Raw genomic sequence first — 72,089 nt, forward strand, 5'->3', positions numbered from 1 at the left:
GGAACTTATCTAGATGTGTGGTGAGAACTTTGAATGCCCAAGTGCTTCACAGAAGTTTAGAATGCAGAGTCGTGAAAATAAAAAATATTTTTTTTTCCACAAAAAAGATATTGTAGCCCCCAAGTTTTTATTTTCACAAGGGAAACAGGAGAAATTGGACTGCAATAGTTGTTGTCCAATTTATCCCGAGTACGCTGATGTGCCACATGTGGGGGTAACCCACTGTTTGGGCGCACGGCAGAGCTCAGAAAGGAGGGAGCACCATTTGACTTTTTGAGCGCAAAATTGGCTGTCGTGTTTGGAGACCCCCTGATGTACCTAAACAGTGGAAACCCCCCAATTCTAGCTCCAACCCTAACCCCAACACACCCCTAACCCTAATCCCAACCTGATCCATAATCCTAATCACTAACCCTAACGATAATCACAACCCTTACCCCAAAACAACCCTAATGTCAACCCTAACCATAACCCTAATCAAAACCCTAAATCCAACACACCCCTAATCCTAATCTCAACCCTAACCTCAAACCTAACCCTAATCCCAATACACCCCTAATCACAACCCTAACCTTAACCCTAATCCCAAACCTAACCCTAATCCCAAGCGTAACCCTAATGCCAACCCTAACCCTAATACCAACCCTAATCCAAACCCTAACCCTAATCCCAACTCTAACCCTAACCTTAGCCCCAACCCTAGCCCTAACTTTAGCCCCAACCCTAACCCTAGCCCTAAGGCTACTTTCACACTTGCGTCGTTTGGCATCCGTCGCAATCCGTTGTTTTGGACAAGAAACGGATCCTGCAAATGTGCCCGCAGGATGCGTTTTTTGCCCATTGACTTGTATTGCTGACGGATCGTGACGTATGGCCACACGTCGCGTCCGTCGTGCACTGGATCAGTGTTTTGGCAGACCGTCAGCACAAAAAAACGTTCAATGTAATGTTTTTTTGTACATCGCATCCGCCATTTCTGACCGCGCATGCGTGGCCGTAACTCCGCCCTCTCCTCCCCAGGAGATAGATTGGGCAGCGGATGCGTTGAAAAACTACATCCGCTGCCCACGTTGTGCACAATTTTCACAACGTGCGTCGGTATGTCGGGCCGATGCATTGCGACGGCCCCGTACCGACGTAAGTGTGAAAGAAGCCTAACCCTAAATTTAGCCCTAACCCTAAATTAAGCCCCAACCCTAACCCTAAATTTAGCCCTAACCCTAGCCCTAACCCTAACCCTAATTTTAGCCCCAACTGCTCTTCTCCTGCCGGCCGGCAGATGGAGACAGATGGCGGGCGCACTGCGCATGCGCCCGCCATTTTCTTTTCCCCAGAAGACGCCGGCGGCCAGGAGGAGCAGCAGGAGGACCCAGGGACACCGGTAAGTATAATAGGGTCCCCGAATCCCCCTATTTCTCTGTCCTCTGATGTGCGATCACATCAGAGGACAGAGAATTACACTTTGCTTTTTTTTTTTTTTTTGCGGTCGCCGGTAAACAGTTAATTACCGGCGATCGCAAAACAGGGGTCGGTAAAACCGACCCCGATCATGCTCTTTGGGGTCTCGGCTACCCCCGGTAGCCGAGACCCCAAAGATTCTCCCGGGGGCCGGCGGGCGCACTGCACATGCGCCCGCCATTTTGAAGATGGTGGCGCCCATCGGGAGACAGGTGAGTATCGGGGGGCGATCGGGGACCCCTTTTCTCTGTCCTCTGATGTGCGATCACATCGGAGGACAGAGAAATTAAAAAGAAATCGCGTTTTGTTTTTTTTTGCGATCGCCGGTAAACGGTTAATTACCGGCGATCGCAAAAGCGGGGTCGGTAAAAAAAACCTCGAATCATGTTCTCTGGGGTCTCGGCTACCCCCGGCAGCCGAGACCCCGGAGAAAATCCGACTCTGGGGGCCGCTATTTACTTTTTCCACAGCGCCGTTAATTAACGGCGCTGTGGTTTAAGTACCCTTAGCGGCCGCCGTTAAAAGGCGTATCGGCGGTCGCTAAGGGGTTAAGAAAACCCAGCATGGGCTTTTATTTTTGGAGCGAACTACAGGATGATAATGGGGCATTTCGCTCTCTCCAGGTAGGGTCTTACAAGTGGCCCATGGCCACATTCCATTTAAAAACCCTGCAGCAAAGTGTTGGGTGCGTTAGTCTTGTTTTGCAAATTTGCAGAGCGGTCGCTCTGCAAAGCTCAGCCGCTGTGAATTAACACGGAGCCAAAAGGCCTGGCACTCCTCAGCGTAGCACGATGGTGCAGTCACCCACAGCAAAAGGGCTGTCTTGATTCCCGGCTGTGATTAGGAGGATACCGTGTGCTGTTCACTGTTACGCCGTTCAGTCTGTATCTGGTTTTCGGCATGACAATGCATGTCTTTGCTTTAACCCTTTGCTCCTTTCCCCCTAATTGAGCTGGGATACTGTTGCTGTTACCTGTGTGGAGCCTGTTTAGTTCCCTGCTCTGCTGTGTAGCCGTACATGGGAGGTTAGGCCTTTGCTCTGCTGCATGAGTATCCGCATGTTCGGTCCCTGGTTGCCGCGGTGGAAGCGGTCCATGGGTTGTGAGGTCATTTGCAGCTGGTGCATGACTTTCCACATGTCTGGCTTTGCAGCCGCTGCCAGGTGCCCTGAGCCTCAGTTCCTGCACTGGTTGTGCTGTAATGGTTTCTGTTTGTGCTAAGGGCGTGTGCGGCCACACCTACCCTGCTTTTATCAGGGTTAGTGTGTGTACTTGAAATGCTGTCCCCAGCCAACTGCTAAGGGGCAGCTCCTATATATATAGTTCTCCTGCCCTATGGGCAGGGCCTGAGCTACTCACAAAGCTCCTGAGTTTTGCTATGTGTGGTTTGTGTTCCTGCACCTCTCCTGTCTATGTTTTGGTACCAAAGTCCTTGCCTTGATTCCTGTTATGTCCTGTTCTGGCGCCTGTCCTGGAGGTGGTATATCCAGGCCTGAATCCTTGGTTCTGTACCTGACCCTGTCTGAACTGTGTCTTCTGTGTTATGTTCCTGGAATCCCTCTGTCTGGAGCCTTGCACGCAGTAACTTTGAGTCTCTTGTAACCAGTGTTTCAGCTGAGCATCTACTACTCTGTGCTCTGACAACCATGAGGTGCTAACCCCGTCCAGCCCAGATCCAGTCGGCGGTGCTTGCACCATCACACTTGAGTTCCTTTCTAGGTCCGATGCCCGGAGCCTGACGGCCATAGCTTTGGGACCTGATGTCCGCCTCTGCCTGGTCCTGAGCCATCCGTGTTCTAGCCTGTGACCCGATGTTCCACCAGTTCCCCGGAGCCCACCCTGTGATGACGTCCTTCTGGGATCGGTGTCTGATGTTCTCCTGCTGAGCTTGTGCTACGCCTGAGGCCTGAGAGAGGCCGTCCTAGTATGCCTGTGCCAGATGCCACTGGACTGCATCAACCCATGATGACTCCTGCCATCATCTGAAGTCTGTCCAAGGTGTCCAGCCTGTGTCCTGATGACCTGATGTCCAGCCTGTGTCCTGATGACCCTGATGTCCTGCTGTCCTGCCGGTGTCCTGATGTCTTGCCTGCGTCCTGATGTCCCGCATATGTGTGCCCCGGTGATCCGTTGGTGCCTTGGGGCCCACTGGGTGGTACCCTTCTGGGAGGTGTGGAATCGGCAGCCTGGCATAGTCATGTTTGGTTTATGTACTGTGTGACTTTACTTTAGTAAACTTTACTTTCTCTATACCTGAAGTTGTGCAGTGTAATCAAGTCCTACGTGTCAACCAGCATGTGTAGCATGTAGCCGTTGAAGCGCTCACACAAGCCATTGGCCTGTGGGTGATACGCACTCGATACCAGACGCTTCACCTGCATTCTCTTACAGAGAGCCTCCATTAGGCGAGATATGAATTGGGTCCCTTGATCAGTAAGCATCTCCCTGGGAAATCCTACCCATGAAAAGATGGCCAACAGTACATCCGCCACCTATCTGCCCTAGTTGAGAACAGAGCCACTGCCTCTGAGTATCGGGTAGCGTAGTCTACCACAGTGAGGACATATTGCTTTCCAGAGCTGATGGGGATGGCCAGCAGGCCCACAATGTCCACCACGATCCTCTGGAAAGGCTTCTCTATCACTTACAAAGGGATCAGGGGAGCCTTAAGAGCAGGCCCCGCCTTCCCCACTCTTTGACAGGTGATACAGGTGCGGCAATAGTTTGTCACATCTGTCCCCATCCTGGGCCAATAGAAGTGTTGAAACAGCCGGGCCTTAGTTTTGCTGATGCCCAAGTGTCCAGCGAGCGGGATCTCATGGGCAATCTGTAACAAGTCACCACTGAATTGGTGCAGAACAACTAGCTTTCTTTCCCTCAATTACTCCTGTTGGGATTGACCAGGTACTGTCTCGCAGTACAACCTCCCTCACTCCCAGAATACCGTCTCCTTATACATCACAGAGGTGGGCGTCTCGGCGAGGTGTCTCAAATTGTCCAGGCTCGCATTTGAGTGCAGAACAACCTGGAACTTCTAGCTAGGGGCAGCCAGAAGCGACGTCAGGGTCCCTTCCCCATGTTAACCCTCTGGGACCTGCTCCGGGTCCATCTCTGGTTCAGTTACCACTGTGCCTGAAGAGGGTCCAGAGGGAAGAACATTTTCTGCATTCCGGGCACTCTGACAGCGGGTGACAGCAGGCACGTAGGCTGTCTCCCCATGGACTTCCACAGACCCATCAGACAGAGCTGCTATAGGTACTATCTCCCCACCCACCCCCAACATTTCAGGAGCAGTGCTACTTAGTTAGTGGCACTGGTCAGTTGCATGGCATCACCATCCTCACAGTTCCCATGCATCTCCCCATGTCCCTTAGAACCATCTCTTGCTCCTGTTAGGGGCTCCTCAGCCATCCCATCCTGCAGAGTGACACGGCTGAGCACTCCTGCACCTGTGAACACATCATTCTCAGGACATAAATGGTTAGCGGTGTAAAACATGCATATTTTCATCATCAGCATTATCAGTATTACCCTCGGCATTTTCAGAAAAATGATTATCCGGTGCATCATTAACACCCCTTAGTGACCGCCAATACGCCTTTTAACTGACCTGAGATATAAGAGACTTATATCCCCATACAGGTGACAATCCAGTAGCTGTCGGCTGTACACTATAGCTGACAACTTGCTGCATCAGCCATGATCAGTGTTTGCACCGTCCATATCTGTTTAACCCCTTAGATGCTGCGGTCAGTAGTGACCACATCATTATAAATGGTTAACAGAGTGTGGGGGCTTCCTTTTTATCCCAATTGGTGGTCTCAGATCATGATTGTGTGGTCCTGGTGTTTGCCATGGCAATTCACAGCCAAATAGTGGCCTTAGAGTCTGACAGCTGTAGTAATCTGTTCAGAAGTTAGTGAAATTTAGGTGGTAAAAATACACATTTTCATTTTTCTCATGCCACCTTGCATTAATTCCTGAAAATCACCCAAAGGGTTAACAAACTACCTGACTGCAGTCTTAAATATGTCAGGGGGTGCTGTTTTTAAAATGGTATCACTTGTGGGGGTTTCCCTATATATGAGACCCCTAAAGTCACTTCAAACATGGATAGGTCCCTACAAAAAATACATTTTGTAAATTTCCTTGAAAAAAAATTAAATTGTTGCTACATTTTTAAACCTCCTAAAATGCTAACAAAATAAAATAACATTTTGCAAATGGTGCTGATGTAAAGCAGACATGTGGGAAATGTTATTTATTAATGTTTTGCTGTGGCATGACTATCGGGATTAAAGGGATAATTATTCAAAGTTTGAAAATTGCAAATTTTTTAACTTTTTTTTCAAATTTCTGATATTTTTTATAAATAAACACAAAACATATCGACCGAAATTTACCATCATCATAAAGTATAATGTGTCACAAAAAAACAATCTCAAAATCACTGGGCTTTGTTGAAGTGTTCCAGGGTTATTACCACATAAAGTGACACTGGTCAGATTTCAAAAATTTGGCTCCGTCACTAAGGGGTTAAGCGGTAAAGCATTGTCAGGTAACACATGCAATTTCCCATCGCTATCATCAGCATTCGATCGGGAAGGGGAGTCAGGGACATAGTATGCAACCATCCTCCCCAAATCAGTCCCCAATATAACATAAGTAGGCAAGTTATCCGACAGCCCAACTTCCTTCACCCCAATCTATATACACCCGGGCCATTGGTCAGGGGACAGCTGATGCCCCCAAATCCTGGTGACAGTCAGGGTTTTCCCCGGAATAATCTCTTCAGGTACCAATTTGGGTGGGATGAGGGTTTATTCAGCCCTGGTGTCTTTGAGGCCTTTAGCGACATGGCCCCCCACGGTGATGTGCTGCACATTGGCACAGACGCTCCCAACCGCCCCTCCCACCAAAATAACTGCTGCATTAGACACTGGGGCCTTGGCTGGGGGGTTCTTCTGCTTCTCTGGACAGTGGGCGCTGATATGACCAGTCCATTTGCATAAAAAACACTGGCAACAGTCGGTGGTAGGTCTGGTGCTGTTGGCAACGGGGACAGGGCCTGTGGTGAGTTGGCTGGCAGGAGTACTGGCATTAGTTGCAAGCTTACCCCCTCTCCAGCCGGCGGTGACTGGCTTCCGCTCTTCCGGTTTACAGTTGGCCTCATAGGCATCGGCAATCTGCGCTGCCTTAGTCACATCTTTGGGCTCTCTGTCCACCACGAACTGTCGCTCCTCAGCTGGACAAACATGTAAGAACTGGTCTTTGATCATCAGGTCCCGCAGCTGTGCAAATGTGGTCACTGACAGTCCTTAGGTCCACTGGTCAAAGTGGGTCCCGAGTCCATGCACCACATCGCTATAACTGTCGTGTGGACCACGTTGGAGGTTCTGGAATGTTCTACGGTAAACCTCAGGTGTAAGCTGGTACTTTGTTATCAGGGCCTGGTTGATGGCCTCATAGTTGTCATCTTGGTCTGGCGGGAGAGAAGAAAACACCTCCAGAGCTTTGCCTTTTAGCCCTGGGGTCAGGTATCGGGCCCATTCATCATTGGGTAGCCTATACTGTCTGCACACTTTCTCAAATGCCCACAGAAAAGTGTCCAAGTCCCCATCCTTTTCCATCACAGGAAAGTGTTCTGGCTGGGGTTTTGGGGTCTGAGTGCTGTTGGACTCACCGCTGGACTGGGATGACCTCGGCACCTGGATTCGGGCTAACTCCAGCTGGTACTCCCGCTCCGCTTGCCGCTCGGCTCTCTCCTGGTATTGCTGGATCAGCTGTAGATGATTGCAAGTAGGGCCAGCATTCAGTGGTTGGACCTCTGTTGCAGCACCATTTTCGCTTGTGCTGTCTTCTGCGGCCACTGGACTCTGAGACCGGGCTTGGTCTGCTTCAAATTGCACCAGTTCCGTGACCAATTGAGCCTTGGTTTTTTCATGGAGGTCCAGGCCGTGTTACGTGCATACTCCAACAAGAGTGTCCCTCTTCTGCTGGGTGTACCAGGCTTCTCCTTTTGCGGCCATCATTGCCAAATAAAAGATAGGATAGAAAAACAAAGAGAAGGGAGGGGGTAATCTCAAGTACACACGATACGTCTCAGGACTAGTAAGCATTGAGTTTGTTCTCCATAACTTATTTAAGCTAAGACCTCACAAGAACTGTTTAAGTTTTTAGTGAGAGGAATGATTGCTCAAACCTGATCACTAATGCTCTATTATCCCACTGCTCTGCCACCAATATGTCACGGTTCACGGGGAGGATACCTTTATCATCCCCACCACTCACACCAATTTGTCATGAATCCGGGTTGTTTGGTTGCCCCTGGTTCTTTTTGAAAGCGATTTATCTATATCCCACTTCCCAGTTCCGGTTTGGAACCTGCACCTCTCTGGTGCCCCCCTTACCCTCAGGTCAGTCAGGGTACTGCACCTAGGATAATTAGTTGCCAGAAAGGCTGCCTTACTTTGTGGCTTTACTGGCTAATGGGCATGCTGCAGCAAGGGCGATGTAACTACTCCCACTCAGGCAGGAACAATAATTATCAACACCACGAAAGACTCCCAAATGCACAGGACAAATCCGTTGCCACTAGCTCCGATTTCTTAACAACGGGTCCGGAGCCCACCCAGATTAGTAGCGTATTTCACCTCAGAGGACGTGACAGTTCATTATAGAGCAAGGAGAGACAAAACTAGCATTTTTATATTTTACTCCAAAAAAGGTAGGCAGTATTTACAGAAGGGTAAAGAGATATCATACATGAGAAGATTAGGTATATACAGATAACAAATAAAAAGGGATTAACAGAAGAAAAAAAAACACTTACAGCTTCTTATATCATTTCAGATCATGGCAGACCATGTGGCTCGGGGGAGGGGCGATACATCAAGATGCATTACAGAGCGTCTATCAGCTAGCTTCCTGGTCAAATGCTAGTGAAAACTGAGCTCTCGGGGTCGTATACCCCTTGGTCGTAACATCACTGAGTGGGCAGAGCTATGAAATGTCCTACTTTCTCCAAGGGACTCAGAGTTATAGAATACTCTTATCCCCCGTAGATACAGGATGCAACCTCGTACAGTGATCACAAAACTACTATTCTTCCGGGCATAAGCTGGGCGTTAATTTCAGCCCAAACACGACGTGGTCATGAGCCTCTGTTAAGCAGCAATCCGTTTTTCCATATCTGCTAGGCGCTGCACCTAGAAAACGCACTGTGTGATGGCCCAGCCGATGCGCATACCAAATACATAACTTCCATATCTCTGTCACTAATTGGGGTCAAGTGATGCCCAACTATTAAGGTGACACATGAGCATGAGAGCACATGGTTTTAAGACAAAGGATTTCTACACACTCCTGCATTCGAGAAGAAGGGGGGGACAGAGTCCCAAACTGGAGTTGTTACAGCTGTATTCAGTGGGGATGGAGTTGCCTGCAGGCCAAGACAGAAGGGGGCTTTCTAGGCAGAGTGTCTGGAACCATGGCACCTTCTGAAAAAATCCCTCAGACCATGGTATTTTTACATTATCGTGACAGATGAGATGAAGGGTTCCATGGCCTTTATTGCATTACTGACAGTGAATAGCTTAGCAAGGGTGGCATACCGGGGTAAATGGACCTCTTTCTCCCCACAATTCAGGATGAGTATCGGTGTCCTCCCCTTGTGGACATCGACCACACCTCTGGCTGTCAGGATGGTGGGTCTACTATCAGAGTACACCGGTTCTACCAGGGCCTGGTAATCTTGACCCCTGAGGCCTATTACTGCCTGACACCAAATCAACTTTTCACTCCTAGGGAGTATTGCAATGGGGAATGGATCACTCACTCTGACACTGCCACCTTCTCCACCAGACAGCTCTACCTGCTGTCTCTGCATATTGGGCTCTGATTTGCTTTTGCAGGACACGCTGCTAACTGGAACTGGCGGTCTCGGCTACCTGTTGCAACAAAACAATTTCTCCAAGACAATTTTCTATTACATTGGTGCCTAAAGTAATCATCCGATGGCATTATTGTATGTCAATATCAACTATAATCAAACATTGCGACTGCAATTCTACTCGGCCAACCTTGATGGTCACCTCCTTATACCCCACCTGAGGCAAGGGCTGATCATTGCTGGCAAAGATGTTAAAGTGTTCATCTGAACAGCCCAATCCGTCTGAATCAGCCCAATACCATTTAAAAAGAATATATGGCATGGTTGTCATCTGGGAGCTGGTGTCCAATAAAGCGTTCATCAGGATGTCATCAAGCAAGATGGGCAGGACTCCCACGTACTTGTCTCGCCAGCTCTGTTGGCCCAGTCGTCTTACTCCTGGGGGTTGGCCCTCTGCCCCAGGGATTCCTTGTTTAAATTACAGAATCTTGCGATGTGCCCCGCCTTGTTGCAGCAGCAGCAGATGGGTCATCAGTCCTGGTTATAGCGATCGTTGTCTCTCCCTCTGTTCGGTGGGATTCTCCTCCGCCATGGGACGTCATCTGGACTGGAGGCCAGCTGGATCTTCTCCTTTGGGGACACTTGCATGGACTGCACAGTTTTGGTTAGTGCAGCCACACTTTTGGTCAGCTCCTGGACCTAGAGACGTAGGCCTGCAGAGGAGTCATTATCTAGGGTCTGCGCATCGGCCTTCACAGGTGCCGGGAAAAAGGTTGCCTCCTCCAGGTGGTATGTGATGGCTGGGCACTGGAGGGGTGCAGTGCTACTTGGGGTTGATTCTCGCAGCATACGGATGGCCCAGTCTTGAAATCGTGTGAAGTCCAGGTAAGAGTTTTGCAGGGCCATAATGTGCAGCTGTGTCCGGTGAGAGGTAGACAGGAGTTCCTCAGTAAACTGCTCGGTTAGCAATCTGTCGTCTCGCACTCTGTTGGGTTCTATGTTTAATGGCCTGCAGCGCCTCTTGCAGGTTTAGAGCATAGTCCCGTACACTGTCCTGTGCTTTTTGCGCTAGTAGAATTTCATTTTAATCTCCGCTGCTGTGCGGGTGTCAAAAGTATCCTTCAGCTGGGCCAGGATTTGCCTAACATTTCTTTTGTCTATGAAGTCCAGGACTTTACCTCCCTCTGGGCCACAGCGGTTAGCTGGCCAATAAGGATGCTGACTTTTTGGCCCTCTGACAGGGGGTACACGTCAAATAAACTATGCAGTCTCTCCATAAAGTCGCTCATGGTGGGAGACTACCCTAATTATTGAGGTAGCCAGGCCGCCTCTGAGATATATGGCATGGACAAAGGCATTTCGGTGGCTGCGCCCGCCGCTGGATCCTCTCCTAGACTGGGCATCTCCTTCCCTCCTAGTGAACCTCAGCCAGGCTCTGGGTATAGTTACCGTAGTAAGCGGCTGTTCCGCAGGCGGGATGGATTGATCTCCCAGGGGTTTCTAATTCGGGGCCTCCTGCTTTCTGCACAGTGTGGCACAGTAATCGCGGCTATTATACAGTTCAATAAAGTCTATGGCACACAGTACCCAGTGATACCGGGCTACGAAATCCTGTTCATGACGCCAAGATGATGCACCCACCAGGGCCGTGGGGTACTCGGAACCGGGTCGAACAGTTCTTTGGGGAAGTCACGGGGCCGTGACCCGGCTCCGTAGCCCTGGCTGGGCCATAAAATAGGGAATATGTCTGTGGGATTTAACATGACGCCATCTGTGGTGTTCGGCTACAGATGGCCGACCCTGCTAAAGGAGACCGCTGGGGCTGATGTTGACACAGATGGGATGGTTCTGCTCCCCACAGGTGGAGCGGGGCCCCAGGGATACCGGTTCTGTTTATGTCAGGCTTCGTGTACCTTGTAGTGCAGGACTCAGGACGCAAGAGATCACTGGAGGATACAAGGACGGTAGTTTTCTTTTCCTTTACTTGATGGTTGATAGTACAGACCGGGGCACTGGTAACAGATCGAGATGGAGAGCCAGGCAGCCTGGAAGCAATTTTGGATACACCTGGCCAGGTAGGTACGGAGCCCTGCCTTCTGCGCTGTCCTCCCTTTTTCCTTGCTGCCTCACCGCTCGTCCTCCGTCCTCCCTTTTTCCTTGCTGCCTCACCGCTCGTCCTCCTGCAGCTGTCACTCTCTGTTTTTAAAATCTGTTACCCACATGGCAGGCAGCTCGAGCACATCACAGGTGCCGCTCCTTTGTGTCTGCTCCAGGCTCTGGAGTGCTGCTGTGCCACTGGGTATTAGATCGGGCCAGTAGACCTGAAGTCCCCTGCCCTCCGGACTTAGCTGCCGTTAATTCAATAGTCACGCAACCATGGACTCAGGTTCCCAGCGCTCAGCTCTAAGGCGAGTTTAATCACAGCTTCACTCCCCAGGTTCTGCTCGACTTCTCTTCGACGGACACCTGGTAAGGGGACCCCTCCTTGCTTCCAGGCATGACATTACTCCCTGTGAGGGAGGCAAAGCCACTGTGGCAACCGGACTCCTGGGGTGCCACACTATTGTCTTCACAATAAGGGAATCCCACTAGAGCTCAATATAGCAGGTGGATACTCTCTCTCTCTCTATATATATATATATTTTCCCAACCTCAGCACAGGCACTTTAATGGTTTTCTAATCCTTTTTCAGGCAGATTATTTATAGGCATTTGTACCCCTTTTCTTTTACATTTGTGATTTTTTTTTTGTATTTTTCTATAACTATAGATTCATGCTTGCAAAGTGTGTTTAAAGATGGCTCTAGCCATCAGCATCCCTCACATCTGAGGCATTGACATTTATCCTTTCATCATTATTTGTTTGATTAATCATGTTGTAAATTTATTAAACATTGCAATTTATTTATTTTGTAAATATTTCTATTGTGTGCTCTCTGTTCACCTTTCTCTTGTAGCTGAGAAACTGGTGACACATTTATGATTTAGATTAGTGCTGAGCACGTGACACTTTGTGGATCATAATTTTGATATAATTTTGCTCCATCTTTTGCCCTCACTGCACCCAATTTTCCCTTGCGCCTTCTTTTGCCCTCTTTCCACCCAACTTTCCTGTGCTCCTTTTGTCCTCTCTCCACCCAACTTTTCCATGCTCCTTCTTTCGCTCACTCTCCACCCAACTTTCCTGTGTTCCTTCTTCTGCCCTCTCCACCCATCTTTACTGTGTTTATTTCATCCTCTCTTCACCCAACTTTCCTGCTCTCCATCTTTTGCCCACTCTCCACCCAACTTTCCCTTGTGCCTTCTTTTCTTTTGTCCTCTTTCCACCCAACTTTCCTGCTTGCTCCTGTGCAATATCCTGTATGTTGGGTGATTTCTCGTTTTTTTTCTGATTTGTGTTATTTGTAAATAAAGTGCTTATATTTCTTTTTTCCCGTTCGGTGTTTTGATTTCTGGATTTTTCATGATTTTTTTTTTTCTTTCATTTGATTTCTCAGATCTCCTGACCGACCTTCTGCTTTCCAGTCCACTCTTTTCAGCTCCATTATTTTTACATGCGCCATTGTTTGCTAATTTTAATTGCATGTCTCTTTTGTGCTTTTTTTTAACGATGCAAAATGTATGTACTAATACATGTAAGTGTTCTAAAATCATTCTGCCGCTAATCATGACACAGGTTAAATGATACATCTTGTAGATTGTGAGCCCTCGCGGGCAGGGTCCTCACTCCTCCTGTACCAGTTGTGACTTGTATTGTTTAAGATTATTGTACTTGTTTTTATATATTACACCCCTCCTCACATGTAAAGCGCCATGGAATAAATGGCGCTATAACAATTAATAATAATAATACATGGCAATTATCACATCATATTTCGTGGTAAACTTCTCCACCATAGAAATCAGATGCCTACTCTAAGGCTATGTGCACACGTATTCTTGGCTACTGTGGATTTTTCCGCAGCAGATTTGATAAATCTGCAGGGCAAAAACTCTGCGTTTTTGCTGCAGATTTATCGTGGATTTTACCGCAGTTTTTCAACTGCTGTTTTCCATAGGGGCAGTTGTAAAACCGCTGAATTTCCGCGCGTTTTTTTCCCGCAGCATGTGCACAGCGTTTTTGGTTTCCCATAGGTTTACATTGAACTGTAAATGCATGGGAAACTGCTGCGGATCCGCAGCAAAATCCACATCGTGTGCACATACCCTAAAGCCAAACATCCCATCTTCTATCCAACCGTTGTCAAGAAGGGCTACATTCCTATACAAACATTCCTATGAACCTTACAATAGTAGAGTAAGGGTATGTGCACACGTTGCATTTTTTGAGGTGCAGAAAAGCTGCAGATCTGCAATTGATTTACAGTACAATGTAAATAAATGAGAAAAAAAAAATGCTGTGCACACTTTGCGGAAAATCTGCTGCAGAAACGTTGCGGTTTAAAAGAAGTAGCATGTCACTTCTTTTTTGTGAATCTGCAGCGATTTTGTACCCATTCCATTATAGAAAACCGCAGGGGTAAAAACCGCAGCAAGTCCGCAAGAAAACCGCAGCAAAAAACGCTGCGGAACCGCAGGTGCGTTTTCTGCCAGGAGAGGCAGAATCCGCACCAGAAATTCCTAAGCCTAATCCGCCACGTGTGCACATAGCCTTAGGCAGAAAACGCACCTGCGGATTTGTCGCGTTTTGTGCGTTTTTGCTGCGGATTTTCCGCAAAGTGTGCACAGCTTTTTTTTTCTCATTGATTTACATTGTACTGTAAATCATTTGCGGATCTGCGTTTCTGCACAGCAAAAAACGCTGCGGATCCGCACAGAATCCGCAACGTGTGCACGTAGCCTTAAAGTAGATGGAAAAAAATCCTCTAACTAGAGGTGGGGTAATAGTGTTGGAGGCTAAAAAAATTTTAACGCCCTTAAAAGACCATCAGGAAAAGTGTTATGTATAGATTGTAGCATACTAAAATCCTTAAGCAAAATCATGACCATCTTCTAGATTGTTTCAACAGCCTATATATGAGGGCTGTTGACCTTTTAACCACAGTACATTCTACCTGTGCCCACACACAGTAGGATGTCCCCCCAGTACATTCTGTGTGCCACCCACACAGTAGGAAACCTCTATAGTACATTCCCATGTGCCTACACACAGCAGGATGTCCCAATAGTACATTTCCCCTCTGCAACACCGTAGGATGTCCCCACAGTACATTCCCCAGTGCCCACAGTAGGATGTCCCCACAGTACATTCCCCGGTGCTCACACACAGTAGGATGTCCCCACAGTACATTCCCCCGTGCTCACACACAGTAGGATGTCCCCACAGTACATTCCGCCGTGCCCATACACACTATGTCCCCACAGTACATTCCCGCCTACACACAGAAGGATGCCCCCACAGTACATTACCCCTCCACACACAGTAGGATGTCCCCACAGGTACATTACCCCCCCCCCCCCCCCCCACACACACACACACAGTAGGAGGTCACCAGAGTACATTCCCCCCCCACACACACTAGGAGGTCACCAGAGTACATTCTGTGTGCCACCCACACAGTAGGAAGCCTCTATAGTACATTCCCATGTGCCTACACACAGAAGGATGTCCCAATAGTACATTTCCCCTCTGCAACACAGTAGGATGTCCCCACAGTACATTCCCCAGTGCCCACACAGTAGGATGTCCCCACAGTACATTCCCCGGTGCTCACACACAGTAGGATGTCCCCACAGTACATTCCCCGGTGCTCACACACAGTAGGATGTCCCCACAGTACATTCCCCCGTGCTCACACACAGTAGGATGTCCCCACAGTACATTCCGCCGTGCCCATACACACTATGTCCCCACAGTACATTCCCGCCTACACACAGAAGGATGTCCCCACAGTAAATTACCCCTCCACACACAGTAGGATGTCCCCACAGGTACATTACTACCCCCCCCCCCCCCCCCACACACACACACACACAGTAGGAGGTCACCAGAGTACATTCCCACACACACACACTAGGAGGTCACCAGAGTACATTCTGTGTGCCACCCACACAGTAGGAAGCCTCTATAGTACATTCCCATGTGCCTACACACAGCAGGATGTCCCAATAGTACATTTCCCCTCTGCAACACAGTAGGATGTCCCCACAGTACATTCCCCAGTGCCCACACAGTAGGATGTACCCACAGTACATTCCCCGGTGCTCACACACAGTAGGATGTCCCCACAGTACATTCCCCCGTGCCCACACACAGTAGGATGTCCCAACAGTACATTCCCCAGTGCCCACACAGTAGGATGTCCCCACAGTACATTACCCCTCCACACACAGTAGGATGTCCCCACAGAACATTACCCCTCCACACACAGTAGGATGTCCCCACAGTACATTACCCCTCCACACACAGTAGGATGTCCCCACAGTACATTACCCCTCCACACACAGTAGGATGTCCCCACAGTACATTACCCCTCCACACACATGATGTCCCCACAGTACATTACTCCTCCACACACAGTAGGATGCCGGCACAGTATTCTCTCTGTGCTCTCACACAGTAGGATGTCCCCACAGTACACTCTCTCTGTGCCCCCACACAGTACATTCTTTCTGTGCCCCCACACAGTAGGATGCCCCCACAGTACATTCTGTGTCCCCACACAGTAGGATGTCCCAACAGTACATTTCCCATGTGCCAACACAGTTGGATACCCCCACACAGTAGGATGCCTCCACAGTACATTCTCTCTGTGCCCCACACAGGGTGCCCCCACACAGTACATTCTCTGTTCCCCTACACAGTAGGATGCCCCCACAGTACATTCTCTCTGTGCCCCCACAGTAGTATGCCCTCACAGTACATGCTCTCTGTGCCCCCACAGTAGGATGCCCCCACAGTACATTCTGTGTCCCCACCCCACACAGGATGCCCCCATAGTACATTTTCTCTGTGCCCCCTACACAGTAGGATGGCCCGACAGTACATTCCCCATGCGCCAACACAGTTGGATCACCCCACACAGTAGGATGCCCCCACATTACATTCTCCCGTGCCCTCACAAAGGAGCATGTCCCCACAGTATATTCCCCATGCGCCAACACAGTTGGATACCCCACATTACATTCCCCCGTGCCCACACACAATAGGATGTCCCAACCGTACATTCACCATGTTCCCACACACAGTAAGATGTGCCCACAGTACATTCTGCCTGTGCCTATACACAGTAGGATGTCCCCCCAGTACATTTCCTCATGCCCACACACAGTAGGATGCCCCCTTTTAGGACTGCTGACTAACCCCTAATTATGGTTACATGACAGATGATATCTATAGGCAGGCCCCCCTATGTCGTGTGATCCGGTCTGGAATTTAAGCTCTCAGCATCAGACAATTTTGCCTTTTGATAAATAATTTTTGCTGTCAGGTTTCAGGAAGCAGAGCTTCGAACGGGGCTCGTGTTTTGGGGATGAGCTGCGTCTGTGCCATCATTGTGGGCCATATAAAACTTATTACTCCTCTGTGTGAAGGACTTTAAGGGTAAGTTCACACAGGGCGTTTTTGCTGCTTATTTTTCTGCAGCAAAACCTGATCTTTTTGACATGAAAGAAGCTGCGTCAAAAACGCAAGTTTAGGTGCGTTTTTGTCGTTTTGGGTGTTTTTTTTTCATGTTTTTTTTTGTCTCTTTGTGCATGCCAATAAAGTTGAGTGCCCTAAGAGAAAAAAAACCCTTCCTGTAGATAGATAGGATAGAATGAATATATAAAATGGATAGATTACCTGCAGTATCCTCTTCACTGTAATTTTCCCACGGTCCAGAGGTTACCTCAGGTCAGGCTGTGAGGGAGCGCAGGCTCAGTGACGTCACCCCCGGTCACTGAAGCAAGCACCGGCAGCATCTCCTCATTCCCCAGTAGCTTACAGTTGGGACGGTTGTATTAGCACCACTCCCGGTTGTAAACTTTATCTCCCCCAGATATGGATTACTGCGTGGGACACTCGTTATATTGGACTTCAAAACAGGGAGTATTTGTGTTGGTTTATTATTTTTATTGCAGGAGATCGAGGGCGTCACATGGATTAACTGAATAATAAAATGGTAAAACTGTGTAGTGTTTTATTTCATTAAAGGACTTTATTCTGGCTGTGTCTTTACTTACATGTAACAACTATAGGATTAGTAATGGATAGGTGTCTTATTGATGCCTCTCCATTACTAAGCCATGGGCTTAAAGTCACTGGTGACATTAAACATATATTACCCCGGTTGCCACCGCTACAGGGCAAGTGGGAAGAGCCAGGCAAAGCGCCAGAATAGGAGAATCTAATAGATGCGCCTTTTCTGGGCAGCTGTGGGCTGCAATCTTTAGGCTGGGGGGGGCCCATATCAATTGCCCCTTACGAGCCTGAGAATACCAGCCCCCAGCTGTGAGCTTTAGCAAGGCTGGTTGTCAAAAATGGCAGGGGGGGTGGGGGGACTTCAAGACGTTTTGTTAAATTATTTATTTAAATAATTTAAAAAATAAGCGTGAGGACCCCTCTATTCTTGATAACTAGCCTTGCTGAAGCTGACAGCTGGGGGTTGCAGCCCCCAGCTGTGAGTTTTGTCTCGCTGGTTATCAAAAATAAGGGGGGAACCCACACCATTTTTATTATTTATTTATAGGGCAGGAGCGGCAGATGAAAACTCCCATCCGCCTAATGTCACTGTAATTGGCATTAGCAGGCGTCAGATGATGGGATCAGTAGTCCCATCAGCTGACACCAGTAACCGGAGGTAAACTTTATACCTCCGATCACAGCTGAGCGCTCCCCGTGTCTTCTGACAGCGTGGGAAGGACGGCTCTCTGACTGGCGGGGATATTTTCCCAGCCGATCACAAGCGGTGTTTGCCACGCTGTCATGCATATGACAGTGTGTCAAACACTGTAATGTCGGACCCCCATTCAAGTGAATGGGGTTCGGGTCCGCTCTGCTGGATAACAGGCTGCATGGACGCATCATGCAGCCTGCCATCTAGAGGTAGCCGAACCGAGTGTGAAGTCACATCTGGCTATCCTTGACTTTTCTGCAGCAAATACGCTGCAAGAAAAGTCAACCTTGCGTATTTGCAGCGTTTTTTCACCATCCATTCAAGTCAATGGGTGAAAAACGCTGAAAAAACGATGAAAGAAGTGACATGCTATATGTCCAAAAAACGCAGCAAAGCACAAAATCCTGATGACACAAAAAACCAATGTGTGCATGAGATTTCTGAAGTCTCATAGGCTTTGCTGGTACTGTAAAAAGCAGCTGAAAATAAGCACAAAAAAAATGCAGCAAAAACACCCTGTGTGAGCTTACCCTAAGGCTGCCGTCACACTAGCAGTATTTGGTCAGTATTTTACATCAGTATTTGTAAGCCAAAACCAGTAGCAGGTGATAAATACAGAAGTGGTGCATATGTTTCTATTATACTTTTCCTCTATTTGTTCCACTTCTGGTTTTGGCTACAAATACTGATGTAAAATACTGACCAAATACTGCTAGTGTGACGGCAGCCTAAGTGTTATAATATTATAATAATTAAAATGCAAGAAAACTAAGGAAGAATTGCTGTTACTTAAAATTCAAAAAGATATAAAAATTTGGTTGTTTTTTTTACGACTTTTGCACAAAAACTCTGAAAAAAAAACACATTTTTTTGGGGGGTGGGGGGGTTTATCGTGCAGTTTTCACAGGAATCACCTTGGGATAAGTACAACTTTATTACCACAATTCTGACACTTTCCTGAATTTTGGTTTTCTAATGTTCACTGGAGAAATAATATGTCCAGGAAGAAGAGTGGTGACTGCAAGTCTGTTGTCTGGGTTTTCCCAACCATTTTTTATCTGTTACACTTGAGGTATATGGCAGAAACAGAGGCCCCACGGTTGTGCTGCAGGGGTCCTGAGGTAATGACAAAGTGAGAGATCTCACAGTAATTGTCCTCAGTGACCTCCGCCATACTCGCGTTACTGTAACCGTCATCACATCAGTGTAACCATCCTCACGGACCTCCAACGTTCTCCTGTGTCAGTGACCATCCTCCATGACCTCTTACGTATTCCCGTGTCAGTGACAGTCCTCACTGACTTCTGACGTTCTCCCGTGTCAGTGACCATCCTCACTGACCTCCAACGTCCTCCCGTGTCAGTGACCGTCCTCGCTGACCCTCAACGTCCTCCCTAATTATCCTGCTGCACATGATGAGCGGGGGAGAAATTATCCTGCTGCACTTGCCGAGCTGGGGAAAAAATTATCCTGCTGCACATGATGTGTGGGGTTAGAAATTATCCTGCTGCACATGACGCGTGGGGGAAGAAATTATCCTGCTGCACATGACACGTGGGGGTAGATATTATCCTGCTGCACATCACAATTTCACTTTTGGCTCAGTTTATAAAAAATATATATACATTTTTATAAAAATCATGAAATGTAAATAGAAAAAACTGCACATGACGCACGGGGGGGTGGGGGGGTGGATGAGGGAGAAATTATCCTGCTGCGCATGATGCGCTGGGGGAGAAATTATCCTGCTGCACATGATGCACAGGGGATAAATTTTCCTGCTGCACATCACAATTTTATTTTTGGCTCAGTTTATAAAAAATATATACATTTTTATAAAAATCATGAAATGTAAACGGAAAAAACTGGAAACGATCTTCACAGAAGACAGGAGCCCCCCAGTGTGGGGGAGTGGTGTAGCCCAGGGCGGGTCCTCCTGTGAGGGCGGGCACTATCGGCTCAGTCCATTTCATGATGGGGGGCCCTCCTCTCGTCTGACGACCCCCATTGAGTTTAGCCGTGTCTTTGGTCCAGAAAGGACAATTCTGCAGAGCTGCAATGAGAAAAGTCACCAGAGCAGTCACACACTAATACTCCCTGTTATCAGCCAGTTCAGCCTTGTGTCCTCATTCAATAGGACAAAGCAGAGGAAATAAAGCCACCATCGCTCCTGGGCTCCAAGTTGCTGGGTTGGACCTGCACTTGTGCTGTGTGCACTGGAGCCTCTAGAGTGTAAGCTCTTCGGGTCAGCGAGGCACATACCTGCCGGGAGCTTAGAGCAACGAGGTCCGGGGTCGGGCACCACCGATGTCAGTCCAGAAATCCTCCTACAGGAAGAATGTGTGCTACAGGCAGAGGGTCCCAGGATATGCTGTCCAGGAGGAAGCGACGAAGGGCCCGGCCCTGAGACCCCAGCATTAAAACAAGAGGAGGAGGAGGAGGAACAGAGCGAGCAGCAGAACAGAAGGCGCAGGGGGACAGAAAGAGGAGTTTCCACTCTGCCTCCAGGGATCTGGAAATATATAAAAAAAAAATATATAGGAACCAGAAATTACAGTAACGAGGATGAGAAGGGGGCGACAAGAGCAAATGGAAATGAGAGAAGGGGGCGACGGGCGCCCACGGGGGAGAGAAGGGGCAAATGGAAATGAGGAGAGAAGGAGCAAATGGAAAGCAGGAGAGCAATGGGAGCCCACAGGAGACTGAATGGTCACGACGGGAGCCCACGGGGGAGAGAAGGAGCAAATGGAAAGCAAGAGAGAAGGAGCGCGACGGGAGCCGACGGGCGACTGAAGGGGCGCGACGGGAGCCCACAGAAGGGGATGGAATATTAAAAACAGAGTAAATGATAAGGGAGATATGTGATGCTCAAGAGGCCAGAAAAAGGCACTCACCATCCTTAGAGGGTGAACTACCTCCTCCCCCATGCTCTCTGCCCCGGGGTTGTGATTTTGGGACTTCTGTTATTGCTCGTGCTGTGGGAGAAATAAAAGAGATTAGAGATTACTGCCAAAATAAGTTAAGACTTCTGCAAAGATGGCACATGCTCCCCAGGGAGTGGGAGGATGGGAGCACTTACTTGTTGATTGGCAGCAAACAGACAATTTGATCTTGAGACATTCACCAACACTGCCCACATCTGGGATAGCTGTAAGAGAGAAAGCACAGCTGAATACATTGAAGTGTCCTGAAATATTGAGGTCTTGCTGACTGGTACTGTGACCAGACAGATGACAGGAACCGAAACCAGTCTGATGGTAGCAGACAAGAGTGAGGTGTGCGGAGGGAGGGCTCCACCATCCGAATTGATGATGAGTGATGGGGCGTCAGTAGGAAAAGGGGTGTTGAGGGAATGTTGATGGGTGAACGGTGAATGTGGTGGACTTCGGGCACTTACAAATGTAGTAATAGTCCTGCCCCTCGTGGAATTCCACCCCCAGAGAAATCGGGGTGAAGCGCTGGATCTTCTCCGAGAACTTTATGGGTCCAGCTGGGGCATGCGGCTGGTTACACTTCCAACGTTTGTAGGCTTCAGCGGTCACATAACAGCCATCGTACCCCTCGTGGTCCACTATATAAAGCACAAAGTTCTCGGTTTGCTCCGTGGGAACTCGGGGGTCGTAGTGAGGACAGTAGATATCCAGGTAATCCTTGATGGCCACATGCACAGTGTAATCCTCCTTCGCGAACCTACAGGGAACAAAACAGATGTCAATGAGGGGAAAAAAGTCAATTGAAGGGAGAGAATGGGAATGAAAAAAGGGGGCGAATAAGGGGCAAGCAGAGGGGAGGGAGGTGTAGCACCTGTGGTGTTCAGCTTTGGTGATGCTTCCGCATAACCGCTACATGTCAGCACTCTAGGGTGCACATTTGCATGGGAATTTGTAAATACTCTCCCTGGTTCCTGCTTAATAGTAGTCAATGATGTCAGTAAGGTTGGAGCTCACATGGCTCTTTAGGACAGCTTACATAAGAGTAGATCAGTCATGATTACTCCGATGAGCCTTACGCCATGGGACCGAGACATGTCCGTATGATTCCTCAATGTTCACTTCTGATGTAGTCTCCTGGATAGGAAACTATAGGGATTACTCTGTCTTTCTGGCCGATAAGGTAAGCTATAGGCTGGACCACGGTGAGTCATTGGACGTGGTATATCTCGATTTTTCCAAAGCGTTTGATACCGTGCCGCACAAGAGGTTGGTACACAAAATGAGAATGCTTGGTCTGGGGGAAATTGTGTGTAAATGGGTTAGTAACTGGCTTAGTGATAGAAAGCAGAGGGTGGTTATAAATGGTATAGTCTCTAACTGGGTCGCTGTGACCAGTGGGGTACCGCAGGGGTCAGTATTGGGACCTGTTCTCTTCAACATATTCATTAATGATCTGGTAGAAGGTTTACACAGTAAAATATCGATATTTGCAGATGATACAAAACTATGTAAAGCAGTTAATACAAGAGAAGATAGTATTCTGCTACAGATGGATCTGGATAAGTTGGAAACTTGGGCTGAAAGGTGGCAGATGAGGTTTAACAATGATAAATGTAAGGTTATACACATGGGAAGAAGGAATCAATGTCACCATTACACACTGAATGGGAAACCACTGGGTAAATCTGACAGGGAGAAGGACTTGGGGATCCTAGTTAACGATAAACTTACCTGGAGCAGCCAGTGCCAGGCAGCAGCTGCCAAGGCAAACAGGATCATGGGGTGCATTAAGAGAGGTCTGGATACACATGATGAGAGCATTATACTGCCTCTGTACAAATCCCTAGTTAGACCGCACATGGAGTACTGTGTCCAGTTTTGGGCACCGGTGCTCAGGAAGGATATAATGGAACTAGAGAGAGTACAAAGGAGGGCAACAAAATTAATAAAGGGGATGGGAGAACTACAATACCCAGATAGATTAGCGAAATTAGGATTATTTAGTCTAGAAAAAAGACGACTGAGGGGCGATCTAATAACCATGTATAAGTATATAAGGGGACAATACAAATATCTCGCTGAGGATCTGTTTATACCAAGGAAGGTGACGGGCACAAGGGGGCATTCTTTGCGTCTGGAGGAGAGAAGGTTTTTCCACCAACATAGAAGAGGATTCTTTACTGTTAGGGCAGTGAGAATCTGGAATTGCTTGACTGAGGAGGTGGTGATGGCGAACTCAGTCGAGGGGTTCAAGAGAGGCCTGGATGTCTTCATGGAGCAGAACAATATTATATCATACAATTATTAGGTTCTGTAGAAGGACGTAGGACTGGGGATTTATTATGATGGAATATAGGCTGAACTGGATGGACAAATGTCTTTTTTCGGCCTTACTAACTATGTTACTATGTTACTATGTTACTATGTTACTATGTTACTATGTTACTATGTTACTATGATAGACTCTGCCTTTCCACACATTCCTGCCAGATTTAAGGTGATTTGAGCCAAAACCATGTAGTGTGATTTATCATGGCCACCAAAATGATGCAAAGAGACTCACCTACTACAGGGAAGAAGTAGGTCACCAGCGTCTGAAATTGGTCAGACTGCTGATAAATCCCAACCAGTCTCCTCCGAGATGAGGGAGACCTGAAGAAAGAGCCTGGTATGGGACAAGACCCACCTGAGATTCCTGCAGTATGTCTAACTGTTGACACTTGCCATGAGTCCCCTACACCATAGGGAAAAAGACAATATTCCTCCCAATCTCCCATGCAAGCCGAACTTGTTTTCAATAGGGAGAAATCCGCATCCGTCAGAACCCACTGTCTTTCTTGGCCCCCTTCCCTCGAGGTCCCTGTTCTCCTCCAGGCACCTCTCTGTCCAGTCTCCCCTCCTCCTCCAGGCACCTCTCTATTCCATATTCTCCTCCTTCTCCAGGCACCTCGCTGTCCCATCTCCTTCCTCCTCCAGGTGCCTCTGTTCCATCTAGTCCCATCTCCTCCAGGCATCTCTCTGTCTAGTCTCTCTCCTCTTCCAGGAACCTCTCTATTCCATCTTCTCCTCCTTCTCCAGACACATCTCTGTCCAGTCCCTCTCCTTCTCCAGGAACCTCTCTATTCCATCTTCTCCAGGCACCTCGCTGTCCCATCTCCTTGCTCCTCTAGGTACCTCTGTTCCATCTAGTCCCATCTGCTCCAGGCACCTCGCTGTCCCATCTTATTCCTCCCAGGTATCTCTGTTCTATCTAGTCCCTCCTCCAGACACCTCTGTCCCATCTCCTCCAGACACCTCTCTGTTCCATCTCCTCCCTCCTATTCCAGGCACCTCTGTGTCCAGTCTCTCTTCTCCTACAGGCAACCTTCAGTCCCATCCTCCTTCATTCCTCAGTCTAGCATCATCTGTTGGATGGCCTCAGCGCCCACAGATGATTGGTGACCAGGTCTGTATATTAACTGATCAGATTAAATCGGCAGCCACACATCATTCCAACTGGACTGCATTTAATTGAGCCAGTGAAGAATATGGGAGATATAGTTTATGTAAATCATTTGCATCCTATCTGGCATGGAATTATAAAACCCCTTTCAACGTACAGATATATAAGAACACCTAGCTCAGTGGGAGGTTTGGGGGGGGGGGGGTGTAGCCTCAAAAGGCTGTGGAGGGACAGCTCTCACACCTTGATGCTGGCAGCTCAGAAGGATTGCTTGCAATAGAGAGCCATGCTGAAGTTGCCAAAGAAAATTCTAGAAACCTAATTCCGTTAGGAGTTGTGGAGATACTATACGTCCTAGCCGTACATGGTGTACATTTACTATTTACTACAAGGGTAGTAATAATGCAATGAAAACACATGCACACTGTCCTGGTATCACACCTGGAGCCGGTGAGCGTAGCGTGCACACACCCTCGCACGCTATCGTAATACGGCATATAGCCAGAGAGCAAATATTTGTACAAGGAACTTGTGTGTAAAAGAGGAATGTGTAAGAGTTCATCAGAAACAGGACAAGACGTGCGACACCCCCTGACTACAAATCCCAGCATGTCCTGTTGGCGACTGATGGATCATACACTTGCTTACTACCAGAAGATGTCCAGATCTGAGAGTGGTAGTAAGGCGTACTGTATATAGGATGTGTCTGTACATGGACAACCACTCCCAGAATCCGCCCGCACACCTCTCCTAGAAAAGAGCAGCAGAGACCGAACTGTCAGAGATGTAAACAGATGAAGGTGATCTGCTACAGCATTAAGGCAGGTAGACTTCTACCAGTTGGTGGTCACATAATCCCGGCCAAGAAAGGAGCGGACGCACCGACATATGCCAGATTACAAATTTTGATAATGGGTTGGGGATCCTTTAATTAAATCTGAGGGCGAATCCAGCAACAGCCTGCATTCAATGCAATACTTGCCAAAAGTTCTAGATTTTTGCTATGACTCTGCAGAGAAAAAAAGCAAAGTATTTCAGGAGGATGGAAAAGCCAAGGATAGGGCCGGCTGATAAGGTGCAACAGCAGAGATCCCAAAGTCAGTCCGAGATTGGTGCTATGGAAATACAATCAGGAGGCTCAATCCAACACATTTACAGATCTGTCTATCATTTTAGGCCAGTGAAAAGGTCTTTCATTCCTGAATGACAATTCTGGCCTCCATAAGGTTCTGGGAACTCTGCCTACAAGAGCCACAATGTATCGGCTCCCCTACAAGACCCCCTAACAATTAGTGCACACAAGGTCAGTCAGACATGATGAGGCCCTAAGTCTAAAGATAGTTACCGCTGGTCACACTACAGAACGTCAAACCTGCCCAGATGCAAAGTCCAGACACCTCCACCTGTGAGAATCTGGAAAGAGCTTCCTTCAGGTCTGGCCAGGGCTTATCAGTGCCAATTTCTGCTCCAGCTATGGCACAACACCATGCCAATCTGCACGCACCACAGGTGAAGACTGATGTGCAAATCACATGATCGGGCAGGGAGTGAGGAGACAATGCCTCTGTTGTCCCCACTGTCATCACCAGCAGGGGTAAAGCTGAGGTGAGGCAGTGGACCAGAGTCTGTAGTAACCAGGAGCTGCCTCATAAAACATAACAAAAGGGAGGGGACAAGGACGGGCGTTGCAGGTGTGGATCCTGCACATCCATTCACAAGCTTATGGACTTGTTTCTTTGAAGTCTCAAAAACAAGACATAAAAAGATAAGGGCGGGGAGCAATCAAGACTCGAGATGAGGAACGTCAGCGCCAGGAATCACAATACCCCAATGTAAATACACAACCATAAACACGTCCCCAAACACCCTGACGCCCCCCTAAACAAACACCTGATCTATGTCAATGATCAACCATCTGGACACTTGCACAACAAACCAATTTCCCACCCGGACAAGTGCACCCTGGACTGACCTCCTACCCAGACATACACCCCAGTGAAGCTCCCACCCAGATACGTGTACCCTGACACACGGACAAGCACACCCTGACACACCCCCAACCCAGATACCTGATCTCCCCACCCGAGAACCACCAGGATACTTGCACAACAGACCAACCTCCTCCTCACAGGTGCCCCAGGCCAAGCTCCTCGCAGAGATTTGCAACCAAGACTAATCTCCCACCAAGACACGCGTGCCCCAGACTAACCACCTCCATATGCACACCCGAGACTGACCTTCAGTCACACACAGGTGCCCCAGCCCAACCTCCCACCCGGACAAGCTCACCCCATCTCCCTCACCCTCATTTACACAAGAGTACCCCTGGAACGACTTCCTTTCCAGCTACCCAGAAACGTACACCACAGACCGGACCAACCTCACTCCCCACACACGCAACCCAGACTGACATTCACACACACAGATACCCCAGACCAACCTTCCAGCTATTCCCCGAAACACACATCTGCCACAGCAACCTTCTCCCAGACAGTCACAGAAACTAAAAGACACTACTTCTTTGATGTTACCTTCACAGAGAAAGGGAAACTGCAAATTTACAAGACAATGAAAAGATAAATGTCCCCTTCCAAGCAGGAGAGTCTCCAGCCATTATGACCAGATCTGGCTAAACCAGGAACGGGGGAGGGGAGCAGAAAACAACAAGGGGAATAGCAAGGAGGACGACATTCTTATAAAACACAAGGGAAGGTTCAGCCTGAGACATGGCACAAAAATGCAAAATATGTTAGAAAAAGGTCAGCGCTTTATATCCACAACTACACGGCTCTGTATAATCCTCACTCGTCTCCGTCACGCGATTGCGGCTCTATATAATCCTCACACATCTTCATGTGATCGCGGCTCTATATAATCCTCACGTCTATTCTTCATGTGATCATGGCTCTTTATAATCCTCACACGTCTCTTCTTCATGTGATCGTGGCTCTATATAATCCTCACACATCTCTTCTTCATGTGATCGTGGCTCTATATAATCCTCACACGTCTCTTCATGTGATAGTGGCTCTATATAATCCTCACACATCTCTTCATGTGATCTCAGCTCTATATAATCCTCACACGTCTCTTCTTCATGTGATCCCGGCTCTATATAATCCTCACTCGTCTCTTCTTCATGTGATCACGGCTCTATATAATCCTCACACATCTCTTCATGTGATCTCAGCTCTACATAATCCTCACACGTCTCTTCTTCATGTGATCTCGGCTCTATATAATCCTCACACGTCTCTTCTTCATATGATCCCGGCTCTATATAATCCTCACACGTCTCTTCTTCATGTGATCTCGGCTCTTTATAATCCTCACACGTCTCTTCTTCATGTGATCCCAGCTCTATATAATCCTCACATGTCTCTTCTTCATGTGATCTCAGCTCTATATAATCCTCACACGTCTCTTCTTCATGTGATCCCGGCTCTATATAATCCTCACACGTCTCTTCTTCATGTGATCTCGGCTCTATATAATCCTCACACGTCTCTTCTTCATGTGATCGTGGCTCTATATAATCCTCACACGTCTCTTCTTCATGTGATCTCAGCTCTATATAATCCTCACACGTCTCTTCTTCATGTGATCTCAGCTCTATATAATCCTCACACATCTCTTCTTCATGTGATCGCGGCCCTATATAATCCTCACACGTCTCTTCGTCATGTGATCTCAGCTCTATATAATCCTCAAACGTCTCTTCTTCATGTGATCTCAGCTCTATATAATCCTCACACATCTCTTCTTCATGTGATCATGGCTCTATATAATCCTCACACGTCTCTTCTTCATGTGATCATGGCTCTATATAATCCTCACACGTCTCTTCTTCATGTGATCTCAGCTCTATATAATCCTCACACATCTCTTCTTCATGTGATCTCAGCTCTATATAATCCTCAAACGTCTCTTCTTCATGTGATCTCAGCTCTATATAATCCTCACACATCTCTTCTTCATGTGATCATGGCTCTATATAATCCTCACACATCTCTTCTTCATGTGATCATGGCTCTATATAATCCTCACACGTCTCTTCTTCATGTGATCATGGCTCTATATAATCCTCACATGTCTCGTCTTCATGTGATCACGGCTCTATGAAATCCTCACACGTCTCTTCTTCATGTGATCGCGGCCCTATATAATCCTCACACGTCTCTTCTTCATGTGATCGCGGCCCTATACAGGTCCTTCTCAAAAAATTAGCATATAGTGTTAAATTTCATTATTTACCATAATGTACTGATTACAATTAAACTTTCATATATTATAGATTCATTATCCACCAACTGAAATTTGTCAGGTCTTTTATTGTTTTAATACTGATGATTTTGGCATACAACTCCTGATAACCCAAAAAACCTGTCTCAATAAATTAGCATATCAAGAAAAGGTTCTCTAAACGACCTATTACCCTAATCTTCTGAATCAACTAATTAACTCTAAACACATGCAAAAGATACCTGAGGCTTTTATAAACTCCCTGCCTGGTTCATTACTCAAAACCCCCATCATGGGTAAGACTAGCGACCTGACAGATGTCAAGAAGGCCATCATTGACACCCTCAAGCAAGAGGGTAAGACCCAGAAAGAAATTTCTCAACAAATAGGCTGTTCCCAGAGTGCTGTATCAAGGCACCTCAATGGTAAGTCTGTTGGAAGGAAACAATGTGGCAGAAAACGCTGTACAACGAGAAGAGGAGACCGGACCCTGAGGAAGATTGTGGAGAAGGACCGATTCCAGACCTTGGGGAACCTGAGGAAGCAGTGGACTGAGTCTGGTGTGGAAACATCCAGAGCCACCGTGCACAGGCGTGTGCAGGAAATGGGCTACAGGTGCCGCATTCCCCAGGTAAAGCCACTTTTGAACCATAAACAGCGGCAGAGGCGCCTGACCTGGGCTACAGAGAAGCAGCACTGGACTGTTGCTAAGTGGTCCCAAGTACTTTTTTCTGATGAAAGCAAATTTTGCATGTCATTCGGAAATCAAGGTGCCAGAGTCTGGAGGAAGACTGGGGAGAAGGAAATGCCAAAATGCCTGAGGTCCAGTGTCAAGTACCCACAGTCAGTGATGGTGTGGGGTGCCATGTCAGCTGCTGGTGTTGGTCCACTGTGTTTCATCAAGGGCAGGGTCAATGCAGCTAGCTATCAGGAGATTTTGGAGCACTTCATGCTTCCATTGGCTGAAATGCTTTATGGAGATGAAGATTTCATTTTTCAGCACGACCTGGCACCTGCTCACAGTGCCAAAACCACTGGTAAATGGTTTACTGACCATGGTATTACTGTGCTCAATTGGCCTGCCAACTCTCCTGACCTGAACCCCATAGAGAATCTGTGGGATATTGTGAAGAGAAAGTTGAGAGACGCAAGACCCAACACTCTGGATGAGCTTAAGGCCGCTATGGAAGCATCCTGGGCCTCCATAACATCTCAGCAGTGTCACAGGCTGATTGCCTCCATGCCACGCCGCATTGAAGCAGTCATTTCTGCCAAAGGATTCCCGACCAAGTATTGAGTGCATAACTGAACATTATTATTTGTTGGTTTTTTTTGTTTGTTATTAAAAAACACTTTTATTTGATTGGATGGGTGAAATATGCTAATTTATTGAGACAGGTTTTTTGGGTTATCAGGAGTTGTATGCCAAAATCATCAGTATTAAAACAATAAAAGACCTGACAAATTTCAGTTGGTGGATAATGAATCTATAATATATGAAAGTTTAATTGTAATCATTACATTATGGTAAATAATGAAATTTAACACTATATGCTAATTTTTTGAGAAGGACCTGTATAACCAGGTATCCTTGATTACAACTTGCGTCACACTAGACGTATGAAAAAAAAAAAAAAAATATCGGTCCGAGTCTCCCTGCCAAGAGTCGCAGGAATGTAAATGTGAGTGTCATGCGAGTACAATGCTCACAACTAGCGTCCGATTTATATCCGAATGCAATGCGATTTACATCCGAATGAACGCAGTACCCGGGTCATTGCAGCAGATATCAATGCAAAACCCCCTACCCTAGAAAACAGTCACCATTCCCATGTTATTTAGGTGTATCCATATAAATGGCCCACCCAAAAAAAGTTTGCCTCTTCACTAAACATAATGTTCTGTGTAAACTGAGGGTCCTGTTACAATTTTTGTTTTGCCCATTCTGCAAATTCAGCGCGCTGATCTGGGTCATCCTTGTTGAGATGCTGCAGCAGCTGGATTTTGTAAGGGTGCCATTTGTGAGTAGCTAAGATCCGCCCAATGGATGTTCGACTGATGCCAGATCAGCGCGCTGAATTTGCAGAATGGGCAAAACAAAAATTGTAACAGGACCCTCAGTTGACACAGAACATTATGTTCAGTGATGAGGCAAACTTTTTTGGGTGGGCCATTTATATGGATACACCTAAATAACATGGGAATGGTGACAGTTTTCTTGTGTAGGGTGCTTGCACTGAAATATGCTGCAATGACCCAGGTACTGCGTTCACCAGACATCAACACAATTTCTATCCGCTCCTCACGTATTAACCTCTGCGATATGTCAATGGCTGTAAACAAATAGAAACTTGTAAATAACTCATGAAAGAATAAAGTTACGTTACAACCAAGCACACCATTGTTTTTCTTGTGAAATTCTCAGTTTGATGTGTCACATGACCCTCTTCCCCTTGGAAAAAATAAAGTTGGATCCAAAATGGCCGACTTCAAAATGGCCGCCATGGTCACCACCCATTTTGAAAAGATTCCCCCTCCTATATACTAATGTGCCACAAACAGGAAGGTGCTACCACCAACCATACCCATTTTATTTAGGTGTAGTGATATAGATGGCCCACCTAGTACTTTGAACGTGATGTTATGATATTATTTAACAAAATATTTTTGTGATTTTTAAAAAACGGGTTCCATTGTACTCCCTATCCTCTCTCTATATTGTATAATGCACCCCCCCATAGGCAGATTTTATACAGTATAATGCACCCCCCATAGGCAGACTTTATATAGTATAAAGCACCCCCCATAGGCAGACTTTATATAGTATAAAGCACCCCCCATAGGCAGACTTTATATAGTATAAAGCACCCCCCATAGGCAGACTTTATATGGTATAATGCACCCCAGTGTGTGTGCCAGTGATGTGAGACGCTGAGCGGGGGCTGATGGGAGAGGGAGCATCCCACTCTCATCAATGTGGTCAACTGTATCGGCATCTAGCCAGTACAATTGAACTTGCAATGATGGGCAGAGGGGGCAATGCTAGCACCAGGCCCCTCTCCTGCTCAAGGGCCCCATAGCAGCTGGGTGGCAGTGCAGAGAGATCGATTCTACCTACTCTGCCGCAGAGTGTAACTGTATGGGCGCGCTGTGCACATCCGATACAGTTACAGTAGCGTAGCTCCAGGTGGTCTCCCTCAGAGCACGGGGCCAAGGGCGACCCGCCACCTCTGTCCCCCCCGATAGCTACGCTACTGACAAGAGCGTGGTGTCCCCGGAGCACAGAGCCATAGTCACACAGAACAGGGGGCCCCGGGGCACAGGGCCATATTGAAACAGAGCAGGGGGCCCTGAAGCACAGAGCCGTAGTCACACAGAGTGTGGGATCACAGAGCATAGGGCTATAGTCACACAGAGCAGGGGGCCCGGGGCACAGAGCCGTAGTCACACAGAGTGTGGGATCACAGAGCATAGGGCCATAGTCACACAGAGCAGGGGGCCCTGAAGCACAGAGCCGTAGTCACACAGAGTGTGGGATCACAGAGCATAGGGCCATAGTCACACAGAGCAGGGGGCCCGGGGCACAGGGCCGTAGTCACACAGAGTGTGGGATCACAGAGCATAGGGCTATAGTCACACAGAGCAGGGGGCCCGGGGCACAGGGCCGTAGTCACACAGAGTGTGGGATCACAGAGCATAGGGCTATAGTCACACAGAGAAGGGGGCCCTGAAGCACAGAGCCGTAGTCACACAGAGTGTGGGATCACAGAGCATAGGGCTATAGTCACACAGAGCAGGGGGCCCGGGGCACAGGGCCGTAGTCACACAGAGTGTGGGATCACAGAGCATAGGGCCATAGTCACACAGATCAGGGGGCCCGGGGCACAGGGCCGTAGTCACACAGAGTGTGGGATCACAGAGCATAGGGCTATAGTCACACAGAGCAGGGGGCCCTGAAGCACAGAGCCGTAGTCACACAGAGTATGGGATCACAGAGCATAGGGCTATAGTCACACAGAGCAGGGGGCCCTGAAGCACAGAGCCGTAGTCACACAGAGTATGGGATCACAGAGCATAGGGCTATAGTCACACAGAGCAGGGGGCCCGGGGCACAGAGCCGTAGTCACACAGAGTGTGGGATCACAGAGCATAGGGCCATAGTCACACAGATCAGGGGGCCCTGAAGCACAGAGCCGTAGTCACACAGAGTGTGGGATCACAGAGCATAGGGCCATAGTCACACAGAGAAGGGGGCCCGGGGCACAGGGCCGTAGTCACACAGAGTGTGGGATCACAGAGCATAGGGCCATAGTCACACAGAGCAGGGGGCCCGGGGCACAGAGCCGTAGTCACACAGAGTGTGGGATCACAGAGCATAGGGCTATAGTCACACAGAGCAGGGGGCCCGGGGCACAGAGCCGTAGTCACACAGAGTATGGGATCACAGAGCATAGGGCTATAGTCACACAGAGCAGGGGGCCCTGAAGCACAGAGCCGTAGTCACACAGAGTATGGGATCACAGAGCATAGGGCTATAGTCACACAGAGCAGGGGGCCCGGGGCACAGAGCCGTAGTCACACAGAGTGTGGGATCACAGAGCATAGGGCCATAGTCACACAGAGCAGGGGGCCCGGGGCACAGGGCCGTAGTCACACAGAGTGTGGGATCACAGAGCATAGGGCCATAGTCACACAGATCAGGGGGCCCTGAAGCACAGAGCCGTAGTCACACAGAGTGTGGGATCACAGAGCATAGGGCTATAGTCACACAGAGCAGGGGGCCCGGGGCACAGAGCCGTAGTCACACAGAGTGTGGGATCACAGAGCATAGGGCCATAGTCACACAGAGCAGGGGGCCCGGGGCACAGGGCCGTAGTCACACAGAGTATGGGATCACAGAGCATAGGGCTATAGTCACACAGAGCAGGGGGCCCGGGGCACAGAGCCGTAGTCACACAGAGTGTGGGATCACAGAGCATAGGGCTATAGTCACACAGAGCAGGGGGCCCTGAAGCACAGAGCCGTAGTCACACAGAGTATGGGATCACAGAGCATAGGGCTATAGTCACACAGAGCAGGGGGCCCTGAAGCACAGAGCCGTAGTCACACAGAGTATGGGATCACAGAGCATAGGGCTATAGTCACACAGAGCAGGGGGCCCTGAAGCACAGAGCCGTAGTCACACAGAGTGTGGGATCACAGAGCATAGGGCCATAGTCACACAGAGCAGGGGGCCCGGGGCACAGAGCCGTAGTCACACAGAGTGTGGGATCACAGAGCATAGGGCCATAGTCACACAGAGCAGGGGGCCCTGAAGCACAGAGCCGTAGTCACACAGAGTGTGGGATCACAGAGCATAGGGCCATAGTCACACAGATCAGGGGGCCCTGAAGCACAGAGCCGTAGTCACACAGAGTGTGGGATCACAGAGCATAGGGCCATAGTCACACAGAGAAGGGGGCCCGGGGCACAGGGCCGTAGTCACACAGAGTGTGGGATCACAGAGCATAGGGCCATAGTCACACAGAGCAGGGGGCCCGGGGCACAGAGCCGTAGTCACACAGAGTGTGGGATCACAGAGCATAGGGCTATAGTCACACAGAGCAGGGGGCCCGGGGCACAGAGCCGTAGTCACACAGAGTATGGGATCACAGAGCATAGGGCTATAGTCACACAGAGCAGGGGGCCCTGAAGCACAGAGCCGTAGTCACACAGAGTATGGGATCACAGAGCATAGGGCTATAGTCACACAGAGCAGGGGGCCCGGGGCACAGAGCCGTAGTCACACAGAGTATGGGATCACAGAGCATAGGGCTATAGTCACACAGAGCAGGGGGCCCGGGGCACAGAGCCGTAGTCACACAGAGTGTGGGATCACAGAGCATAGGGCCATAGTCACACAGAGCAGGGGGCCCGGGGCACAGGGCCGTAGTCACACAGAGTATGGGATCACAGAGCATAGGGCCATAGTCACACAGAGCAGGGGGCCCGGGGCACAGAGCCGTAGTCACACAGAGTGTGGGATCACAGAGCATAGGGCTATAGTCACACAGAGCAGGGGGCCCGGGGCACAGGGCCGTAGTCACACAGAGTATGGGATCACAGAGCATAGGGCCATAGTCACACAGATCAGGGGGCCCGGGGCACAGGGCCGTAGTCACACAGAGTGTGGGATCACAGAGCATAGGGCTATAGTCACACAGAGCAGGGGGCCCTGAAGCACAGAGCCGTAGTCACACAGAGTGTGGGATCACAGAGCATAGGGCCATAGTCACACAGATCAGGGGGCCCTGAAGCACAGAGCCGTAGTCACACAGAGTGTGGGATCACAGAGCATAGGGCTATAGTCACACAGAGCAGGGGGCCCGGGGCACAGAGCCGTAGTCACACAGAGTGTGGGATCACAGAGCATAGGGCCATAGTCACACAGAGCAGGGGGCCCGGGGCACAGGGCCGTAGTCACACAGAGTATGGGATCACAGAGCATAGGGCCATAGTCACACAGAGCAGGGGGCCCGGGGCACAGAGCCGTAGTCACACAGAGTGTGGGATCACAGAGCATAGGGCTATAGTCACACAGAGCAGGGGGCCCGGGGCACAGGGCCGTAGTCACACAGAGTATGGGATCACAGAGCATAGGGCCATAGTCACACAGATCAGGGGGCCCGGGGCACAGGGCCGTAGTCACACAGAGTGTGGGATCACAGAGCATAGGGCTATAGTCACACAGAGCAGGGGGCCCTGAAGCACAGAGCCGTAGTCACACAGAGTATGGGATCACAGAGCATAGGGCTATAGTCACACAGAGCAGGGGGCCCTGAAGCACAGAGCCGTAGTCACACAGAGTATGGGATCACAGAGCATAGGGCTATAGTCACACAGAGCAGGGGGCCCTGAAGCACAGAGCCGTAGTCACACAGAGTGTGGGATCACAGAGCATAGGGCCATAGTCACACAGAGCAGGGGGCCCGGGGCACAGAGCCGTAGTCACACAGAGTGTGGGATCACAGAGCATAGGGCCATAGTCACACAGAGCAGGGGGCCCTGAAGCACAGAGCCGTAGTCACACAGAGTGTGGGATCACAGAGCATAGGGCCATAGTCACACAGAGAAGGGGGCCCGGGGCACAGGGCCGTAGTCACACAGAGTGTGGGATCACAGAGCATAGGGCTATAGTCACACAGAGAAGGGGGCCCGGGGCACAGAGCCGTAGTCACACAGAGTATGGGATCACAGAGCATAGGGCCATAGTCACACAGATCAGGGGGCCCGGGGCACAGAGCCGTAGTCACACAGAGTGTGGGATCACAGAGCATAGGGCCATAGTCACACAGAGCAGGGGGCCCTGAAGCACAGAGCCGTAGTCACACAGAGTGTGGGATCACAGAGCATAGGGCCATAGTCACACAGAGAAGGGGGCCCGGGGCACAGGGCCGTAGTCACACAGAGTGTGGGATCACAGAGCATAGGGCTATAGTCACACAGAGAAGGGGGCCCGGGGCACAGGGCCGTAGTCACACAGAGTATGGGATCACAGAGCATAGGGCTATAGTCACACAGAGAAGGGGGCCCGGGGCACAGGGCCGTAGTCACACAGAGTATGGGATCACAGAGCATAGGGCTATAGTCACACAGAGAAGGGGGCCCGGGGCACAGAGCCGTAGTCACACAGAGTGTGGGATCACAGAGCATAGGGCCATAGTCACTACATGAGGGCACTGCTGGAATAGTAAACTGCGGGCACTGCTAGGGCTTGTAGAGACCTGTGGACTACGTGTGGCACATACTGTAGCCCATAGGTCACTACAAGTCCCAGCAGTGACCACATGTCGTGCACAAGTCACAATTGGTAGCAGACATCACTACAAGTCCTTGCGGTACTACCCACATGTAGCCCACAGGTCACTACAAGTCCCCGCAGGTCACAACAAGTCCCAGCAGTGCCCACAAGACACTACAAGTCCCAGCAGTGCTCACACGACACACAGAGCTGGTGAACAAGGGATGAAGCAGTGAGACGCGGTGAGCTGGCGCCGAGGTGCAGGGTGCGGAGCGCTGCCAAGATAAACAGCACCATCCATCCACACTGCAGCCAGCAATATGGGAAAACACAGCCGGGTCCAACAAAAGCAGAGGGGCCGCTGCCCGAAATAACAAGCCCTTCCTGCAGCCGAGGGGGCGCGGGCTCAGCACTACACACAATGGGGGCAGGGGGCCGGGAGTAATATTCAACTTCCAGGGCTGAGACCCCGCCTGTGACTCGCAGCCCCACGGACATCACCCTCCCCGCTCTCTGCTTCTCATTATAGTCGGGGTCCTGCACAAAGGGGTCTCTACGGGGGAGATACAGTGTACGGTGATGGTGGGGGGATACAGAGTACGGTGATGGTGGGGGGGGGGATACAGAGTACGGTGATGGTGGGGGGGGGGATACAGAGTACGGTGATGGTGGGGGGGGATACAGAGTACGGTGATGGTGGGGGGATACAGAGTACGGTGATGGTGGGGGGATACAGAGTACGGTGATGGTGGGGGGGGGGGGATACAGAGTACGGTGATGGTGGGGGGGGATACAGAGTACGGTGATGGTGGGGGGGGATACAGAGTACGGTGATGGTGGGGGGGGATACAGAGTACGGCGATGGTGGGGGGGATACAGAGTACGGTGATGGTGGGGGGGGATACAGAGTACGGTGATGGTGGGGGGGGATACAGAGTACGGTGATGGTGGGGGGGGATACAGAGTACGGCGATGGTGGGGGGGATACAGAGTACGGTGATGGTGGGGGGGGGATACAGAGTACGGCGATGGTGGGGGGATACAGAGTACGGTGATGGTGGGGGGGGGGATACAGAGTACGGTGATGGTGGGGGGGGATACAGAGTACGGCGATGGTGGGGGGATACAGAGTACGGTGATGGTGGGGGGATACAGAGTACGGTGATGGTGGGGGGGGGATACAGAGTACGGTGATGGTGGGGGGGGATACAGAGTACGGCGATGGTGGGGGGATACAGAGTACGGTGATGGTGGGGGGGGGGATACAGAGTACGGTGATGGTGGGGGGATACAGAGTACGGTGATGGTGGGGGGGATACAGAGTACGGTGATGGTGGGGGGATACAGAGTACGGTGATGGTGGGGGGGATACAGAGTACGGTGATGGTGGGGGGATACAGAGTACGGTGATGGTGGGGGGGGGATACAGAGTACGGTGATGGTGGGGGGGGGATACAGAGTACGGCGATGGTGGGGGGATACAGAGTACGGCGATGGTGGGGGGATACAGTGTACGGCGATGGTGGGGGGGATACAGAGTACGGTGGTGGTGGTGGTGGGGATGCAGAGTACAGTGGTGGTGGTGGGGGGGATGAAGAGTACAGTGGTGGTGGTGGGGTGATGCAGAGTACAGTGGTGGTGGTGGGGGGATGCAGAGTACAGTGGTGGTGGTGGGGGGATGCAGAGTACAGTGGTGGTGGGGGAATGCAGAGTACAGTGGTGGTGGTGGGGGGATGCAGAGTACAGTGGTGGTGGTGGTGGGGGGATGCAGAGTACAGTGGTGGTGGGGGGATGAAGAGTACAGTGGTGGTGGTGGGGGGATGCAGAGTACAGTGGTGGTGGTGGGGGATGCAGAGTACAGTGGTGGTGGTGGGGGGATGCAGAGTACAGTGGTGGTGGTGGGGGGATGCAGAGTACACTGGTGGTGGGGGGATGAAGAGTACAGTGGTGGTGGTGGGGGGATGCAGAGTACAGTGGTGGTGGTGGGATGAAGAGTACAGTGGTGGTGGTGGGGGGATGAAGAGTACAGTGGTGGTGATGGGGGGATGCAGAGTACAGTGGTGGTGATGGGGGGATGCAGAGTACAGTGGTGGTGGTGGGGGGATGCAGAGTACAGTGGTGGTGGTGGGGGGATGCAGAGTACAGTGGTGGTGGGGGGGGGGATGCAGAGTACAGTGGTGGTGGTGGGGGGGATGCAGAGTACAGTGGTGGTGGTGGGGGGATGCAGAGTACAGTGGTGGTGGTGGGGGGGATGCAGAGTACAGTGGTGGTGGTGGGGGGGATGCAGAGTACAGTGGTGGTGGTGGGGGGATGCAGAGTACAGTGGTGGTGGTGGGGGGGATGAAGAGTACAGTGGTGGTGGTGGGGGATGAAGAGTACAGTGGTGGGGGGCTGAAGAGTACAGTGGTGGGGGTGGGGGGATGAAGAGTACAGTGGTGGTGGGAGATGTTGAGTACAGTGGTGGTGGGGGGGATGCAGAGTACAGTGGTGCTGGGGGGGATACAGTGAGTAGGGGAGGGACACATTACATTGGGGGTCAAGGCAGTACAGTGGGGGGCACAGTATAGCAAAGAGGGCGGGGCACATTATATTGGAGGGGGCGGGGCAAAAGTACAGTGGGAAGGGAGGGCCATAGTGCAATGGAAGGGGCGGGGCATAGTACAGTGGGAGGACCCACACCACACCTCTTCCCTCCTCCTCCGGGGGTTGCTCTCACCTGGGGTTGCTGCTGTTCCAGTGCACCGCATGTCGGAGGCCTCCGCCCCGGCCCAGCAGTCCCAGCACGGCGCTCAGGCTCAGCAGGCTCCGGAGCTGCCCCGCGCCGCTCATGTCTCGGCCGCCGCCGCTCGCTCTCTGGGTGGAGCGGCCTCTGCTCTGCTGCCTCCCCGGGAAAGGTGCCTGCCCCGCCCACAGGGGCGCTGCTCCAACCAATCAACGCCGCCCGAAACCTCCTCGCTACAAAGTGGCAGAAAAAGTAAAGTTCAGTAACTCTTCACCGCCCGGAGCAACGCGACGTGTAAGGACGGGGACACCTTGAACCCCCAAAAATACACCCCACATCAACCCTGTACCCCACACAGGACCCCAAGAAATCCACATCACCAGTGAATTCTACACAGCACCCGTGTACCCCACACAGGACCCCAAGAAATCCACAGCACCCGCACCCGTGTACCCCACACAGGACCCCAAGAAATCCACAGCACCCCTATACCTAAGAAAGGACCCCAAGATAGCCATAGCACCCGTGTACCCAACTCAGAACCATGTACCCCACACAGGACCCAAGGAAATGCACATGACCTGTGTAACCCACACAGGACCCATGTACACCAAACATGACCCCAGGAAGTCCACAGCACTCCTGTACCCAACACAGAACCTCAGGTACTCCACATCACCAGTGTACTCCACACAGAACCCGTGTACCCCACATATGACCCCAGGAAATCCATAGTATCCCTGTACCCAACACAGGACCCCAAGAAATCCACAGCACACGTCTACTCCACACAGCACTCCAGGAAATCCACATCACCCCTGTACCACGCAGAGGACCCCATGAAATCCACATCACCACTGTACCCCACACAGCACTCCAGAAAAACCACAGCACCCTTGTACCCTACACAGGACCCCAAGAAATCCACAGCACACGTGTACCCAACAAAATACCTCCGGAAATCCACAGCACCCCTGTACCAAGCAGAGGACCCCAAGAAATCCACATCACCACTGTACCCCACACAGGACCCCAATAAATCCACAGCACACGTGAACCCCACACAGCACTCCAGAAAAACCACAGCACCTGTGTGCCCCACACAGGACCCCAAGAAATCCACAGCACACGTGTACCCAACAAAGTACCTCAGGAAATCCACAGCACCCCTGAACCCAATACAGGACCCCAGGAAATGCACATCACCAGTGTATTTCTCACAGCACCCGTGTATCCCACACATGACCCCAGGAAATCCACAGCATCCCTGTACCCAAAACAAAACCCCAAGAAATCCACAGCACACATGCCCCCCACACAGCACTCCAGGAAATCCACAGCACCTGTGTGCCCCACACAGAACCCCAGGAAATCCACAGCATCCCTGGACCCAAAACAGGATCCCAATAAATCCACATCACCAGTGTATTCCACACAGCACCCAGGGGCTGACTGGCAAATTTTGGCCTGGGGGCAAGCACACAGCAGTGGCCTATGAGGAGCTGCTCATCCTTAAAGGGGTTGTCGGATCTTATGCTACATGTCTACAGTCACTATGTGTGAATCCTCATATGGTGCGCACTGTGCGCTGTGAAGATTCTCTGGTGCCGGCAACAGGTGGTCTTGTGACCACAAGCATGCGATATATATATTCCCAGCCACATTTCGACTAGACTGTTTTGGGCCTTGTTCAATACAGTTGCATTCGTCATGCAAGTCTTGTCGGCATGTGACCGCATGTATGCAAATCACAAACTTACAGCCAGAGACCCGCCAAATAACCACAGCTCTGCGAGCAATGTGAGATGAACAAGTCTGCAGTCACATAAAATGAAAGAGTGAATGCACCAATGACACACAGACACACACAGCCCCACTGTATAATGACAGACACACGCACAGCCCCACTGCATAATGACACACACGCACAGCCCCACTGTGTAATGACACACACGCACAGCCCCACTGTGTAATGACACACACGCACAGCCCCACTGTGTAATGACACACGCACAGCCCTACTGTGTAATGACACACACGCACAGCCCCACTGTGTAATGACACACACGCACAGCCCCACTGTGTAATGACACACGCACAGCCCTACTGTATAATGACACATACGCACAGCCCTACTGTGTAATGACACATACGCACAGCCCCACTGTATAATGACACACACACACAGCCCCACTGTATAATGACGCACAGCCCCACTGTATAATGACACACACACAACCCCACTGTGTAACGACAGGCACACGCACAGCCCCACTGTATAATGACACATACGCACAGCCCTATTGTATAATGACACACACACAGCCCCACTGTATAATGACGCACAGCCCCACTGTATGACACACACACAACCCCACTGTGTAATGACAGGCACACGCACAGCCCCACTGTATAATGACACATACGCACAGTCCCACTGTATGACAGGCACACACACAGCCCCACTGTATAATGACACATACGCACAGCCATACTGTATGACACATGCACGCACAGCGCCAATGTAAAATGACACACACGTACAGCCCCGCTGTATAATGACACACACGCACAGCCCCACTACATAATGACATACACGCACGTATCTCACACACACACGCATGCAGCTCACACACACGCACACAGCTCACACACACACAGCACACACACATGCAGCTCACACACACACGCATCACACATACACACGCAGCATCACACATGCAGCTCTGACACAAATGCATCACACGCAGCCATCACACACACATGCAACTCTGACACAAATGCATCACACACACGCAGCCATCACACACACGCAGCCATCACACACATGCAGCCATCACACACACAGGCAGCCATCACACACACAGGCAGCCAGCACACACACAGGCAGCCAGCACACACACAGGCAGCCATCACACACACAGGCAGCCAGGGGTGGATTAAGGGTAGCCAGGGCCCCGGGCTGTTCATACACTGTGGGCCCCCCGGTCATGTGACTGGGGTCATGTGACGGGGGTCATGTGACGGGGGTCATGATATACCTGAACCAGATTATTCCAGAAAAATGGCCGGGCCCTACTCTACTGTAACCTATTAAATATTTGTTAAAATATGCAATACAATTGAGGAATATTTTGACCAATATCACATACAAGGAACAAATACCACCGCACCATGACCAGACCACAAATTACAACCACAGTGATCGAATAATATCACATACAAGGAACAAATACCACCGCACCATGTCAACACCACATATTACCACCACTTGGTGACCAAATAGCACATACAAGGAACAAATACCACAAAACCATTTCCAGACCACATATTACCACCACATAGTGACTGACTACTACAGTACTGATCAGTAATAAAAAAAAACACAATACTATCACCATAAGTGTCAGTATTCACAGGAGATCTGCACTTAGTATGCAGTATCTGTATAGAGGTAATACAGAGATCACTGGTGACATTGTACACAGGACCTCTGCATATAATGTATAGGTAATACAGTGATCACTGGTGGTATTATACACAGGAGCTCTGTATATAATGTATAGGTAATACAGTGATCACTGGGGACATTATACACAGGAGCTCTGTATATAATGTATAGGTAATACAGTGATCACTGGTGACATTGTACACAGACCTCTGTATATAGTATACAGTGTATAGTGTCAGTGTATAGGTAACACTGACTCACCAGTGACGTCTCTAGGTGAACTCCTTCATCTTTCATCCGGCATAGACCGCCATCATTTCTTCCAGCCAGGACTCGTTTCTGCAGGAAATAACACAGTTATCTCGAGCTCCGCTTGCAGAACACATTACTTAATTTTTCACAACTTCTACATGACACCACATGAAGAAAAAAAGGCGACATAGTGTCACTCTGCACAGTAACCGGACCGCCCCCCCCATTTAAAACAGTATACTCAAAAAATAAAATAAATACATCACTGCAGTAATAATATCCCTTAATTAGCCCCTATGATAATAATATTCCCCATCCTGGCCCCGTATATCTCATTCCTGGCTCCAGCCATATGTTCTCGCATCCTGCCCTCATGAGTATCTATTCTACTCCATATGATCTCCCCATCCTGCCCCATCTGTCTCCATCCTGCCCCATAATCCAATCCTGCCCCATGTCTTTCATTCTGCCCCGTGTCTCCAATCATGCCCCGTATCTACTTTCTGCCCATGCCTCCAGTCCTGCCCCCAGTGTGTCCAGCAATCTGCCCCAGTGTGTCCAGCATATTACCCCAGTGTGTCCAGCATATTACCCCCAGTGTGTCCAGCATGTTAACCCCAGTGTGTCCAGCATATTGCCCCAGTGTCCAGCAATCTGCCCCAGTGTGTCCAGCAATCTGCCCCAGTGTGTCCAGCATATCACCCCCAGTGTGTCCAGCATATCACCCCCAGTGTGTCCAGCATATTGCCCCCACTGTGTCAAGCATATTGCCCCAGTATGTCCAGCAATCTGCCCCAGTGTGTCCAGCATATTATCCCCAGTGTGTCCAGCAATCTGCCCCAGTATGTCCAGCATATTGCCCCAGTGTGTCCAGCATATTGCCCCAGTGTGTCCAGCATATTGCCCCAGTGTGTCCAGCATATTACCCCCAGTGTGTCCAGCATATTACCCCCAGTGTGTCCAGCATATTACCCCCAGTGTGTCCAGCATATTACCCCCAGTGTGTCCAGCATATTACCCCCAGTGTGTCCAGCAATCTGCCCCAGTATGTACAGCATATTGCCCCCAGTGTGTCCAGCAATCTGCCCCAGTGTCTGACTCCAGCATATTGCCCCCAGTGTGTCCAGCAATCTTCCCCAGTGTCCAGCATTGCCCCCAGTGTGTCCAGCAATCTGCCCCAGTGTGTCCAGCATATTACCCGCAGTGTGTCCAGCAATCTGTCCCAGTATGTCCAGCATATTGCCCCAGAGTGTCCAGCAATCTGCCCCAGTATGTCCAGCATTGCCCCCAGACAGTGTGTCCAGCATATTACCCCCAGTGTGTCCAGAAATCATCTGCTCCAGTGTGTTCAGCAATCTGCCCCAGTATGTACAGCATATTGCCCCAGTGTGTCCAGCATTGCCCCCAGTGTGTCCAGCAATCTGCCCCAGTGTCTGACTCCAGCATATTGTCCCGTGTGTCCAGCAATCTGCCCGAGTGTCCAGCATTGCCCCAAGATAGTGTGTCCAGCAATCTGCCCCAGTGTGTCCAACATATTACCCCCAGTGTGTCCAGCAATCTGCCCCAGCATGTCCAGCATATTGTCCCAGTGTCCAGCATATTGCCCCAGTGTCTCCAGCATATTGCCCCAGTGTCCAGCATATTGCCCCAGTGTCTCCAGCATATTGCCCCAGAGTGTCCAGCATTGCCCCCAGTGTGTCCAGCAATCTGCCCCAGTATGTCCAGCATTGCCCCCAGTGTGTCCAGCAATCTGCCCCAGTGTCTGACTCCAGCATATTGCCCCCAGTGTGTCCAGCAATCTGCCCGAGTGTGTCCAGCATATTACCCCCAGTGTCCAGCAATCTGCCCCAGTGTGACAAGGATATTACCCCCAGTGTGTCCAGCAATCTGCCCCAGTATGTCCAGCATATTGCCCCAGTGTCCAGCATATTGCCCCAGTGTCCAGCAATCTGCCCCAGTATCTTCAGCATATTGCCCCAGTGTCCAGCATTACCCCCAGTGTGTCCAGCAATCTGCCCCAGTATGTCCAGCATTGCCCCCAGTGTGTCCAGCAATCTGCCCCAGTGTCTGACTCCAGCATATTGCCCCCAGTGTGTCCAGCAATCTGCCCGAGTGTGTCCAGCATATTACCCCCAGTGTCCAGCAATCTGCCCCAGTATGTCCAGCATATTGCCCCAGTGTCCAGCATATTGCCCCAGTGTCCAGCATATTGCCCCAGTGTCCAGCAATCTGCCCCAGTATCTCCAGCATATTGCCCCAGAGTGTCCAGCATTGCCCCCAGTGTGTCCACCAATCTTCCCCAGTATGTCCAGCATTGCCCCCAGTGTGTCCAGCAATCTGCCCCAGTATGTCCAGCATTGCCCCCAGTGTGTCCAGCAATCTGCCCCAGTGTGTCCAGCATATTACCCCCAGTGTGTCCAGCAATCTGCCCCAGTGTGTCCAGCATATTACCCCCAGTGTGTCCAGCAATCTGCTCCAGTGTGTCAAGCATTGCCCCAGTGTTTCCAGCAATCTGCCCCAGTGTCTCCAGCAATCTGCCCCAGTGTCTCCAGCAATCATCTGCTCCAGTGTGTCCAGCAATCGTTAGGTTAGCAAAAAACAAAAAAAAACAAAACAACAAACTGAGTTCTCCTCACCTTACCAGCGCTCCAGGCGGCGAGCTCCCTCCAGCAGCGCACATTCGCTGGCGACTGACAATGACGTCAGAAGCACGAAGTGTACGCTGCACGTGCGCCTGCGGCCGACTTCAGCTGCCAGCCACCAATTGGCTGGCGGCTGTTGTTGTTGTTAACTATTGACGTGCGGGCACGTGCCCGCACGTCAATAGGAAACCGCCGGTAGGGGCCCGGTGAGCAGATGAGATGGGGCCCGATGCGGGCCCCCTCTCTCTGCCAACCGGGCCCATAAATGATACGCCAGTCAGGGCACGGGCAGTAATGCCCTGATGGCGGCGGGCAATCTGTGCGGTAGCCCAGGGCCCCCCCCACACCACTTGGCCCTGGGCTACCGCCAATATTGACCCTCTTATAATCCGCCCCTGGTCACGCAGCCATCACACACATGCATGCAGCCATCACACACACGCAGCCATCACACATGCAGCCATCACATACACAACACACCAGATACCAGGCTCATACACACATCAATCTCCTCTGTGGTGCAGGGGCGGCTGATGTCCATGTGCAGCTCCTCTGTTTCTCCTGCTCACAGCTCTGCACTGTCCCGGCACCTTCCCCGTCTCTTTTTCTCTGCCGGGATAGCAGATAAGAGCAGGAGAAGCCGGAGCTCCGTGCACACACAGAAGGTATGCTGAGTCGCTGACCTTTCATCTTGGCTGCTGGCTCTCTCCCTCAGAGTGGCAGCGCCGCACAGGAGCCTGCTCATCACATACCCCTGCAGCCTACATGTCGGCTGCTGGCAGGATGACGCCACCGCGCACTACAGGTGGCGCTATGTATTGCAATCACTGCTACTGCTAGTCCTCCAGCGGCCCTGTGAAGCTGCTTAGGTACCGGCCCGGGGGGCAAATGCATTCCTGCCACCTGGGCCAGTCCGCGCCTGACAGCACCCATGTTCCCCACACATCATCATGGGTGACTTTAATATCCCTACTGACATCAGCCAGCCAGCAGCCTCCAAGCTACTGGCCCTTTCTTCATCCTTTGGACTCACTCAGTGGTCCTCCACAGCCACCCACACAGAGGGACATACACTAAACCTCATCTTCACCTGCCTCTGCTCCTTATCTAATCTCACAACCTCTCCCTTCCCCCTATCTGACCACCATCTACTCACCTTCTCATCCTTGTCCTCCTCACCTGCCCCCCATGGCCAGCGCAGAAACCTTGGACACCTAGACATTCTCAGACTCTCCTACCCCTGTCCTCCATATCTTCACTCCACGACACGGACAGCGCCACCGCTTTCTATAACTCCACCCTCACATCAGCCATAGACTCAGTCGCCCCTCTCATGCAAGGCACAGTGCGACGAACCAATAGGCAACCTTGGCATAGCAATCTCACAAAAAACTTCGACAAACATCCAGGGTTGCGGATTGGCGTTGGAAGAAAACATGCCTGCCAGACGACTTCACTGCAAGCTACATTTGACTTCAAATTAGCCCTCACCTCTGCTAAACAGACCTATTTCACTAACCTTGTATATTCACTATCCTACAACCCAAAACAACTATTCAGCACATTTACCTCCCTCCTCCACCCACCACTGCCACCTCCAACTCCCCTCATCTCCTCCGAGGACTTTGCCACCTACTTCAAAAACAAGATCGACCAAACAAGGCATACATTTAGGCTAAGTTCACACTTTGTGGATTCCACTGCGGATTTTTCCGCAGCGGAATTCCAAAATCCGCAGAGAAAACCTGTCGCGGTTTTTACTGCGTTTTTATCGCGGTTTTTACTGCGGTTTCTTCTGCGGATTTTCATCTGCAGTTTCCTATTGGAGGAGGTGAAAGTCAGCAGAAAAGAAGTGACATGCTTCGGAATGTAATCTGCAGCGTTTCCGTACGTTTTTTTCCGCAGCATGTGCACAGCGTTTTTTGTTTCCCATAGGTTTACAGTGTACTGTAAACTCATGGGAAACTGCTGCGGATCCGCAGCGGTCAAATCCGCTGCGGATCCGCAGCAAAATCTGCAAAGTGTGAACACAGCCTTACTGTTCCATCAACCCAACCACTCCATATACCAGACCTTTGCCCTTCCTAATAACCTCCCTCTCCAACATCACTGAAGGAGAGCTTACTCGCCTCTTTTCCAAATCGCACCTCACCACCTGTGCACTTGACCCCATCCCCTCCCACCTGCTCGCCAACCTCACTAACATGCTCATTCCAGCCCTAACCCATCTCTTCAACCTGTTGCTATCTTCTGGTACCTTCCCCTCGGCCTTCAAACATGCCACCTTCACACCCATCCTCAAAAAAACTAACCTTGACCCAACTGCTATGCCCAGCTACCGCCCCATATCACTGCTCCCGTTTGCTTAAAAACTCCTTGAGCAGCATGTCCATGCTCAAGTTTCCTCCCACCTCTAATCTCACTCCTTGACAACCTCCAATCTGGCTTCCGCCCCCACCACTCCACCGAAACTGCCCTGACAAAAATTACTAATGACTTACAGCCAAAGCTAACAGACAGTTCTCCATCCTCCTCCTTCTTGACCTGTCCTCTGCTTTCGACACAGTCGATCACTGCCTACTGCTACAGATTCTTTCTTCCCTTGGCATCAAAAACCTTGCCCTGTCCTGGATTGCCTCATACCCTTCCGACCGCACATTTAGCTTTTCCCACTCCCACACCACCTCCTCATCCCGCCCTCTCTCTGTTGGAGTCCCTCAAGGCTCTGTCCTAGGGCCCCTACTTTTTTCCATCTATACTCTTGGCCTAGGACAACTCATAAAGTCCCACGACTTCCAGTACCACCTGTGTGCGGACGACACTCAGATCTACCTCTCTGGCCCAGATGTCACATCTCTGCTGTCCAGAATCCCTATCTATTATGGTAAACGGCATCACGCTCTCTCCCGCACCTGAAATCCGCTGCCTCGGGGTAACTCTTGACTCTGCCCTGTTCTTCAAACCGCACGTCCAAACTCTTGCCACCTCCTGTCGCCTTCAACTCAAAAATATTGCCAGAATCCGTTCCTTCCTCAGCCCACAATCTACCAAAACTCTTGTGCATGCCCTCATCATCTCCCGCCTCGACTACTGCAACACCCTCCTCTGTGGCCTCCCTGCTAACTTTCTTGCACCACTCCAGTCTGTCCTCAACTCTGCTGCCCGGCTAATCCACCTCTCTCCTCACTACTCCTCTGCTTCTCCCTTCTGCAAATCCCTCCACTGGCTCTTAATTCCCCAACGAATCCAGTTCAAACTACTAACACTGATCAACAAAGCCATCCACAACCTGTCCCCTCCCTATATCTCTGAACTAATCTCCCACTATTTTCCCTCACATTATCTCCGATCCTCCCAAGACCTCCTACTCTCCTCCACACTTATTCATTCCTCACACAACCGCCTCCAAGATTTCTCCCGAATATCCCCCATCCCCTGGAATTCCATACCTCAACACGTCCGACTATCGACCACCTTCGGCTCCTTCAGACGGAACCTGAAAACCCATCTCTTCAAGAAAGCCTACAGCCTGCAATAACCATTCTGCCACATCGCCAGAGCCGCCGCCTCGCCCCTACCTTCTGCCCCTTCCCCACTATCCCATAGAATTTAAGTCCGCAAGGACAGGGTCCTCTCCCCTCTGTACCAGTCTGTCACTGTAAATTTGTTTACTGTAAATGATATCTGCCCCAATGATATCTGTAACTCTCTGCCCCAACACGTCCGACTATCAACCACAGTCGGATCCTTCAGACGGAACCTGAAAACTCATCTCTTCAGGAAAGCCTACAGCCTGCACTGACACCGCTGCTGCCTCATCACTATCGAAGCTACCGCCTCACCAACACCGGAGCTACCGCCTCACCAACACCGGAGCTACCGCCTCACCAACACCGGAGCTCCTGCAACCCTCAACCTACTGTCTCCTTCCCCATAATCCTGTAGAATGTAAGCCCGCAAGAGCAGGGTCCTCGCCCCTCTGTATCAGTCCGTCATTGTTAGTTTGTTTACTGTATGCGATATTTGTAACTTGTATGTAACCCCTTCTCATGTACAGCACCATGGAATCAATGGTGCTATATAAATAAATAAATAATAATAATATCTATACCTCTGTATGTAACCTCTTTCTCATGTACAGCACCATGGAATTAATGGTGCTATATAGATACATAATAATAATAACATGACCCCAGGAAATCCACAGCATCCCTGTACCCAACACAGAACCCCAAGAAATCCATAGCACATCTGTACCCCACACAGGACCCAAGGAAATCCACAGCAACCCCATACCAATTAACAAACCCCAAGAAATCCACAAAACCGGTGTATTCCACACAGCACCCATGTACCCCACACATGACCCCAGGAAATCCACAGCATCCCTGTACCCAACACAGGACCCCAAGAAATCCACAGCACACATGTACCCCACACAGCACTCCAGGAAATCCACAGCACCCTTGTACCCCACACAGAACCCTGTTATGATCTGGTGTCCTAGGAGCAGCATGAGACAGACTCTGGAGAAGGTGGTCCCTGTACTGACCGCAAACCCTGAACCTAGCAGCGCAACTAGAAGTAGCCGTGGGGGGTACCTAACACTCCCTAGACCCCTCGGCACAGCCTAAGATCTAACTACCCCTAAAGACAGAAACAGGAAACCTATCTTGCCTCAGAGAAAATCCCCAAAGGATAGATAGCCCCCCACAAATATTGACTGTGAGAGGAGAGGGAAATAACATACGCAGAAATGAAATCAGATTTTAGCATAGGAGGCCATACTAGCTAAAAAGAAAGGATAGAACAGAGTACTATGCAGTCAGTATAAAAACACTAGAAAATATCCACCACAGAAAATATGAATCACCACATCTGACTAAAGACATGGGAGGTATATCTGCATCTCCAGAGAAATAGCTTGGCTGCAAAAAAAATCCTTTCACAGACTAAGCTGGACAAGACAAAACAAGAAATTGCACAGACAATAAGGTCCACAGCAGGTGGACAGCAAAAACAAAGCCAGGACTTATCTTTGTAGAAAAGCACAGCAAACTGGAGAGACCAGCAGGGAAGTGAATCCTTCAAAAACAATGGGCAACTGGCACTGACTAAAGGATCCTGCAAAGCTATATACCCCAGTCAATTTTGCAATTAGTAGATACACCTGTCCACCCCTGCAGTCCAGGCACAACTGCATTACCCTCTACAACCACCGGAGGGAGACCAAAAGCTGAATTCACAACAGTACCCCCCCCTTGAGGAGGGGTCAGCGAACCCTCACCAGAGCCCCCAGGCCGATCAGGATGAGCCCGATGAAAAGCACGAACCAAATCAACGGCATGGACATCAGAGGCAAAAACCCAAGAATTATCCTCCTGGCCATAACCCTTCCACTTGACAAGGTACTGAAGCTTTCGCCTTGAAAAACGAGAATCCAAAATCTTCTCAACAATATATTCCAACTCCCCATCGACCAACACAGGGGCCGGAGGATCAACAGAGGGAACAACGGGCTCCACATATTTCCGCAACAAAGATCTATGGAAGACATTATGAATAGCAAAAGAGGCCGGAAGCGCCAGGCGAAAGGACACCGGATTAATAATCTCAGAAATCCTATAAGGACCAATAAATCGAGGCTTAAACTTAGGGGAAGAGACCTTCATAGGAACATGACGGGAAGATAACCAAACCAGATCACCAACCCGAAGCCGGGAACCAACACACCGACGACGATTAGCAAAACGCTGAGCCTCCTCCTGAGACAGCACCAAATTGTCCACCACATAAGCCCAAATCTGCTGCAACCTGTCAACCACAGAATCCACACCAGGAAGGTCAGAAGGCTCAACCTGCCCAGAAGAAAAACGAGGATGAAAACAAAAATTACAAAAAAAGGCGAAACCAAAGTAGCCGAACTAGCCCGATTATTAAGGGCAAACTCGGCCAATGGCAAAAAAAGCCACCCAATCATCCTGATCAGCAGACACAAAGCATCTCAAACAGGTCTCCAAGGTCTGATTAGTTCGCTCAGTCTGGCCATTTGTCTGAGGATGAAATGCAGAAGAAAAAGACAAATCAATGCCCAGCTTGGCACAAAAGGCCCGCCAAAACCTAGAAACAAACTGGGAACTTCTGTCGGACACAATATTCTCCGGAATATCATGCAAACGTACCACATGCTGAAAAAACAACGGAACCAAATCAGAAGAAGAAGGCAATTTAGGCAAAGGCACCAAATGAACCATCTTAGAAAATCGGTCACAGACAACCCAGATAACCCAGATAACCGACATTCTTTGGGAAACAGGAAGATCGGAAATAAAATCCATAGAAATATGCGTCCAAGGTCTCTCAGGGACCGGCAATGGCAAAAGCAACCCACTAGCGCGGGAACAGCAAGGCTTAGCTTGCGCACAAATCCCACAGGACTGCACAAAAGAACGCACATCCCGTCACAAAGAAGGCCACCAAAAGGACCTACTAACCAAATCTCTGGTACCAAAAATCCCAGGATGGCCAGCCAACAGAGAACAATGAACCTCAGAAATCACTTTACTAATCCATCTATCAGGAACAAACAGTTTCCCCACAGGACAGCGGTCAGGCTTATCAGCCTGAAATTCCTGAAGAACCCGTCGCAAATCAGGGGAGATGGCAGAAAGAATCACCCCTTCCTTCAAAATGCCGACCGGCTCAAGAACCCCAGGGGAATCAGGAAAAAAACTCCTAGAGAGGGCATCCGCCTTAACATTCTTAGTACCAGGAATGTACGAGACCACAAAATCAAAACGGGAGAAAAACAGGGACCATCGAGCCTGTCTAGGATTCAGCCGTTTGGCAGACTGGAGGTAAATCAGATTCTTATGATCGGTCAGGACCACAATACGGTGCTTGGCCCCCTCAAGCCAATGTCGCCACTCCTCAAATGCCCACTTCATAGCCAACAACTCCCGATTGCCGACATCATAATTGCGTTCCGCAGGCGAAAACTTCAGAGAAAAGAAGGCACACGGTTTCATCAAGGAACCATCAGAATTCCTCTGAGACAAAACGGCCCCTGCCCCAATCTCAGACGCATCAACCTTAACCTGAAATGGAAGAGAAACATCTGGCTGACGCAACACAGGGGCAGAAGTAAATCGGCGTTTAAGCTCCTGAAAGGCAGAAACAGCCGCGGAGGACCAATTCGTCACATCAGCACCTTTCTTAGTCAAATCGGTTAAAGGTTTAACCACACTGGAGAAGTTGGCAATGAAACGACGATAAAAATTAGCAAAGCCCAAGAATTTCTGAAGGCTCTTCACAGATGTGGGCTGAATCCAATCATGAATGGCCTGAACCTTAACCGGATCCATTTCTATAGATGAGGGAGAAAAAATGAAACCCAAAAAAGAAACCTTCTGCACTCCAAAGAGGCACTTTGACCCCTTCACAAATAAAGCATTATTACGGAGGATCTGAAATACCATCCTGACCTGTTTCACATGAGACTCCCAATCATTGGAAAAAATCAAAATATCATCCAAATATACAACCATGAATTTATCAAGATAACTCCAAAAGATATCATGCATGAAGGATTGGAACACAGATGGGGCATTAGAGAGTCCGAATGGTATCACAAGGTATGCAAAATGGCCTTCGGGCGTATTAAATGCAGTTTTCCATTCGTTACCCTGCTTGATACGAATAAGATTATATGCCCCTCGAAGGTCAATCTTAGTAAACCAGCTAGCCCCCTTAATCCTAGCAAACAAATCAGTAAGCAAAGGCAAGGGGTATTGAAATTTGAGCGTGATCTTATTCAAGAGGCGATAATCAATACAGGGTCTCAAGGAGCCATCCTTCTTGGCAACAAAAAAGAACCCCGCTCCCAACGGTGAAGAAGATGGCCGAATATGCCCTTTCTCCAAAGACTCCTTAATATAGCTCCGCATGGCGGTATGTTCAGGCACAGACAGGTTGAAAAGCCGGCCCTTAGGGAACTTACAACCTGGAATCAAGTCAATAGCACAATCACAGTCCCTATGCGGTGGAAGGGAACTGGACTTGGGCTCATCGAATACATCCTGGAAGTCAGACAAAAACTCAGGAACTTCAGAAGAGGGGGAAGAGGAAATTGACATCAAAGGAACCTGAACATGAAACCCCTGACAACCTCAACTAGTCACAGACATGGATTTCCAATCTAACACCGGATTATGTAGCTGCAACCATGGAAAACCCAGCACAATATCATCATGCAAATTATGCAACACCAGAAAACGACAATCTTCCTGATGGGCTGGCGCCATGCGCATGGTCAGCTGTGTCCAAAACTGAGGTTTATTTTTAGCCAACGGTGTAGCATCAATGCCCCTCAAAGGAATAGGGTTCTGCAAAGGCTGCAAGGGAAAACCACAACGTCTGGCAAATTCTAAGTCCATTAAGTTCAGAGCGGCGCCTGAATCCACAAATGCCATGACAGAAAATGATGATAATGAGCAGATCAAGGTCACAGATAACAGAAATTTAGGTTGTATAGTACTGATGGCAACAGAACTAGCGATTCTCTTTGTACGCTTAGGGCAATCAGAAATAACATGAGCAGAATCGCCGCAGTAAAAACACAACCTATTCTGACGCCTGAATGCTTGACGTTCAGCTCTAGACAGAATTCTATCACATTGCATAGGCTCAGAAATTTGCTCTGAGGATAACGCCACAGCGCGCACAGTTCTGCGCTCCCGCAAGCGCCGATCAATCTGAATGGCCAGAGACATAGAATCACTCAGACCACCATAACATCTTTAACGGATTCAGAAAGACCCTTTCTGAAAATTGCCGCCAAGGCATCCTCATTCCATTTAGTCAGTACAGACCATTTTCTAAATTTCTGGCAATACGATTCTGCCGCTTCTTGACCTTGACACAGGGCTAACAAGATTTTCTCAGCCTGATCCACAGAATTAGGCTCATCATACAACAACCCCAATGCATTAAAGAACGAATCAACATTAAGCAAAGCAGGATTGCCAGATTCCAGGGAAAATTCCCAATCCTGTGGGTCACCATGCAGCAGAGATATGATGATTTTAACCTGCTGAATAGGATCACCAGAAGACCGGGGTCTTAATGCAAAAAACAGTTTACAGTTATTTTTGAAACTCAAAAATTTGGATCTGTCACCAAAGAATAAATCAGGAGTGGGAATCTTAGGTTCTAAGGCAGGAGTCTGAACAATGAAATCTGAAATACCCTGTACACTAGCAGCAAGGTGATCCACCCGAGAAACTAACTCCTGAACATTCATGTTAATACTAGATTCCGTAGCCACCCAGAGGTAAAGAGGGAGGAAAATACCAAACAGGCTAAGGAAAAAAAAAATTGGCTCAAAAGCTTCCTTCCCTTCTTCTGAGATGCAATTAACTCATTGTTGGCCAGTTGTACTGTTATGATCTGGTGGCCTAGGAGCAGCATGAGACGGACTCTGGAGAAGGTGGTCCCTGTACTGACCGCAAACCCTGAACCTAGCAGCGCAACTAGAAGTAGCCGTGGGGGGTACCTAACACTCCCTAGACCCCTCGGCACATCCTAAGATCTAACTACCCCTAAAGACAGAAACAGGAAACCTATCTTGCCTCAGAGAAAATCCCCAAAGGATAGATAGCCCCCCACAAATATTGACTGTGAGAGGAGAGGGAAATAACATACGCAGAAATGAAATCAGATTTTAGCATAGGAGGCCATACTAGCTAAAAAGAAAGGATAGAACAGAGTACTATGCGGTCAGTATAAAAACACTAGAAAATATCCACCACAGAAAATACGAATCACCACATCTGACTAAAGACATAGGAGGTATATCTGCATCTCCAGAGAAATAGCTTGGCTGCAAAAAAAAATCCTTTCACAGACTAAGCTGGACAAGACAAAACAAGAAATTGCACAGACAATAAGGTCCACAGCAGGTGGACAGCAAAAACAAAGCCAGGACTTATCTTTGTAGAAAAGCACAGCAAACTGGAGAGACCAGCAGGGAAGTGAATCCTTCAAAAACAATGGGCAACTGGCACTGACTAAAGGATCCTGCAAAGCTATATACCCCAGTCAGTTTTGCAATTAGTAGATACACCTGTCCACTCCTGCAGTCCAGGCACAACTGCATTACCCTCTACAACCACCGGAGGGAGCCCAAAAGCTGAATTCACAACAGAACCCCAAGAAATCCACATCACTAGCGTACCCCACAAAACACTCTAAGAAATCCACAGCACCCCTGTAGCCCACACAGGACCTCAAGAAATCCACAGCACACATGTACCCCACACAGCACTTCAGCAAATCCACAGCACCTGTGTGCCCCACACAGGACCCCAAGAAATCTACAGCATCATTGTAGCCAACACATGACCCCAGGACATCCACATCACCAGTTGTCAGCATTCCCAGGGGGGTATTTTTATCATCCCCACCAATGACACCAATATGTCATGAACCGGGTTTGTTTGGTTGGCCCCGGTTCTTTTCTGAAGGGGATTTATCTATATCCCACTTCCCAGTTCCGGTTTGGAACTTGCAGCTCTCTGGCACCTAGGATAATTAGTCGCCAGAAGGCTGCCTTACTATGTCTTGGCTAATGGGCACACTGCAGCGAGGGTGATATAACTATATCCCACTGAGGCTGGAACAATAATTATCAATGCCGTCTGTCGCTACCAGTTTTCCCAACGGCTCAGGACCCTTCCGCTGCCACCAGCTCCTATTCCTGACTTAAAAATGTGTCAGGAGTCAACCCAACTAGTAGTGTAATTTACTTCAGAGGACGTGACAGTATGTTATAGAGCAAGGAGAAACGAAGCTAGTAATTTTATATATTTTACTTCAAAAGGTAGTCAGTGTTTACAAAAGTGTAAAAAGATATTATAAAATGAGACAATTATATATATGTACAGAACAAATACAAATAAAAAGGGATAAGAGTGGAAAAAACACCGTTCTCTCATATCATTTCAGATCATGGCAAACCATGTGGTGGGGGGAGGGGCGACATCAAAATGCATCAGAGCAGCTTGCAGAGCTGCTGTTAGCTCTTTTCCTGGGCAAAGACTGACCCCCTCCTAATTCAGCTCCTAAATGTATAAGCTCTGCTTGATGACCTCACTGAGTGGCTACGACATGGACTCCACTCCCCTTTCCAAAAAGACTCAGAACTTTAGTAAAACTCATACCTGTCCCAGCTTACCCTGAAAACCTCGTAGAGTGATGACTAAAGTATTACCTGTCTTCACAGTAATCTATTTCTTGTATTCTGATGGAGTTGGAGCTTAGAAGACCCACAGTGCGTGTAGCTCTACCCTTGCAGATCGTAAATATGCAACTTTTATATCTATCCCTTTCGGTGCCATTATACGTAACTTTTCAAGAACAAAGAAGTCCCACGCGGTTTGAGGCTACGTGCACACGTTGCGGAAAGCCTTGCGGATTTTTCCGGACTGATTTTGGTAAATCCGCACGGATTTACAGCGTTTGTTTTGTGTTTTTTGTGCGGATTTCACCTGCGGTTTTACACCTGTGGATTCCAATTATGGAGCAGGTGTAAACCGCACAAAGAATTGACATGTTGCGGAATAAACAACGCTACGTTTCCGCGCCTTTTTTTTCCGCAGCATGTGCACTGCGGATTTTGTTTTCCATAGGTTTACATGGTACTGTAAACGCATGGAAAACTGCTGCGAATCTGCAGCGGCCAATCCGCTGCGGATCTGCAGCGTGTGCACATACTCTGAAAGTTGCTGTACCAGTTATAGCTGGTATCAGGCGGGAGGGGGGATGAAGGGTTTAGAATTACATAGAGCTGACAGGCATGAGTGAGAAGAAGAAAAGCTGTTTTTTTCTCAGGCGAAGGGGGTCTGTCATTATCCACAGGCATGTGCCTGCCATAGGGCTTTGCTTTTGTAGCAGCAAATGCAGTGGAAAGTTCCGGAAGTGCAATTGGGACAACAAGACATTCTTCCGATTTCCAGACACCTCCCCTTTTGGACTGCGCTTCGGAGGCAGGGCCTCTCGGTACTCCTACATGAGCACCTCGGCAGGTTCACCTCGGCTGGACATCCCATCTGCATTGCCATGCTCGCTGCCCTTTTGGGACAAATATTTCATGCCAGCTAACTGCTCAGGCAGCTCCTCAATGCACAGCATTGGGTGCATGTCAGAGGCTGTGATGGCGTTGAGTTCCCTGGAGTCCACACAGAACTGGGTGGTCCGATCCTTCTTTGGCATGAGGACTACAGGTGAAGCCCATGCACTTTTGGACTGTTGAATCACCCCCAGCTGTAACATCACATCGGTCTCCTGGCACATAACCTGCTGCATCTCATCAGAGGTCTGATAGGGTGTTCGCTATACTCGTGCATGATTCCACACTTCGTGGACAGCTAACTCAGTCCTTCCAGGTCGGTAGGAGAACAAGGCCTGGTAGGGTTCCAGCCTGGTTCGCAGCTGCGACCGCTGGGTTCAGTTAACGAGGCGTTTACTTCCACGTCCTTGATAGACCCATCGGCCTTGGCTTGGACCGGCATGTCCAGGAGGTGGTCTTCCTCCCCGTCTTCAGGTTGCAGACTGGTAGGACGTAGGCTTCACCTTCATGATGAGCCTTCATCATATTGATGTGAAAGGCCTTTCGCCTACCCCGAGCGTGGTCAAGGGTGACCACATAGGTGACTGGGTTGAGCTGTTGGTGGATGACGTACGGGCCTTCCCAGGCTGCCTGAAGCTTATCCTTTGGTATGGGGACCAGCATCCACACCTTTTGACCCACCTGGTAAGTCCGCTCCCGGGCATTCTGGTTGTACCAGTGCTTCTGATCAGCCTGAGCCTGCGTCATGTTGTCATGCACCAACTGCGTAAAGGTTTGCATTTTGTTACGGAAGCTCATGACATACTCCACGATGGACACTTCAGAAGGGTTCGGCTCCTCTTCCCAGGATTCCCTTACCAACCCAAGGGGTCCCTGTACTTGCCTGCCCTAAAGAAGCTTGAAGAGGGAGAACCCAGAGGATCCAGAAGGCAGAACGTTATCTGCATTCTGGGCACTCTGACTGTCGGTGACAGCAGCTACGTAGGCTGTCTTACTGGTGATTTCCACAGACCCATCGGCCGGCTTTGCTATGGGTACTACCTCCCCACCCACCCCATCATCTCAGGAGCAGTGCTACCTATCGGGCAGTTACCTTCCTCTGTGGCACTGGTCAGTTGCACGGTATCACCTTCCTCACGGTTCCCATACATCTCCCCATTTCCCATAGCACCATTGCTTACTCCTATTAGTGGTTCCTCAGCCATTTCAACCCGCAGAGCGACGTGGCTGAGCACTTCTGCACCTGTAGACACATAATTCTTAGGAAATAAATGGTTAGCAGGTAAAACATGCACATTTTCATTCTCAACATCATCAGTATGAGGTAAAGCATTATCTGGTATATCACTCTCAGGGGACACATGCAATTCCCCGTCATTATCCGCATTTGCATCACCCTTAGCATCAGATTGGGTAGGGGAATCAGGGACATAATATTTAAGCATTCTCCTCAAATCAGTCCCCAATAAAACATCGGTGGGCAAGTTATCGGACAACCCCACTTTCTTCACCTCACTCCCGCCACCCCAATGTATAAACACCCGGGCCATTGGCAGTGTACAGCTGATGCCCCCAATCCCAATGGCAGGGTTTTCCCTGGAATAATCTCTTCAGGGGCTGCCAGTTCGAGTTGAATGAGGGTTCATTCAGCCCCGGTGTCCTTGAGGCCTTTAGCAACATGGCCGCCCACGGTGATGTGCTGCATGTTGCCATAGACCCTAACTCCAGCTGGTACTCCCGCTCCTCTTGCCGCTCGGCTCTCTCTGCCTCCCGCTGGGCTTGAGCCTCCTTCTGGACAACCCAACTTCCTTCACCCCGCTCCCGGCACCCCAATCTATAAACACCCGGGCCATTGGCAGGGGACAGCGGATGCCCCCAATTCCGGTGACAGTCAGGGTTTTCCCTGGAATAATCTCTTCAAAGGCCACCAGTTCGAGTCGGATGAGGGTTCATTCAGCCCCGATGTCCTTGGGGCCTTTAGTGACATGGCCCCCCCACGGTGATGTGCTGCACGTTGTCATAGACCCTCCCAACCATCCCACCCACCAAAAGAACTGCTGCATTAGGCCATGGGGGGTTCTTCGTCTTCTCCGGACAGTTGGTGCTGATATGACCAGTCCTATTGCAGGCAAAACATTTGCGAAGATCGGAAGTAGGACTGGTGCTGGCAACGGGGACAGGGACTCCGATGAGTCGGCTGACAGGGGCACTGGGGTTGGTTGCAGGCTTACCCCACACCAGCCGGCAGTGACTGGCTTCCACACTTCCGATTTACCATTGGCCTCATAGGCGTCGACAATCTGCGCTGCTTTATCCACGTCTTTGGGCTCTCGGTCCATCATGAATGTCGCACCTCAGCTGGGCAAAGATATAGAAACTGGTCTTCGATCATCGGGTCTCGCAGCTGCTCAAAGGTGGTCGCTGACAGTCCTTGGATCCACTGGTCAAAGTGGGTCCTGAGTCCATGCACTACATCGCTATAACTGTCGTGTGGGCCACGTTGGAGGTTGCAGAACTTTTTGAGGTAAATCTCAGGAGTCAGTTGGTACTTCTTTATCAGGGCCTGCTTGATGGCCTCATAGTCTTCATCTTGGTCTGGCGGGAGAGAAGCAAACGCCTCCAGAGCTTTGCCTTGGAGACCTGGGATCAGGTATCGGGCCCATTGTTTCCCAGGCAGCAGGTACTGTCTGCAGGCTTTCGCAAATGCCTGCAGAAAAGTGTCCAAGTCCCCGTACTTTTCCATCACAGGAAAGTGCTATGGCCGGGGTTTAGGGATCTAAACGTTGGTGGGCTATCTGCAAGACTGGGACGACCTCAGCCCCTGGAGTCGGGCTAACTCCAGCTGGTACTCCCGCTCCTCTTGCCACTCGGCTCTCTCTGGCCAGAGCACTTTCCTGTGATGAAAAAGGACGGGGACTTGGACACTTTTCTGCTGGGCATGGGCCTCCTGCTGGTATTGCTGGATCAGCCTCAGACATCCATTACGGTCATCGGCGGATAGTTGTTCCAAAACCGCCTGCAGGTGGGGGACCAATCCACCCTGGTTGCAAGTAGGGCCGACATTCAGCAGTTGGACCTCGCTAGCAGCACCACCTGCGCGGACACTGGCTTCTGCGTCCGCTGGGCTCTGAGGACGGGCTTGGTCCGCTTCAAGTCACACCAGTAAAGTGACCATTTGGGCCTTGGTATGGTGGTCCGGGGTTGTTTTGTTGGCCCCGGTTCTTTTCTGAAGGGATTTATCTATATTCCACTTCCCATTTCAGGTTTAGAACTTGCAGCTCTCTGGCGCCCCCTTACCCTCAGGTCAGACAGGGTACTGCACCTAGGATAATTACAACAAAAGGTGGACAGCAAGATATCTGTCACCTCAATGAAGCCAACAACATCTATATTGAGTCAAATGATTTTTATTGAAAAAATATTAAAATTAATACACAATTAAAACAGCCACATCTTCAAAATTCCACAGAATTGTAACCCCAAAGAGGGTCAGAGCACCGGCATATTATGTGACAAATAGACAAAATCACTGTATATTCCACTCTTTTTCTTATTTGTATTAGGCTAGGATACATGTAGGTCAAAAAATTAAAACAAGATTTTAATTTTAAATGCTAGCAAAGCATCCACTTAATTAATCATATACTATGTATATAGGTAAAATATTATTGCACATAATGCTAGCCATTAACTATTCAAATCCTGCACCAATGGAGGAAAGCTAGATCCATTTTCAAATGTTATAGTCAGAGTGACCACATCTCCTCACCTATGTGATAATCCTGGTAAGATTCTGTGCCGGCCGGTGACCCTCTGCGCCCCGACACGCGTTTTGCCCTCTAGCTTCCGGGGGGGTGTCTAAACAGCATTAGGGGTATCTTTTTATATTAATATGAGACCAATGGGTGAACCGATTGCTAATGGGTATTACGTATACCGGTAATCCACGGGGAACTCTGCGGTGCATGCGTCCGTCTTAAAGCTCCGGAAATACAAAACAATCTCTTCCTGACATGCGTCGTGTGAACCGCATGTGAAACACACATCGGTTCCGCAAATGACGCTGTCGGAAGAGCTCAGAGCAAGGACGGTAAGCGCATGCGCACCGTTTCCAAGGAAACTCGCCAGGCTAACTATATGTTGTGCATTGCCCCGAGTACGCCGTGTGAGCCGTAGGAGGAAAGGACAAAGGGGAACTATATAAGATGTAAATGGATCAAAAAGATGACAATAAGTGCATGAAGTGCTAATACAAAGTGACAATCTGCAACATCATGAATATATTTATAACTAACATGTAGATGCCTTTGAAAAAAATGGATAATTCGTTAATTTAAAGTGACTATGTGCTTGATGTGAAATGAACAAATCATTGAAATAAAATGGCTGCACTAATGGCTGTATTACACATGAACTGAATAAATAGTTCACTACCATAAAGTGAATATGAAGTTACACATAAATAACCTTATTATTTAATAAGGTAGTGATTCATGTGTAGTGATTCATGTGTGCACATTGTCACTTTATATTGTATTGGTCTTTTTACCTCACATTTGTGAGGTAAAAAGACCAATACAATATAAAGTGACAATGTGCTACACATGAATCACTACAATAAAGTGACAATCATACAGCCCGTGAAGTGAACGAATAGTTTACTGCCATAAAGCAATTCTGTGTATATAACATATATATATGAATAGTTAGTTATGATGTCTAAGAGACTGTCACGGGGCTACCGTGACAGAGAGGTTCCAGAGAACCGCAGCGCTCTGGGCCTCGTTCACACACGATGAACAGAAGCTCTTCTCCTGAATTCTGACCTGGCTGTCTTGTGCCAGCAGGGCAGGAGTTAAACCTAGTTACTGAAGTTACTGAGAGCTATGTCTCTCAGCTGATTTGGTTTTGGTAATCTCCGCTCCTATATAGACTCAGCTTTGTCTACAACTATTGTCAGTGATCAGTTCTGCTGCCTGGCTTGGAGTGAGAAGGAGCATGGTATTAGGAGCTTGGAGGTTTATTTACAGAGATTGGTGTCTGCTGTTTTGGTTGCATGTTAAACCTGTTTTCCTTCCTAGGTTTTTCCTTCTCTTCCCTTCTCTGTGTTTCCTCTGTGGTTGTGTGAGCATTTGGTGACTTTGAGACTTTTAGTTACCTTGTCTGTATACCCTGTTTGATTGCCGTATTTATACACTGGTGCAGTCCACCTCCCTTGGGGGGAGAGGGGGCCACTGATAGGGCCTGCACTGGAGACAGGGATACGCTGGCGGCTCAGGCCTCCTAACCATTATAGGTACCACTGAGATAAGGGAAAGCCAGGGCCCCATTATAGTGGCAGAGACAGGTGCGGGTCCCAGTACGCCGTCCTGCCCCTTTATCACCGTTAACAGCGTGACAGTATCACTGACCTTAAAAATTTTCTTGGTCCAATATGGACCCCATTGCTGCTTTAGCTGGACAATTGCAGCAACTCAGTCTAGAGGTGGCTGACCTCCGCTCGGCGGTTGTACAGCGCTCCCCAGTGGCCACTGGAGGGGTTGCTACACCTCCACAAGCTTCGCTGGAGCCTAAAATTGCGTTGCCTGACAGGTTCTCTGGGGGGTGCAAGAAATTTGTTACATTCAGGGAGGCCTGTAATTTGTATTATATGTTACGTCCTCACACGTCAGGTTCAGAGGAGCAGAGGGTTGGAATTATAGTATTGCTCCTACAAGGTGATCCTCAGGCCTGGGCTTTTTCACTTCCCGCTGACGCTTTGCCGTTACGGACTGTGGAGGAGTTTTTTCGAGCCTTAGGTCAAGTGTAGGACGATCCTGACCGCGTCTCCCTGGCTGAGTCCACAATACGCCATCTTACACAGGGAAAAAGCCAGTAGAGGAGTACTGCTCTGAGTTTCGGAGATGGGCTACTGACCCAATGTGGAATGACCCTGCACTCCGCAGTCAATTTTGTCAGGGCCTATCTGATAATATAAAAGATGCCTTCGCCCTACAGGAGACACAAACCACACTGGAGGCAGCTATGTCTCTTGCGATCCGTGTGGACCGCCGCCTGCACCAGAGACTTAATGAATCGCCGCTATTGAAGCGAAATTCAGATTTGGACTCACTAGAATCTGAGTCTCTAGGAGAACCTATGCAGTTGGGTGGCGCTTCTCGTTCTAAGGGGGCTGCAGTAGTACGGCATAAGGAAGGTGCATGTTTTTTTGTGGCAGAAGGGGTCATTATGTGAATGTGTGTCCTTCTAGAAGACAACCGCCGGAAAACTACTGAGCCCGGGTTGTGGGGAGGTTGGCAACTCGGGTGTACTAGTTTCCTCCTTAGGTAAACCACAATTTTTCCTACCAGACGTGATTCATCTTGGTGAAAATAGGCTCAATATCTCTGCCTTTCTGGACTCTGGGGCAGGGTTTAATTTAATTGATGCTGGGTTTGTTCAGGCACACGGGCTTAAAACTCAAGAGTTGTCTAGACCCATACCTGTAATTGCTATTGATTCAGCACCTTTGAGCCAGGGGACTTTCACTCAGATCGTCCATGGAGTGAGCCTACAAATAGGGGCGTTGCACTCTGAGTCAATAGATTTATATGTGTTGGGGGGTTTGCCGTCGCCTGTAGTTCTCGGTTTACCATGGCTCACGTTACACAACCCGGTGTTAGACTGGCAGACTCGGGAGATTACTAGATGGAGTGAGTTTTGTCAGGAACATTGCCTGGGCACTCGGCTGGCCGGGTTGAGTTCTCAGGTTTTGCCAGAGTTCATCTCAGATTTTGAGGTTGTATTCTCTGAGGAGGGGAGTCAAGAGCTACCTCCACACCGTCCTTATGATTGCGCCATACGTCTCATTCCTGGTGCCAAACTGCCTAAGAGTAGGCTATACAACATATCTGTCCCAGAGAGACAGGCCATGAAGGACTATATCACGGAGAGTCTGGCCAAGGGTCATATCAGACACTCGTCATCACCCGTTGCTGCCGGGTTCTTCTTTGTAAAGAAGGACGGGGGTTTACGCCCATGCTTAGACTTCCGTGAATTAAACCAAATTACGGTCCGGGATTCTTTCCCGCTCCCTCTTATTCCGGACCTCTTTAATCAAATTGTGGGGGCTAAATGGTTCTCCAAATTAGATCTCAGGGGGGCATATAATCTCAATCGGATGAAGGAGGGGGATGAATGGAAGACGGCGCTTAATACTCCAGAGGGACATCACAGAACATGGTTATGCCTTTTGGGTTACGTAATGCTCCTGCTGTGTTTCACCACTTTGTCAATGATATACTTAGTCACCTAATAGGTAGGTTTGTGGTGGTATATCTCGATGACATCTTAATTTATTCCCCTGACCTCGAGTCCCATCAGGATCATGTACTGCAGGTCCTTCAGGTACTCAGGGACAATAAATTGTTTGCCTAATTTGAGAAATGCATGTTCGCGGTCAAAGAGATTCCATTTTTGGGTTATTTCTTATCCTCCACAGAATTTCGTATAGATCCGGCTAAGGTCAAGGTGGTCTTGGAGTGGGAGCGTCCTGAGGACCTTAAGGCCTTACAGAGGTTTTTAGGTTTTGCAAACTACTATCGCAAATTTATTAAAGACTTTTCAGTAGTAGCCAAACCTTTAACAGACATGACCAAGTGTCAGTATCTAGTCCTGGAATCTATTTCTCTTGCCCTTAGACTTGCCCTTAGTTAACATGGATCTTGATGTTTCACGTCGGCCATCTTGCTTCCTGCCAAAGTTGTATATAAAGCCAGCACCTGCTCTGTTTCATTGCTTGTGTATTATGTTTTGGACCTTGTTCCTCTGCAGTCCCAAGCCTGGACTTACTATCCCTGTTGGTCCTTTCCTAACGGCGAAGTCCTCTGCCAACCTGCACGTCTGGATCCCTGCCTGCTGACCAAGTGATTGCTGGACACCTGACTTCAGAAACCTCTGACTGACCACACCTGCGGTGAAGTAAGAACTCCAGCCAGCTTGTGTGTTCCTCTGCTCTGCAAGAGACTGTGTCAGTGCTGGACATTCTTGTGCACTCATTGCTCAGTGACTTTGCATGCTGTGTCGCAGAGTATCAGCTCTGCTATTACTGTGTATCAGATTGACTGAACATTTATCTGGACTTACATGCTATATTGCATTCAGATCACAAATACAATTCTGCTTGTTCAAACCAATGTGTCTGCAGTCTCTTTGACCTAGCCACTGGTGTCCAGTTGTATCCACTAGTATCGTGACAGGATACACAAGCCTGAAAAAATGGATGCCGCTGGGTCAGAGACTTTAGAGGTGCGTGTTAAGAAGCTAAATAATATCACTGCCACTGTACACGCTGAAGTGCAGACATGGAAGAGCAGAATGGAAGGCCTAGAGGGGCAGACTAAATATGATATACTAGATTGTGGCCCGATTCTAACGCATCGGGTATTCTAGAATATGCATGTCCCCGTAGTATATGGACAATGATGATTCCAGAATTTGCGGCAGACTGTGCCCGTCGCTGATTGGTCGAGGCAACCTTTATGACATCATCGTCGCCATGGCAACCATTATGACATCATCGTCGCTGTGCCCGTTGCTGATTGGTCGAGGCCTGGCGGCCTCGACCAATCAGACACTGGATTTCTACGTCCTTTATGACATAATCGTCGCTGTGCCCGTTGCTGACTGGTCGAGGCCTGGCGGCCTCGACCAATCAGAGACGCGGGATTTCTACGTCGATGCTGGGCCGGTGTTATGTTTGCTAATGACAGGTGTTATGAAGGCAATCCAGAAACACAGTGTGCTTAGCGATCAGAGCGCACACAGTGATCTGACAAATACCCAAAAATACAAGAACGAGCTCTGAGACGTGGAAACTCTGTAGACTGCACACCTGATCCTATCCTAAACACAACTAAAAGCGGCTGTGGATTGCGCCTAACAACTACCTAGGCAACTCGGCACAGCCTAAGAAACTAGCTAGCCTGAAGATAGAAAAATAGGCCTGACTTGCCCCAGAGAAATTCCCCAAAGGAAAAGGCAGCCCCCCACATATAATGACTGTGAGTAAGATGAAAAGACAAAACGTAGGGATGAAATAGATTCAGCAAAATGGGGCCCGATATTCTAGGACAGAGCGAGGACAGTAAAGCGAACTTTGCAGTCTACAAAAAACCCTAAAGCAAAACCACGCAAAGGGGGCAAAAAAAAACCCACCGTGCCGAACTAACGGCACGGCGGTACACCCTTTGCGTCTCAGAGCTTCCAGCAAAACAAAAGACAAGCTGGACAGAAAAAAAAAGCAACAAAAAAGCAAAAGGCACTTAGCTATACAGAGCAGCAGGTCACAGGAACAATCAGGAGAAGCTCAGATCCAACACTGAAACATTGACAAGGAGCAAGGATAGCAGCATCAGGCGGAGTTAAGTAATGAAGCAGTTAACAAGCTCACCAGAACACCTGAGGGAGGAAGCTCAGAAGCTGCAGTACCACTTGTGACCACAGGAGTGAATTCAGCCACAGAATTCACAACAGTACCCCCCCCCCCTTGAGGAGGGGTCACCGAACCCTCACCAGAGCCCCCAGGCCGACCAGGATGAGCCGCATGAAAGGCACGAACAAGAGCGGAAGCATGAACATCAGAGGCAAAAACCCAGGAATTATCTTCCTGAGCATAACCCTTCCATTTAACCAGATACTGGAGTTTCCGTCTAGAAACACGAGAATCCAAAATCTTCTCCACAATATACTCCAATTCCCCCTCCACCAAAACCGGGGCAGGAGGCTCAACAGATGGAACCATAGGTGCCACGTATCTCCGCAACAACGACCTATGGAATACATTATGTATGGAAAAGGAGTCTGGGAGGGTCAAACGAAAAGACACAGGATTGAGAACCTCAGAAATCCTATACGGACCAATAAAACGAGGTTTAAATTTAGGAGAGGAAACCTTCATAGGAATATGACGAGAAGATAACCAAACCAGATCCCCAACACGATGTCGGGGACCCACACGGCGTCTGCGATTAGCGAAAAGATGAGCTTTCTCCTGGGACAAGATCAAATTGTCCACTACCTGAGTCCAGATCTGCTGCAACCTATCCACCACAGAATCCACACCAGGACAGTCCGAAGACTCAACCTGTCCTGAAGAGAAACGAGGATGGAACCCAGAATTGCAAAAAAATGGAGAAACCAAGGTAGCCGAGCTGGCCCGATTATTAAGGGCGAACTCAGCCAACGGCAAAAAGGACACCCAATCATCCTGGTCTGCAGAAACAAAACATCTCAGATATGTTTCCAAGGTCTGATTGGTTCGTTCGGTCTGGCCATTAGTCTGAGGATGGAAAGCCGAGGAAAAGGATAGGTCAATGCCCATCCTACCACAAAAGGCTCGCCAAAACCTTGAAACAAACTGGGAACCTCTGTCAGAAACAATATTCTCAGGAATGCCATGCAACCGAACCACATGCTGAAAGAACAAAGGTACCAAATCAGAGGAGGAAGGCAATTTAGCCAAGGGCACCAGATGGACCATTTTAGAAAAGCGATCACAGACCACCCAAATGACTGACATCTTTTGAGAAACGGGAAGGTCAGAAATGAAATCCATCGAAATATGTGTCCAAGGCCTCTTTGGGACCGGCAAGGGCAAAAGCAACCCACTGGCACGAGAACAGCAGGGCTTAGCCCTAGCACAAATCCCACAGGACTGCACAAAAGTACGTACATCCCGTGACAGAGATGGCCACCAGAAGGATCTAGCCACTAACTCTCTGGTACCAAAGATTCCTGGATGACCAGCCAACACCGAACAATGAAGTTCAGAGATAAGTTTATTAGTCCACCTATCAGGGACGAACAGTTTCTCTGCTGGACAACGATCAGGTTTATTCGCCTGAAATTTTTGCAGCACCCGCCGCAAATCAGGGGAGATGGCAGACACAATGACTCCTTCCTTGAGGATACCCGCTGGCTCAGATAAACCCGGAGAGTCGGGCACAAAACTCCTAGACAGAGCATCCGCCTTCACATTTTTAGAGCCCGGAAGGTACGAAATCACAAAGTCGAAGCGGGCAAAAAATAACGACCAACGGGCCTGTCTAGGATTCAAGCGCTTGGCAGACTCGAGATAAGTCAAGTTCTTATGATCAGTCAATACCACCACGCGATGCTTAGCTCCTTCAAGCCAATGACGCCACTCCTCGAATGCCCACTTCATGGCCAGCAACTCTCGATTGCCCACATCATAATTACGCTCAGTGGGCGAAAACTTCCTGGAAAAGAAAGCACATGGTTTCATCACTGAGCAATCAGAACCTCTCTGTGACAAAACCGCCCCTGCTCCAATCTCAGAAGCATCAACCTCGACCTGGAACGGAAGAGAAACATCTGGCTGACACAACACAGGGGCAGAACAAAAACGACGCTTCAACTCCTGAAAAGCTTCCACAGCAGCAGAAGACCAATTAACCAAATCAGCACCCTTCTTGGTCAAATCGGTCAATGGTTTGGCAATGCTAGAAAAATTACAGATGAAGCGACGATAAAAATTAGCAAAGCCCAGGAACTTTTGCAGACTTTTCAGAGATGTCGGCTGAATCCAATCCTGGATGGCTTGGACCTTAACTGGATCCATCTCGATAGTAGAAGGGGTAAAGATGAACCCCAAAAATGAAACTTTCTGCACACCGAAGAGACACTTTGATCCCTTCACAAACAAAGAGTTAGCACGCAGGACCTGAAAAACCATTCTGACCTGCTTCACATGAGACTCCCAATCATCTGAGAAGATCAAAATGTCATCCAAGTAAACAATCAGGAATTTATCCAGATACTCACGGAAGATGTCATGCATAAAAGACTGAAACACAGATGGAGCATTGGCAAGTCCGAACGGCATCACTAGATACTCAAAATGACCCTCGGGCGTATTGAATGCAGTTTTCCATTCATCTCCTTGCCTGATTCTCACCAGATTATACGCACCACGAAGATCTATCTTAGTGAACCAACTAGCCCCCTTAATCCGAGCAAACAAGTCAGATAACAATGGCAAGGGATACTGAAATTTAACAGTGATCTTATTAAGAAGGCGGTAATCAATACACGGTCTCAGTGAACCATCCTTCTTGGCTACAAAGAAGAACCCTGCTCCCAGTGGTGATGACGATGGGCGAATATGTCCCTTCTCCAGGGATTCCTTCACATAACTGCGCATAGCGGCGTGTTCGGGCACGGATAAATTAAATAATCGACCTTTAGGGAATTTACTACCAGGAATCAAATTGATAGCACAATCACAATCCCTATGCGGAGGTAGAGCATCGGACTTGGGCTCTTCAAATACATCCTGATAATCAGACAAGAACTCTGGGACCTCAGAAGGGGTGGATGACGAAATCGACAAAAATGGAACATCACCATGTACCCCCTGACAACCCCAGCTGGATACCGACATGGAATTCCAATCCAATACTGGATTATGGGTTTGTAGCCATGGCAACCCCAACACGACCACATCATGCAGATTATGCAACACCAGAAAGCGAATAACTTCCTGATGTGCAGGAGCCATGCACATGGTCAGCTGGGCCCAGTATTGAGGTTTATTCTTGGCCAAAGGTGTAGCATCAATTCCTCTCAATGGAATAGGACACCGCAAAGGCTCCAAGAAAAACCCACAACGTTTAGCATAATCCAAATCCATCAGATTCAGGGCAGCGCCCGAATCCACAAACGCCATGACAGAAAACGACGACAAAGAGCATATCAAGGTAATGGACAGAAGGAATTTGGACTGTACAGTACCAATGACGGCAGACCTAGCGGACCGCTTAGTGCGCTTAGGACAATCAGAAATAGCATGAGTGGAATCACCACAGTAGAAACACAGACCATTCAGACGTCTGTATTCCTGCCGTTCAACTCTAGTCATAGTCCTATCGCACTGCATAGGCTCAGGTTTAACCTCAGGCAGTACCGCCAAATGGTGCACAGATTTACGCTCGCGCAAGCGTCGACCGATCTGAATGGCCAAAGACAAAGACTCATTCAAACCAGCAGGCATAGGAAATCCCACCATGACATCCTTAAGAGCCTCAGAGAGACCCTTTCTGAACAAAGCTGCCAGCGCAGATTCATTCCACTGAGTGAGTACTGACCATTTCCTAAATTTCTGACAATATACTTCTATATCATCCTGACCCTGGCACAAAGCCAGCAAATTTTTCTCAGCCTGATCCACTGAATTAGGCTCATCGTACAGCAATCCGAGCGCCAGGAAAAACGCATCGACACTACTCAATGCAGGGTCTCCTGGCGCAAGAGAAAATGCCCAGTCTTGAGGGTCGCCGCGCAAAAAAGAAATAATAATCAAAACCTGTTGAATAGAATTACCAGAAGAATGAGGTTTCAAGGCCAGAAATAGCTTACAATTATTTTTGAAACTTAGAAACTTAGTTCTATCTCCAAAAAACAAATCAGGAATAGGAATTCTTGGTTCTAACATAGATTTCTGATCAATAGTATCTTGAATTTTTTGTACATTTATAACGAGATTATCCATTGAAGAGCACAGACCCTGAATATCCATGTCCACACCTGTGTCCAGAATACCCAAATGTCTAGGGGAAAAAAAAAAAAAAGTGAACACAGAGCAGAAAAAAAAAATAAAAAAATGATGTCAGAACTTTTTCTTTCCCTCTATTGAGAATCATTAGTTTGGCTCCTTGTACTGTTATGTTTGCTAATGACAGGTGTTATGAAGGCAATCCAGAAACACAGTGTGCTTAGCGATCAGAGCGCACACAGTGATCTGACAAATACCCAAAAATACAAGAACGAGCTCTGAGACGTGGAAACTCTGTAGACTGCACACCTGATCCTATCCTAAACACAACTAAAAGCGGCTGTGGATTGCGCCTAACAACTACCTAGGCAACTCGGCACAGCCTAAGAAACTAGCTAGCCTGAAGATAGAAAAATAGGCCTGACTTGCCCCAGAGAAATTCCCCAAAGGAAAAGGCAGCCCCCCACATATAATGACTGTGAGTAAGATGAAAAGACAAAACGTAGGGATGAAATAGATTCAGCAAAGTGGGGCCTGATATTCTAGGACAGAGCGAGGACAGTAAAGCGAACTTTGCAGTCTACAAAAAACCCTAAAGCAAAACCACGCAAAGGGGGCAAAAAAAAACCCACCGTGCCGAACTAACGGCACGGCGGTACACCCTTTGCGTCTCAGAGCTTCCAGCAAAACAAAAGACAAGCTGGACAGAAAAAAAAAAGCAACAAAAAAGCAAAAGGCACTTAGCTATACAGAGCAGCAGGTCACAGGAACAATCAGGAGAAG

The 72,089-nt window shown here is 49.2% G+C and overlaps 1 protein-coding gene across 1 annotated transcript; it reads right to left on the minus strand.

Annotated features, from left to right (window-relative positions):
• Positions 1-19,869: 19,869 nt before the first annotated feature.
• Positions 19,870-39,473, minus strand: LOC138681520 (ephrin-A4-like). Its single transcript, XM_069769101.1, has 6 exons — positions 39,277-39,473; positions 21,561-21,853; positions 21,243-21,311; positions 21,058-21,138; positions 20,426-20,675; positions 19,870-20,216 (listed from the first exon to the last, which is right to left on the minus strand). Exons 1-5 carry the CDS (start codon positions 39,387-39,389, stop codon positions 20,581-20,583), a joined length of 651 nt encoding a protein of 216 aa, XP_069625202.1. The 5' UTR covers positions 39,390-39,473; the 3' UTR covers positions 19,870-20,216; positions 20,426-20,580.
• Between the last annotated feature and the right edge of the window lie 32,616 nt (positions 39,474-72,089).

Source organism: Ranitomeya imitator, chromosome 1 (assembly GCF_032444005.1).
Source record: "Ranitomeya imitator isolate aRanImi1 chromosome 1, aRanImi1.pri, whole genome shotgun sequence".
Taxonomy (NCBI): domain Eukaryota; kingdom Metazoa; phylum Chordata; class Amphibia; order Anura; family Dendrobatidae; genus Ranitomeya; species Ranitomeya imitator.

Coding starts and splice junctions, on each gene's coding strand:
- LOC138681520 (XM_069769101.1), bottom strand. CDS start 39,389: ATGAGCGGCGCGGGGCAGCTCCGGAGCCTGCTGAGCCTGAGCGCCGTG. Junction 21,854..39,276: donor TGGAACAGCAGCAACCCCAG/GTGAGAGCAACC, acceptor TGTTCCCTGTAG/GTTCGCGAAGGAGGATTACA. Junction 21,139..21,242: donor TGTTTGCTGCCAATCAACAA/GTAAGTGCTCCC, acceptor TTTCTCCCACAG/CACGAGCAATAACAGAAGTC.